The 60,948-nt window shown below is 35.5% G+C and overlaps 4 protein-coding genes across 9 annotated transcripts in view; 1 reads left to right on the top strand and 3 right to left on the bottom strand.

Moving 5' to 3' along the window:
- Positions 1 to 1,221: 1,221 nt before the first annotated feature.
- LOC121381893 (dynein assembly factor 1, axonemal-like) lies at positions 1,222 to 17,009 on the bottom strand. 4 transcript variants are annotated; one of them, XM_041511292.1, is made up of 15 exons: positions 16,966 to 17,009; positions 15,414 to 15,589; positions 14,671 to 14,734; positions 13,740 to 13,834; positions 13,128 to 13,349; positions 11,052 to 11,218; positions 10,150 to 10,224; positions 9,755 to 9,819; positions 9,275 to 9,360; positions 8,429 to 8,571; positions 7,031 to 7,142; positions 6,067 to 6,114; positions 5,422 to 5,453; positions 4,732 to 4,800; positions 1,222 to 4,083 (listed from the first exon to the last, which is right to left on the bottom strand). In XM_041511292.1, exons 2-15 carry the CDS (start codon positions 15,541 to 15,543, stop codon positions 3,628 to 3,630), a joined length of 1,764 nt encoding a protein of 587 aa, XP_041367226.1. In that variant the 5' UTR covers positions 15,544 to 15,589; positions 16,966 to 17,009; the 3' UTR covers positions 1,222 to 3,627. The 4 variants fall into 4 exon arrangements, with proteins under 4 accessions (XP_041367226.1, XP_041367228.1, XP_041367229.1 ...); XM_041511294.1 differs by having other exon boundaries at positions 5,422 to 5,450; XM_041511295.1 differs by lacking the exon at positions 6,067 to 6,114.
- A 2,553-nt stretch (positions 17,010 to 19,562) lies between these two features.
- On the top strand, positions 19,563 to 34,422 carry LOC121381984 (phosphonopyruvate decarboxylase-like). 2 transcript variants are annotated; one of them, XM_041511435.1, is made up of 11 exons: positions 19,563 to 19,700; positions 21,449 to 21,517; positions 23,401 to 23,593; positions 26,308 to 26,438; positions 28,372 to 28,531; positions 29,455 to 29,510; positions 30,403 to 30,512; positions 31,510 to 31,620; positions 32,465 to 32,570; positions 32,881 to 33,081; positions 33,494 to 34,422. In XM_041511435.1, the coding sequence occupies exons 2-11, from the start codon at positions 21,449 to 21,451 to the stop codon at positions 33,677 to 33,679; spliced, it is 1,323 nt and encodes a 440-aa protein (XP_041367369.1). In that variant the 5' UTR covers positions 19,563 to 19,700; the 3' UTR covers positions 33,680 to 34,422. The 2 variants fall into 2 exon arrangements, with proteins under 2 accessions (XP_041367369.1, XP_041367370.1); XM_041511436.1 differs by lacking the exon at positions 19,563 to 19,700 and adding an exon at positions 19,887 to 20,013.
- A 12,822-nt stretch (positions 34,423 to 47,244) lies between these two features.
- Positions 47,245 to 52,846, bottom strand: LOC121382273. 2 transcript variants are annotated; one of them, XM_041511840.1, is made up of 2 exons: positions 52,487 to 52,846; positions 47,245 to 48,382 (listed from the first exon to the last, which is right to left on the bottom strand). In XM_041511840.1, exon 2 carries the CDS (start codon positions 48,332 to 48,334, stop codon positions 47,909 to 47,911), a length of 426 nt encoding a protein of 141 aa, XP_041367774.1. In that variant the 5' UTR covers positions 48,335 to 48,382; positions 52,487 to 52,846; the 3' UTR covers positions 47,245 to 47,908. The 2 variants fall into 2 exon arrangements, with proteins under 2 accessions (XP_041367774.1, XP_041367775.1); XM_041511841.1 differs by lacking the exon at positions 52,487 to 52,846 and adding an exon at positions 52,344 to 52,480.
- Positions 52,847 to 54,998: 2,152 nt separating this feature from the next.
- Positions 54,999 to 60,948, bottom strand: part of LOC121381063 (COP9 signalosome complex subunit 6-like) — a 21,716-nt gene continuing 15,766 nt past the window's right edge. Inside the window, exons 8-10 of the mRNA XM_041510153.1 lie at positions 58,360 to 58,460; positions 57,204 to 57,272; positions 54,999 to 56,652 (exon numbers count right to left, since the gene is read on the bottom strand). Of these exons, the coding sequence (XP_041366087.1) occupies positions 56,581 to 56,652; positions 57,204 to 57,272; positions 58,360 to 58,460 (242 nt within the window). The 3' untranslated portion in view covers positions 54,999 to 56,580. The remainder of the gene's footprint in view (positions 56,653 to 57,203; positions 57,273 to 58,359; positions 58,461 to 60,948) is intronic.

Genomic DNA, 60,948 nt, shown 5'->3' with positions numbered 1-60,948 from the left:
ACACCCAACAAACTTGGGGTCAAAGGATCAAATGCCTCGGTGAACCCATTCTCGGACTGGGTTTCTCCCATCCCAATCAGTGCTCCGCGACCCAATTTCACAAAACTAAACCACAATCCTTATTACTATTATAGTACAACAAATATAGTTAGAAATAAACATATTTCATGTTCTTTTGTCTTTAAAATGCTCAATCTTCTGTAATGATGCAAGTTTCTGTGTGAAATAGATGTCAAACATGTAAATTCTCCACTGGTATAACTGCTAGTAGCAGGCGTAAACTTAAGATGTTTTGTGACATAGGCCCCTGTTTGTGGAAAAATGCATTTAAAAGATCCTAGCTAGCTGCTTCTGGACAAATGATGCAGATTTTCTCTGAAGACTATGGCTATGGTAGGTGATGTCCTGTTTGTAGAGAAGTGCATATAAACCATCTCATTCTGCTAATGAAAATGTTTTGTGGGTTTCCTATGAAGACATTTTACATTTACCACGTTTTATATCCCAACTGTCAACGATTCATAAATCAATGTGCTCAATGTGCTCGAGTGGTGTCGTTAAATAAAAACTTTAACTTCTTTTAACTCTAACTCTAATGTCTGACATCCAATAATGGACAATTCATAAATCGATGTGCTCTAAACAAATTGAATTCTTTTCAGGACACCAGTTTTCAGTGATATCCATTTAAATCAGTTTACCAGTAGGCCTACATGCAATACTGGGTTCTAAAGAGTTAATGGAACCTTGATATCCATTTAAATCCATTTACCAGTAGGCCTACATGCAATACTGGGTTCTAAAGACTTAATGGAACCTTGATATCCATTTAAATCCGTTTACCAGTAGGCCTACATGCAATACTGGGTTCTAAAGACTTAATGGAACCTTGATATCCATTTAAATCCGTTTACCAGTAGGCCTACATGCAATACTGGGTTCTAAAGACTTAATGGAACCTTGATATCCATTTAAATCCGTTCACCAGTAGGCCTACATGCAATACTGGGTTCTAAAGACTTAATGGAAGCTTGATATCCATTTAAATCCGTTTACCAGTAGGCCTACATGCAATACTGGGTTCTAAAGAGTTAATGGAACCTTGAAGATTAACAGAATGGAAAGGCTTTTAACAATTACTCCTAACATCCACTTTTATGGGTAAGAAATGTGAAGTGAGGTTGAATTTGTTCCGAGTGAAAATGAAAACCAAGTATCTGGAACATTCTGTAGTTTTTAATGTACAAAATTCATATAAGGCAAAATCATATTGGTTTTTTTTGCTCACAATATTAGTTTTACAAACCATCAATACATATATGTACATATAAAGAAAAAGGTGAACTTCCCCACCTACCCACCCACATAAAAAGACTCCACCCCAAGATTTTTTTACCATATATTTTGAAAATACAATGGATGACCCTAATTTTTTAAAGAAAAAAAATCAATGTTCAACAACTTTTTTTTTAATGTGGTCCAAATTACAATTATTGACATAATGTTTAAGTGGAATGCTGTTTGGAGACTTTATCATTAACACACACAAAACATTGCCCTAACTAAAGCTGCCGCATCTTCCCCACAAACAATGAAACAAACTAATCAATCACACTACATTAAGAAACTCATTCTAGTTTTGCCCTAAACTGTTGTCACATGGCAAAAAACTACTTCAATTTTCAGCTCTTTTTCACTGGAAATACATACGACACGCATAGACCACTCTATGTGAATGTGCAAGCACTTATACATGATAACCCCCCTTCTTAAAATCCTAAATTCACCCCTGAATTTTAGCCAATTAATCCTGACTGTCATTTGATCCATATTGTCAAGCATGTATTTTGAACCTAATGGGTGTGTGTGTGTGTGTGTGTGTGTGTGTGTGTGTGTGTGTGTGTGTGTTGAAAAAAGAGGTCAATTTAAAATAAAAAAAACGATATCTAATGTTGGGTTCTAAAACTGCCTTTATGTTGGGTGAGTGCATACACTATATCTCCCAGTTTCGTGGGTATGGGCCCAATTATGGAAGGGAGAGTATGTTTTTTTAATGCTATTAAAATCACAGTATGCACATTTAATAAATGCACTCTTAAACCAGTATCTGTACCCACAAACCAAGTCCCAAATGTTTTGTTATCAACCAATTTACGGTGGTCAAAACATACACCTACAGGCTACATTCATATTTCTGTTTCCTCCCTGAGATCAGTATTGTAATCTGAACATCAAAGATTAATAAATAAATAAAACATATGCAACAGTCGATGATGCAACCACAATATACATATATAAAAATGTTCCAGTAGTTTACTTGAAAATTTGTTACATTTTTCATGGCTAAAATTAAACAATGAATATCACATTGAACAATAATTATCACAATGTTCAGAAAGATTTTCAGTCAAAAATGATGGCAGAAAAAATATGCTCATATTGTTGTCAGTTTTTATGATGATTAATAAAATAACAAGTTATATATGTATATATATGTCCACTCAAGTAATTATACATTGAAAGGAGTCAATAAATAAAATATGACCCCAACACCTTTTTCTTTTATTGTGTCTTTATCACCAGGGTCCGTATTTTCAAAGCTATGATATTGTAAAACCGTCGTAAGCTATGACATCATTATGGCATGTGCTGTAGTGACATCGTAGCCTACAATATTATTTCAAATTTCGTAGTGCTAACATAGCTTCGAAAATCCCTAGCTAGGTTGACTAAAGATGCCTTTTAAATCCTTTGGCTTTTAAGATATGAATGGTATAAATAGCAATGTAGTAAAACACATAATGCTGTGCACTGGAAGAATTGGACGGATTCATTTACACCAATGGCTTATATTACCTGCCGATGGATTTGGACGGATTAGTTAACTGCAATTGGACGGACTGATTTACACCAATGACTTATATTACCTGCCGATGGATTTGGACGGATTAGTTAACTGCAATTGGACGGATTGATTTACACCAATGACTTATATTACCTGCCGATGGATTTGGACGGATTAGTTACCTGCAATTGGACGGAAGCATTCATTAACATCATATCTTACTATCCCCTAATAGAACTGGGCGGAGGTTTTTAATTAATACTGTATTGTACCTAGAAAGTATGATACTGATTTATTTACTTCATAACCTTCTCTCTAATCACTGATCCACTCAGTCCTATTCAATATTTGTGTCATCATGAAATACAAGATCGGACAGTCACTGAAAACAAATCCCAGCTCTATGTGAACTTATACAAAGATAACATAACCATTAAAAATCAGCTTCAAACGTGTAGTCACTGACAACAGCTGGGTTTGGGTTGTAATGATGCTGCACCTCGTACAAATGAACACCAGCGAACATAAATTGGGCATCAGTCCAACACACACTGGGCACCAATCACTAATCAATCGAGATACATTGTCCTCAACCTCATGTCTGTCAAATATAAATTGCACACCAATCGCTATTCAATTCAGATGGTCAGAAATGCGGTCTTCAACTTCCTGATTGTCAAATACTTAAAAACGAGAAACGATAACTATTCAGTCAAACTTTTCAAAAATGCTGTCATCAATTCTCATTTGTCTTCTCTGACCAGATCAGGAACAAGCACTGTTCAGTCCAATTCTTCAAAAATGCTGTCATCGATTTCTTGTTTTTCTTCTTTAACCAGATCAGTGTTTTTCTCTTCATCTTTCTCCTGTGGAGCTGGGATGCTGCCGACTTTACCCGTTTTGTTGATGTCACTAGACAGCATCTTCTTCACCCCCTGCAGCAGTTCGATGGACTCTATTTGAGACGTCGTCTGTGGATCTGAGGTAGACTCTGGAGCAATCTGTGGTTGAATGGAATCCAACTCAAGAACCGAATCTGTTTCACTCTCGGAAATCAGCGACTGTTTATCGTAATCTCCTTCAACACTGTGACACTCTGGTGCGTACTCTTCAATAAGAATATTGCCCGAGTTGTTCGACAGCTGTGTAAGGAGAGGTGGTAAGTCATCAGCGCTTGATTCACCTTCATCATCCATGAAATCATCGTCACCCAGAACCTCAATCTTTGGCTGGTATTTCTGAAAGATAATTTTTAACAAATATAGTTTGATGTGCTCTTCCAGATAAAAACCTCCTTGGAAAAGTCTCCATCAAAGATGTTTTCTAACAGTAAATGTAGACCAGGATGAAAGTGCCACAGGTTAAGATGTCAGGTTATGTATAAAAAGAAATGATAAATCTAAAATTATTTATAAAATGGATTTCTGACTATAGTGGTAAAATTCTCATGCCTGTTAACATCTATTTCACATGCTATACTTTCACAATCGCCTCTTTAGACCTTCAGAAAAAGAATCCTGAGAAGGATTCTAGGCCTAACAATAGTTGCCGTTAAAGGGACACCTTTAAGTTGGTGACAATTACATAAAAAGGCAGAAGTATACATTATTGAATTTGGGTGAGCTTGGGATAGATGTGAGAATTTTATTTTGTGGTTATTTAACCAAAAAAACCTCAATTTTATTTTTCAAACTTGTAATTTTAAAATTAATTTTTACATTTAATATTGTTAATATATGTCAATTAGGAGGTTACAATGTCTTTTGAATGCTAAAATCTGTTACATAAACCCATGACATTAAGAAAACTCCCACAAAAAACCCACACCTTCTTATAGTGTAAGTAAACTCTGTTACACATCATAACATACATAGATAATGTCAAACCTTTTTCTCAGTTGCCTTGGAAATGATGATGTCTTCTTCTATGTCCACATCCTCCAAATCAGGAACATCCTGTAGTGAAGAATATACCAGGTAACAATACAGTTTACTCAGTAATAATAGAGTACGGTACGTTTTTCTATTTAAACCAAAATACATGAACCATGATGTAATAAAATTAATATACAACTTAATGTATTGCTGTTGTTGACATCCTGTTACTAGATTGATTTATTGGGTATTTTCTGTAAACTGCAGTTTTACCACTGATCATTATTATAAAAATTATATATTACGAAGTAAATGTTCATGAATATTCTTCCACAATTTGTACAAAATACCAAAAAAAACCCATGTGTATTGTATTTGCCAAGAAAACCCCTATCAGACATTTGTACATTTATGAATAATAATTGGACTCTTGTTTATATAGTCTTGGTTTCCGAGTATAACACCACATGTGATGGTTTGATTAAAGTTGCAGACTCAAAGACAGATACAGGAAGAATTTTATTTTCAAAATGTATTACCAATAGTTTTAATCAATTTAAAAACTGATTCGCAAGTACTATATAAGATTTTAAAGTTGTGTCGCAATCTCTGAAACTTGCAGAACGAACTATGATGCAAAACAGAATTAAATGTTCCCTAACATACATGAAGCATAGACCAAAAAATAAAGAAAGAACTTACTTCGAAATCATCTTTTGGATTCAACTCATCTGCTACAAAAAAAGCAGAAGGAAAAATTTACAATCGAAAAGTAGTGTAAACAGACATATGACTAAATAGCTTTCTTGTAAATCTGGAAGAGAAAGAAAGAAATGTTTATTGATGCACTCATCACATTCATCAATGGTTGTATAGAGTCAGACATACGGTTTAAGCACCATGCAGATGAGAGAGGAAACTCACTACTGCCATTCAATGGGCTACCCTTTTTGGACCTTTTATATGCACCATCCAATAGACAGGATAGTACATAACACAGCCTTTGTTACACCAGTTGTAGAGTACTGGCTGGAATGAGACACAGCTCAGGGGGTCCACTAATGGCTATCGATCCTTGATCAACGATGGATCTGGCAAGCGCATTATTACTGGTCTATCCCTCCACCCATATCTCAAACAGAAGTCACATGTTATAGTCAAATCCACCCCACCCCCAATTCATACATACAAAAACATTAGATTGTCTTTTCGATCTAACACTATGAAAGCATGTAGCATTTGTGCAGTGCATGCCTTATATTAAATGTAACAGTATTTAAAATCACTTTGTTCTACTAGTATATCTTTAATATTTTCAACATTTTGATTCTGATGTTTTGTACTTACTTGTATCTGTGATAAATAGTCTTGTCCCAGAATTGCCAGCAGATGATTCTGAAAGAAGAAACCAGATCATATCCAGCTGTGTGAAGCAGCTTCCGAGTACTAGTACTGTGCTTGGTGTTACTAATATCCAGCTGTGTGAAGCATCTTCCGAGTACTAGTACTGTGCTTGGTGTTACTAATATCCAGCTGTGTGAAGCAGCTTCCAAATACTAGTACTGTGCTTGGTGTTACTAGCTAGTCTAATTTGGGATGGACCATTGCTCAAAAACACATCCCCACATAAATATAACTACTAATTAACATAACAATGTTAAAGCAGTTACTCTAAAGAAACATGAACTTTACCCTAAATTTATTTTCTGTAATCTTTTTCCTAAAAATTCTGTTTGGTTTTATTTGGCATCATGACCTTTTCTGACCCTTGAAGGTTATATATATTCTGATGTAACCATCAAAATTATAAACCTGAGCATATGATTTTTATCTGTAAAAATTAATGTTGACATTCTATGAACAACATCCTTAGTACTGAAAATGCTTTATGTTAAATATTTTTCTTTCCACTCCAGTGTGAAACGGATCTTTGCTAATTTAAAAAAACTAAAACATTTATAATAAAAATGATATCCTTAATAATAACCAAGTTGAGTCTGAAATATATTTTTCTTTTCATACTCAACCTGACCTTTGACCTATGGGAATTTTCTCACTATAGTCCCTTGGACTGGACCAAACATCCCAACAGCCAATCATATGGCTAAAATCTCCAACTCGTGTCATGTGATAACTACTTCCTTTTGTCTGAATTATCCTATATCAGTTTTATAATAAGAAAACAGCATATTGTATTTCTTCCTGTCAGATAAATCTCAGACTGATAACCTGTATAGTCATTGTAAAGGAAAGCTGCAGTGAAGCATGCACATATGTATTCCATTATATATAAAACAATGTATGACCCTACTTGATTTTGTGAAAATTCCTTCATCCTCTTCTTCCCGCCGCCCTACTGTAATTTCCTCCGTCGGTTCTGTGGAACCCAATTCCTCTTTAACTTTAGAATCATCAGTCTGACCCTAGAAGCAAATGTACTGTTACATAATGCAGGTCAATTTAAACTGCAGCAAGTTTTCACTGACTTTACCTCGTGCTTTAATACAAACAATGTATTTTGACAGGTTGATAGTATATCAAACCAGCGTACAAACTAAAAACCAATGCTGTCCTCTAAGAGCCGGTGGTATTTACAAAGATACATTCTTCTAGTCACAGGGCTCAAACTTAACAACGACACCGACGACAATTGCCGTCGTTGAGATATAAATTGCCATAGGTCTGTAAAGATCCTCAATGATGGCAAAACGTTTACGCCTGGTGTACATTATCTGCCAGTGTATACCATTAGTACATTTAAAATATGTCTACATACAGCAAAATAACCTTTCACTTGTGTTTATTTGCTGCAAAATTCATTTTTACAAAAATTGCCATGGGCAGGCTTTAAATTGCCGTTGGTGGGCCATTTCGCCCCATGGCAATTTTGCATTTAAATTGCTGTGAGAGACAAATTCTTACGTTTGAGACCTGCAGTTAACGATAATACATTCTCAAAGATCAAACCAAGATGATAAATTATATACATTTTGGGACATGTCAGTGATATTGAATCTGAAAACTACTTAATGTTACTGTGCTGTTAAATATTTCTGTCAACGAAAAAAAAAAAAAAAAATCTATTTATAACCATTTTGCTAAATGCTGCTTTGACCTGTCCCGACATGTCAGCCTGAATACATGGTGGTCAATCAAGGCCAGGAAGTGGCCATAAATAAACTATGGCAATTATGCAAACATATAAAATACTATGAGCTAGAAGTCTAGAGAGATATATTTGTAGCTAAGATATATCATTACTGTATAGCTACTCTGTCCATTATTAAAACGTTTATCACAAACACCACTAATTACCACAAATGATGTCCAACTTCCAGCATTATATGTTATTTTGGACAAATATGCAATTGCCAACTACTTAGTGAGTCATGATCAACTATTACCATTGTTATTCACCATCAGCATAATGCACCATGACACAAATAATGCATCAATTTAATTGTAATGCACACATAAAGTGTGGCCGTTACAATATGCATTGGCTACTTGTGCTCTCTTGCACCTGCCAGCATGGGTGGTCCCTCCTCCCACCCACACCAAACCCTTTCCTGTCCTGGACGGAGGAGTCGGCATGGGCCAACACATGCAACCATGACAGACGTGTGCTACAACAGCTTGCTCTGAATGTGCACGTTAAGCCCTATGACCTGACCTGACCTGAGCTGACTTTAATATACATTATAATAACCTTCAATCTGTATGATCCAGACAACCAATCAAATGACCCTGGGTCAATCTCCACTCTCTCGGGGTTTCCATTTCTGGCATTTTCTTCATTTAATTCCTTCTCCTTGCGGTGAGCTTCATTTTGTTGGCGAATCTCAAGAAGAGCTAATAAAGGAAACCAATTGAGATTGTTTTACCGTTACACAAATACAATCACATAGTTTTCATTAAAATGTCAGGGGTGAGATGGGGTGTGTGGGTGGGGGCATTGTTGTAGAAGTAATTTGACAGCAGGTGTGCGACATGAATAGCCACAAGAGACAAGCACATGTCACAGTTGGAGAGACAAGGACTGGGGTGTGGAGGTGGACAGCAAAAGAAATTGAAAGATGGGAGGAGTTGCCAGATTGGAAAGAAATGAGATGGAATTCAAATGAGAGAAAGGAAAGGGGGCAGTAGGATAAGAAAAAATAATAATAATTATTAATTTATAGCAGTTACAGGTGACAGTTCATGATATTACTGCTAAAAACATTCTTGACTTTGATGAAAATTACTAACAGCATTCTGTTATGCAAGGCAACGGGTGTGTGTGATGTTCTAATACAATTACGTCAAGTGATATAATAACAATTACAGCAAGGCAACGGGGTGGGGGGTGATGTTCAAAGACAATTATGTCAAGTGATATAATAACAATTACACATTCAAAGAACTTTAATCTGAAAGGTCTGACATAAAAACCAGAACACATCAGGCACACAAATCATTAAACAAATATGCATTAAAAACATTTTTAAATGATGTAAACATATATGTAAAGACACTGACATGTGGCACAGATATATTTACTTCAATGAAAACAAACCTTCAACACTGGCCTGAATCTTTTGTCTTTCTTTATCAATCCAGTTCTGTCGCTCAATTTTCTCTGCTTCCAAACCTCCCCGAGCCCTGCAACAAATAAACTACTTTCTATACAACAATTCAGGAACATATATAAGGTTTAAAAATATATATAAACTTTTATTTCAAAAAGCCATTGCTGATTAAAAAAAAAGAAAAAAAAAAGAAATTTCCTAGATGATATATTATGCATGACATTAAAGCTGCAGATTTTATTAGTATTAAAAAATAATAGTTCTGTTTTGTCATCTTTAAACTGTAAACTGTATTCTATAGTTCATTATTATTATAGATGAAACCTTAAGAATATTATTATTATTTATTTGGGGGGTTTTCTAAAACAAATTTCTGATAATAAAAAAAGACAAATTAATTAAAACTATAGTAATGTTTATATCTTGAATAAGGAAATGGTATTACAAGATGAGGAGGTGAAATTTACCAGGCTTCAGCACAAGCTCTGTCTTTTGGAAATATGGGTCTGTCATCAAGGTGTTGAAGATTTTTCTATAATAAAGAAAAAACATTGTATGACAAGTTCCTTGGAACAAAGGGTTATAAACAAAATACACTCAACGTGTTTGATTGTCATTCTAGTATGTTCTAACATTCACAGAATCAAGATAGATAACTCCTGTCAATGTTGACAGCAGTGTTTACGAAGAAGACCGGTCGTGTCTCGACAACATTCGAGAATGGGTTTTTACGTTACTTTTGCGTGTTAACTGCAGTCGAGAATGGGAGGGAAAGAGTTACTCTGGATTGAGATATGGTTCCATGAAGTGCAGGTATTCAGAATAATTTACAAAAGCTAAGTTTATGTAATATATATTTTACCAATCTGATTGTGACAGTTTTTCTGTAGTTCTTTATCTCCCTAATTACTGGGTTCCCCATCAGATTCAACACTCGCTGCAATGAAGACAAAAACATAAATTAACAACTGAATGAATGAATGTTTGAATAAAAGAATGAAAGAATGAAAGAATGAAAGAAAGGATGGATGGATGGATGGATGGATGGATGGATGGATGGATGGATGGATGGATGGATGGATGGATGGATGGATGGATGGATGGATGGATGGATGGATGAATAAGTCAATGAACAACACCCCAGCATCAGTAAGTATATGAAACAACTAAATGAACAACCTATACAAATACTTAAATAAACTGTATTAATTATCATCCGGTGGCACGGCAATACCATCTGATCTATGGTATTTTATATTGCACCTATAGCAGCTATTGGTGTCATCGTTAGGTTCCAGATTTTAAAGGAAATAACTCAAGTGTAACAACAGTGAAATTTGTATTAAGCAGTCACTTAAGGTAGTATTAAAAGGTATACGGGGCTTCTAGATTATGGTAGCCCCACTCCCATGGCTAGTAATATTCAATGTTGGGCTAGTAAATAACTACTATTGTCATGCCAGACGGCTAGTGAAAAAAAGAAAGAAAAAAGTCAACTATTGTAGTTTAGTCTATTTTTTAAATATGACTATCCTGTACCACCCCTAGTGTTAGTGATAGTTAAGCTCTATCTCCCCCTTTAGGTGACATATCTTATTATTACTATTATTTAGTAAAATTATATTATCTTTAAGTAAAGCAGGGCTAGTGAATTTTGATTGTGGCTGGTACATTTTTAAACTCACTGATCCCATGGCTAGTGGATTTTATAAAATTTCTAGAAGCCCAGTGTATATGTATTTCTCATCAATATTTGGTTCCTACCAGATCGGGAATCTTTTCGAAAACATCGAGGATAGCCGGATCACAAATCTTGTTGTGTGACAGATCGATGACACCGAGGTTCGGACAGTGCTCCAGTTCAGCTATGTCGGCCGCCATCGTCAGTTGGTTGTGGCTGATCAGCAGGGAGTGCAGTACGGGAAGGCAGGCTGGAACACACGGTCACAGAGATCATCTTATTACACATATGGTTCAACATAACTTGGTACATGTATATCAAAGTGATACGTCCCACTAGAACGCGAAGTGGGACGTCACACAATGATGTCATCGATTGGTGCACTACAACCTTACAGGAACGTCAACTAAACGATTTGAGTGATAAAATTAAGATCGATTATGGGTAATAAACAGGATATTAAAATCGCTACAATTTTGTATCATGTTTATGTCCCTCGTGAAATAATTTTCATTATAACTCGCTAAAGTTTGTGACAATTGAAAATTATTTCACTCGGGGAAATAAATATAATACAAAACAGAAGCTCATTTAATATCCTATAATTATTAGAACTTTAATATCACAACTTCAGTTATTTAATCCTAAAACAGTCATCAAAAAGAAAACAAATTACAATCCAAATTATTGCAAATCATTCTCCTTCAAAAGTTGAAATGGAATATGGAAGGTTTTTCTAGGGAAAGGGTGCAATATTTAAAAGGTCACCTACAGTATTCGTCGAACAGGTGCAACAATTAAGAATAGTACTTGCCGTATATGAAGTTGTGTTAACATGCATTATGTATATATATGGCAACCTTTCCCCAAAACACTAAGCTTTCCCTGAAATTATATCAACCTCTAAAAACTAAATAAATTCATTATATTAATTTGCTAAATACTGGACGCCAAACTTACAAAGTCTGTTTATGTCTGTAACTACCTACATTTACAATGCTTAAACACCTGTGTAACAGGCTGCATTAATTCGGTTATGGATTGTTAGGGCACTTGGTATTTTGGGGGATGCCCGCCCCATCCCCAGTACACTGTTGAAATTGTGTCCGAGTGGTGACATTATACTTCTTCATACTCATAGATGCATGTTCAGAACACTGTACGTAACATACTAATATATTCTATGCATTCTTCAGCTACCTACTGCTGTAGACTAAATCAGGGTGATGCACTCAGGCTTTCTGCCAGAGGGTAAAATGATTATGGTCCCATACCCAAATGTTTTGGCAGATTTTATTTTTTTAAGATGACATTTTGACAAAATTAATGACTCTTATCATTACTGAATGATTTTGTTAACCCTAACCCTAAACCTAACCTATTTTCTTCTGGGGAAGCCCCCCATACCCCATATCGACTGTGGTTGAATTCAGCACACACACTGTAAATATCCAATTTCATAGCGCCACATCCAAATATTTCTTTCTGGCAGAAACACTGGCACTGAAGACAGAATGTTCTCCGTTGACTCCCATCTTAAAACAACTTGTAAAACCTACTGGTATTTCTGAATTTTTATTCTGACGTCGACTTCACATGGAATAGTTCCCACTGTTATTTTCAATTCTACTTGCTGTTGTCAATGATGCAATGTAACTTTCTGGTCAAGGTTGAAAAGTGAAAAGTTTAATGACACCACCAGAGCACAATGATTTATTAATCATCAGCTATCGTATGTCAAACATTTAGTAATTCTGAAACATAGTATTTAGAGAACAGTTTTCAAGAATAAATGTATAAAGTTGCAGTATAAGTTTAAAAGTTTGTTTTTGTTTAACGAAACCACTAAAGCACATTGATTTATTAATCATCGTCTATTGGATGTCAAACATATCACCATTTTTCACACAATCATAGAGAGGAAACCTGCTATATTTTTTTCATTAGTAGCAAGGGATCTTTTATATGCACCATCCCACACAGGATAGTACATACCACGGCCTTTGATATACCAGTCGTGGTGCACTGGCTGGAACAAGAAATAGCCCAATGGGCCCACCGATGGGGATTGATCCCAAACCAACCGTGCATCAAGCGAGCGCTTTACCACTGGTCTACGTCCCGCCCCCAATATAATGACGTAATAATAAATTCCCTACCAAGATTTGTGATCTTCTTGATGTTGTTGTTACTGACGTTCAGGGTGTCCAGTTGTTGCAGGGGTTCGAGGTTTTCGATGGTGGTAATAAGGTTCTGCTGCAGATACAGACAACGTAGCTCTTTCTGATGGTCCAGATTCTCAATCGTTGTTATTCCATTGCATTCTAGCCACAGACATTTCAAACCAGTGTACTCATCAAGATTTTCAATTTGGTAGATTCCTATTTGCAAAACAAATACAAATAATATTACAGTAAGTTGGATTGTTAAAGGAATTTTTGGTATTAAACAGGCGCATGTGCAGGAATTCTTGCATGGGGGATCTAGACTGTGCTGACCAAAGCTTAAACAGGGGTTGAGCCATATTCCCTCTGAAAATATATTGAGAAAAAGAAAATTAGGTTTCGACCCCCAAAACCCTCACCTTGCACACAAACCTGTTAAATCAGAAACAAAATTGATGTTGTTTTGTCTTCAGCAAAAACATTTTTAAATTGCTGTAGATAAGAAATTCTTATTTTGAACACTGTGACAATGCTTGAACAGAACATAACTCACATTTCTCTATGGTTAAAAAATATAAATAAATACACAGCAAATTATAGGCCTACCTTTATAGTGTAAGTACAAAATATCATTTAATTCAGGAGTTAGGTACAGTTTCAGCTTTTTGCAGTGGTCCTTTAGGAACTTTTTGGTAAGAATACTGAAAAGAAAGTCAAAATATTAATTAATACAAGATTTTGAAAATTTTAGCAAATTAAATTTTGTGATTTGTTTGTAGAATTAACATTGACTGTGTGTATCTATATAATATAATGCACAAGGCTGTTTTAGACTTCCAGTAAGTTAAACAAATACATCTGTTGATACACTCGTAAACTTAGGTCATGACTTTGTAAATGTTTACTTTTTCATTAGATTCCAAAAAAATACCACAGTAACTGTAGGCTGGTGATAAAATAAACTACTATATTCATGGCTATTTGATACCACTTATCTTACAACTCGTTGTTTAAACTACTATATTCATGGCTATTTGATACCACTTATCTTACAACTCGTTGTTTAAACTACTATATTCATGGCTATTTGATACCACTTATCTTACAACTCGTTGTTTAAACTACTATATTCATGGCTATTTGATACGACTTATCTTACAACTCGTTGTTTAAACTACTATATTCATGGCTATTTGATAGCACTTATCTTACAACTCGTTGTTTAAACACGTATCGAACTCACTTGTGCTCATTAGATACAGTCTTAAACATCTTGTTGTAAGATAAATGGTATTTAAGGGTCACTCATTTAGCATCCTCTATATAACCAAAGCAGAAATATTTAAATTATTATGTAGTTTCTATGACCATGATTAAAAAAATATGTGTAGGCTATTTATAAAATGTAGAGAGAGGCTTTAATATACACATTAGCCTGTTGGTCAATCCCAAACTACTTGTTTTTTCTAATTGTGGAAATAAATATTGTTTAAATCATTTTGAAAATCGTATTTAATTATCTGTTGAATAAACCCACCTTTCATACTTCTTCTCTTTGTTCTTGTCATTACTGTTACCTTCTGTTTTCTTGGGTTTGTCAGCTAAACAATGAAATTAAAAATAAATAAAAAGTTAATAGCAGTACAAGTATATTAACGAAAACAATGATTGGATAATAGTTACTTTTAACTAACTTTACAATGCAAGGTCTAACAATTTTCACATTAGATACAAATGCTTGAACCTCTTCAATTTATTTATTACCTCAGTGGTCACTCATAATGGAGAAAATATATTTTTTCATATTTTCTCAGTGAGAAATAGTCTGGATTCGTTAAGGAACACTAATATTGAACAATTTGCCACTTACAAACCAAAGATCTTTTTGTCGATACTAAATATGATGTCATCACGATTTGGCAAACAAACTGAAGTCATACAGTATATTTTTGGTTTTTAATTATCTGTGAACATGATTAAAATACAAAGTTTTTACTCAGAACACTGGTTTATATCATTTATCATAAAATAAAGGCTTTTAGAAGAAAAACAAAAACTATGCTAATAAATACAATAACAAACCCGGTACCAGGTATTATCAAATTTATATCCCTTGTGAAATAATTTTCACTTGTCACTCGCTAAAGCTCATGACAAGTGAAAATTATATCAATCAGGAAATAAATTTGATACTAATTGGTAAATCATTTATTATCTTCTATATGTTAATGGATTGTTTTTGGGTGGGTAGGTTTTAATCAAAGAAGTACATATACATACTGTTGGTAGTAACCGACTCGTTTTCCTGTGTTTGACCAAGATCTGTTGAAATTATTTCAATCTTCTTTTCTTCATGAATAGGAAGTGAAGTCTCAGATTGGTCGTTTTTAATTTCCACGATTGAAGGCATGATGTAAGAGATGCAAAACAAATACCACGGTCAACTCTTTAATACCCTATAATATAAAACATACTCAATAATATAAAAATAAAACATTCATGCTAAAATATAATATATACTACAACAATTTACATAGCCAAATAATTTATTTTTTGTGGGCTTGTAATTGAATATAAACAGTTTATAAATAAATAGTATAAAAAAAACCCCACTTGACTGTGGCCCGAGTACTTTGCCTTTCGAAAGCTAGACGGACATTTGGACAGTTATAATGGCTCTCTCAGTCAGAAAGAAGAAAGAAATGTTTTATTTAACGACGCACTCAACACATTGTATTTACGGTTATATGGTGTCAGACATATGGTTAAGAACCATACAGATATTGAGAGGAAACCTGCTGTCGCCACTTCATGAGCTACTATTTTTTTATTAGCAGCAAGGGATCTTTTTATATGCACCATCCCAAACAGGATATCACATACCATGGCCTTTGAAATACCACTTGTGGTGCACTCTTTTCGATTAGCAGCAATGGATCTTTTATATGCACCATCCCACAGACAGGGTAGTACATACCACGGCCTTTGATATACCAGTCGTGGTGCACTGGCTGGAACGACTCTGTGAGAGACAAGTGTGTTACAAAATTCAAATTGCTCAAAATGTGCCTACCACACGGTAGTCAAAGATCCCCACTGTAATACAGCAATAATCTGACATTATATATCTTTACATCGATTATTTTCAAGTTTGCTGATAAAGTTTAAATATATGGAAGATTTTCCTTTGGCACTGTCACTAACCCTAACTTAACTCTATTTATGATAAGTATTTATAATGTTCTTTATACATGACAGTGCAAAGGAACATTCTACCAAATACATTAAAACATGAATTTTTTTCTTTTCTTTCTTTTTTTAGATTATTTATATAGATTTCTCTCTAAGAGAGGATTATAACTGTCCCCGTGTTCCTCGAAAGCCAGAGTAGTCAGGCTATTTTTATTGACCACAGTCATGTGTTGGTTAAGAAATCGGATTTTAGGCTGGTACGTGCTGGTTTTGGAAAAATATCCGCCCGGTCCCCCCTTCCCCTAACCCTAACCCTAGCCCTAACCCCAGCCATAATCCCAACCCTAACCCTAACCCTAACCCTCAACCCTAACTAAAAATAATAATGGAGGGGACCGGGCGGATATTATACCCTGGTTTTTTGTTGTTAATGGTACGGTTTTCAATAGGTCAAGGATAATATTGTTCAAGGGTCCTTATAAATGTTCACATAAAACAAAAAGAAATAACCGAGAAAATCCGTGTTTTTATTGAAATATAATTACATTATTAACTTTGAAAGGAATGAGATATTATAAACGAATAAAACTGTTCAGAAGTTCTGTTTTTCTACCAATTAAAACGTGTAAATATAGCAAACCTTAAAAAAAAGCTTTCTTGGCAACCAGGATTGCTACACTGTTAGGTTCCACTAGTTACGCTGCTCTTACGTAAATATACAAATGACGAGAAAACGGTCTATTGGTAGTGCGCGTTCGTTTTGCTTCGCTGCATTGCGAGTGTACTATGTCGTAACAAAAATAACGGTAACCGTGACCACTTGTAAAACACAAGACTAATCCTTTCTAATCTTTAAATAATATGACACCCCATCGACAGTCTTATTACAACCCAGTTTGTTTTTGTTTAACAACAACACTGGAGTGCATTGAGTTATTAATAATAAAAAATTCAAACATTCAATTTAAGTAATATCTACAAAACTAACTTTTAATAGTATACAATGTACAGCTGGAGAAAGGAGGCAAATATGGTTGTTAATAAACTGATCTATATCGGTATGCCTTCTACTAGACTACACATATTTAACCTAAGTTGCTTTTAACCAGGGTTAAATTACCTCATGTAGATGCACTTATGTAGCATATTCAAGGAAAATACATGAATGAGATGGTTAAATGCTATATTCTTCATGTCAAACAGTGTTTTCAAAATGGAAAACAAATATCAGATATGGCAGTTGACCATTCATTTTATTGCAGGTAATTGCTAAAGCAGATTACACACACAAACATACACTGAACTGCAGAATACCATGAAACTACATATAATTATATGTAAAAAGGTAAGTCCTCTAACTTGAACAAGCAAAATGTTCAACCACCAAATTATATTGATCCACAATAGAATAGATTTTTCGATTTATGTATATGTATGTGTGTGTTCTTATTGCAGGCCTGCTACAGACACATTTGCAACAAAAACAAAAAAAATTATAATTAAAGTTTAAACAAGAATTTAGGCCTATATTATAATTTTTTTTTTTTTTAATGTGTGTAATTTAGCAGTATAAACTTTTGTTTTAAAATTAAAAAATAAATAAGATGTAGTAGCTGTAGTATGGCAAAATAAATACAAGTATAGATAATATCCAAGCAATTATGATTAAATGAAAAATAAAGACCACACAAATTTAATGATAAAAGAATACCGGTATACTCTTTATTCAAGAACTGGATGCATCGTTTTGTTGGGGGGGGGGGGGGGGGGGGGGTCGTCGTGGAAGACGATGGAATTGTGTATTTTATTTACAGTATAATGTGGGATCTTTATCACTGCACATGCTTTAACCATTTTGTTTGCTAAATTAATCTCTGCTGGTGTCAACAAACAACAACATTAAAGTCAACGTAGTCACATTCTGTGAGGGAAGCCATGAAATTCCATCAGGTTTGTCGTTTTAATGACCCTACCCACAAGCGGCGCCTAGTCTCTTCTTTTGGAAATTTGTAAAACGATATTTTTTTTTAACATCATGTTATGGTTTATGCAGCCAACTGCACAACATGTTTTAGGCATCGTGACCGTTAACTGTTGTAAATGATCGACCAAAGTTGCCTCATTTCACTATCAAACCATACGTAACTAAGGAGAAGCTTTACCGCGTCACGTGATAAACAATGGCGGCCAGGGGTCGAAGTACCTGTAGGCCTATGTTCGGTTCCGAGAATTCTAAAATGTGGTCTTAGAGTGAATTTCCCTCTAAATTTTTTTCCATTAGCAGCAACATATCTTGTACATACTACATGCATTTTCCCACAGACATGACATCTGTCTTTGATATAACAGTCGTGGAGCACTTGTCGGGTCGGCAAAAACCCAATCTGAGAATTGGTCCGATGAGGGGATTCGATCCTATGAGGGGCGGGACATAACCCGTGCACCACGACTGATATATCAAAAGCCGTGGTATGTGTTATCCTGTCTGTGGGATAGTGCATATAAAAGATCCCTTGCTGCCAATAGAAAAAGATGTAGCCGGTTTTCTCTCTAAGACTGTATGTAAAAATTACCCAATGTTTGAAATCCAGCCGAATATTAATAAATCAATGTGCTCTAGTGGTGTCGTTAAACAAAAACAAACTTTAAACTCGATCCTATGACACAAGTAGGCCAACTTCAGGCAAGGCTTAACAGTTATTAATTTGTAGGAGCAGTCGAACTAAATTTGGACTGGCTTGTGCAGAGATAGTTTTGAATGTCTTAACACGACTCCCCCCCCCCCCCCCCCCCCACACACACACACACACACACACACACACACACGCACACATACACAGGCACGCACGCACACGCGCACATGCACAAACACACCAATAAAAACGTCACTAGCCACAGTCCGAACCACCCACCCCGCACAATTCCCTGCACACGTCCCTGTGTCCAACGACCACTCGTGTATTCACGGTCTCTTTTTGCCACCATAACCGATGTGTAGTATATTTGGTATTTGACTGTACGGTAATATTTCCACTCCGAGCCCAAGTTACGAGGTTATACACGCTTCGTACTTCGTGTTCGATTTTAGGAATTACTCAAGCTATACTTACATTACTCTTTAGATGCTATTTTTTAGCGTTTATTATAAAATTGATTTTAAAAGTCAGATTTGTCGGGGTTTTTTTTACCGTTTTGACACTTAAAACACAGCGTAGCGTCATAAGTATTTTTCTAAATTGAGTATCGGTAACGTAAGTTGTGGTAAGTAAAAGCATTTTTTGTTTTTAATTCAGATCCAGATACATTTGGCAGTATTGTGATCGTATCATCGTTGTATATATGAACTGTAAATAATTATTTCAAAGGTACTAAAAGGTAAGATTAAAATGTGTCTACAATCATAACTAGGTAACAGAAGACTGTTCATTATGGCGAGCGCTCGCGGTCGTTCACTAGACTGGTGTTTTTATCTACAATAAGTTAATGTGATATGATTGAACGCAATGGTATAACCAGTCAAATAGTTAGCAAGCGCACGTTCTCTTGAACACTCATCTTGTTAAAGTTGTTGTCATGACGTTCTTTTGTTGTTTTAATTTAAACAATAAGCTTGTTAATCAAATCTCTTTTGGTATTGGATTGGTAAACTGGTAGAGCCTGTTTCCTGACCCTTCCAAACAGTGCACAGGTGCAACACTATTGCTATTATAATATAAAACCACCCTGTGTGGTCAGACCAATAATTATATTAGGGTATAATATTATATATTGAATATTATTACACACCAGTGTAAGATATTGCTCATGTCATAACAATCATTAAATATCTAACTAGTGTAATATTGGCTTGACATGAGCGTGACGTAGATCACTTGCTGACTCTATTTGTAGAAAAATAACGTGTAGTAGGTCTTGACATCTGTTTACTTTTGTGTTGCAGCTTGTTTGCAGTTGGTTTGTAATAATTAAAATACTCCCTGTCATACCATTTTTATGAAACTCGTCAATCTAATTAAAATTAGCTCCACTATTACATGTGGATCTAACAGCAGCCCGCTGGAGCTCATGTCAAGTTGACCTTTCATTCGACCAATCAAAACCTTACTTGCAAAATCATGCCAGTGATTTGAAAAGAATTTGAAAACATTTGGGATTATGCCAAGGGTATACAAAATGATTCGGGTGAATTACAAAGTATGCCGGAAACTAATTTTATATAAAATTCGTTTCAAGACGGAAAAAAACAACGTGATGGTATAGCTATAAAATCTGCTTATACTAGTATACAATCCAAAGTTTATTACTGCACTTTACCCCTGCTTTTTCAATGTTGAAATAGACCAACAAGTTCGCCTATTGCATAAATAGTCTCGCCCGATATTTTTAGAATTTGTATGCTCCCGAATAACGCTATAAAAGGCGAAGTGTAATTGGTCGATATTTAAATTGTTATTTATAGATGAAATGTCACCTGGACATGGGAGTCCATGCAATGCTGTTAGATCTACTGGCTAGACCCAGTAGAGCTAATTTTAATCAGATTGGAAACTTGTGAACAGTGTTGATATCTGACTCACTTTCGCTTGTGGTACCGTACCAAAACTGTTCACGAGTTTCATAAAAATGGCATGACAGGCAAGCTTGTGTAGTATTCTATATATAATACTTATATTGGATTTGATAAATAAAGTAAAAACTGTAATTTGAATCAATATATTATATTTACACTTTTTTTCTCTTTTTTTTTTTTTTAATCATGCAATGAGATCAAAATCTGTGTTAAATGGCTCATGTTTAGAGCAAAAATATTTTCACTGTAGCTTTTATTTTGATTTATATATTCTTTATTAAAAATGAACCATCTAAAATAATATTTTTTGTAAATTAATAGTCATTTCATGATTTGCTCTTTTTGTTATCTTGACAATGGATAGTTTTTTAAACAAATTACAATTAAAACTAATATCTTATTTTTGGTATAAACTATTACTAAATTGTTTCCTGTTCATAAATACATACAGTTACCGGTTTGGCTAAGCCATAGCTTACTATGGCAACTTAAATTGCCAAATTATTTTAGTCAATGGTGTTATTTAAATTTTAAAATGTTTTATATTTTTCAGATGAATTCCAAATTTGTTTTCACCATTCAGAGACTTTTGTCTTCTACGCCAAGGTTTGAAGCCTGCATTGTAAGTATATGTCTGTCAAGGATTGAAAAATCTAGTTTTGACCCTCCAATGCCTAATCATTTATCTTTTATAAAGTTACTGAAGAAACTCTAGTTCATTTATCTGTTGAATGTCAGTATATTAAAACTATTTGGTATTGCTTCCTAGATGACCTAAATGTAAAATGCGGCACTGTCATACCTAATGCCGCTGAGATACTTCTTTTTGTTCTTTTTATTAATAGTCCAAATATTGATATTATCAAATCAAATACTGTATACATATTTGTAGAATGAAAAAAACTCAGCCAAATTATATTTCATGTTTAGCTAACATACGTCATTATAAGCAGATTGAATTGTATTCTCTTTATCTTTACCCCCCGGAAAAAGCTAGTAAAATAAGAAAAAAGTGGCAATATCTTAGTAGAGTACTTCACATGTAATACATATCTTCTTGTATTAATAAGTGTGTGTTTTAACAGAAAATGTAACATTTCATCATGTACTGTAATAATGTGTTTGAAGCTCCGAATAAAAAATTGAATAATAACATTTTTTTTTTATCTTTTATATGCAAGATCTTATTTTTTTTCTTTCTTCTTTTTTAAGTGGCTTACTAATTTATCAAAAACAATTCTATCAAAAATTAAAACATAGTAATATAAATTGCAATTTACATTGCCCATCAAGTCAGTGTTGTCTATATGCATGTACATGTGGCAGTTGTGGTTTTAAACATACATAATAAACATTACCGGTATGTTTAAAATTGTATACATGTCTATGTCCCATCTACCCAACCTTGTCTACATATATCAGTTTTTATTTTTTAAATATATAATGAACATTACACTAAAAAATATGTATGCAAATCTTATACACAAACATAGTTAAGATCAGTACCATGGCTAACAGCAGCCTCCACTCCCCAGGGTGAAAAGTGAACATTTTAGGCAACTTTTGTTAGTATCTTTACCAAATTAATTGTGTATTAAACTTAGAGACTTGTGCAACGATACACTTGAATATTCGGTGCACCGAACAGTGATCTGTATCGTAGTTTCATTTGCATTCGTCACTAGCTGAACCGAATACACGAATACGTATATGTAATGTTTAACTGTACAATTCATGTTTTTAATTCACACTAACCAAAAACGCAATACCAATGTTTTGATAATGTCTTGATCTGTGTTGTATTAGACCAAGCACATTGACCAACCAGACTTACAAGTTACATTTCTAATGTGAGAGTCATGGGCGAGCATATTTTGTTAGTGTATGTATTGTAACTTCAATATGCAAGCATTTAAATAGCTGATAAAAGCAAAATAAAACTTAAATTCAATAATCGAGGATGTACTAACAGGATTTAAGGCAGAGGACCTGACTGGGTTGAATGATTGCCCTCTTACATGGTGGAATGATCTAAGTCATATAGCCAAACATCTCTTATGCATCCCAGTAACAAGTGTGCCAAGCGAACACATGTTCACCACTGGATGTGGTAACAGCACAGAGAGCTGCACTTTCCTGTGGAAATGTGGACATGTTAGTGTTACTTAAAAAGAATACGATTCTGGACTTTACAACAGACACACCCATGATTAATCAGTTTTAACTTTAAATTAAAAAAACAATTGTTCTTCCTTTCTGAAAAACCTTTTTCACTTGTGTATTCATGGACGTGAATACTTATTCGTATTCATCACCTCATATTTGTGATATGTATCGTATTCGTCACCATGTGTATTCATTATATCCCTAATTAAAATATTTATGTTTCTTTTGACATTCAGTACATTTGCATGCAAAGAACATATTGAAAATGCCATTTATAGACAAGCGGTAGCTTTATAAGAGGTTCCATACAGCAATTTAATGATGTTTTTTATTTTCCAGTACGCCTGTCATGGTGGTTTTCAGACGAGAGGGATGTCGACGAATTCTCAACAGCTGAATCCCATGGAGGTACATCAAGCTGTGAGCGATCTGCCGAACACGAGAAAACAAATTGACCCAGAAGCCTTTAAAAACGCTGTCATCAGATCGGGAATAAACTTCTTCTGTGGTGTCCCTGATTCTTTGTTAAAACGTAGGTTTGTCATCATCAGCAGGTGCAGAATGTTGCTAGGGGCTCTTTATTAAATGCAAGAAATTGTGAAGCATTTGTAGATCACTTTTAATTTAATATTAGTCATCCCAATGGTGACATAGTTTGCACTACTTTCTTAATCTGAAATGTCCAGTACTTTAAGATGGAAAACAAAAGCTGCTTGTGAAATTGATTATCAGAAATAGGGTCTCCATGAGTACTCGAGTCCTCAGGCACGTGTCAAGCCTAGCAAAACTCAAGTCCGTTCACAGAATTCGAGTACCCGTACAAGTGAAACTATGAAGAGCATTATTTTCAGCAGTAACTAATCAGCAATACAAGTTACACAATAATTATATGATCATGTGCTAGTTTCTCTTTTTAATCTGGCCGTCCGTCACAATACTGAACGTATCAATCGGTTTCTAAATGCAATACAGTGGCATGATTTGACATTTATGCTCAGCACTGGAATTAAGATGCAAAATGCTATTTTACTTTATTCCTTAGTCTTATTGTCGTATATTGTCGGGTACTTGGGTCTGGGCCGAGTTTGACCCTTGAATACTCTAGTCCAATATTTTGGACCCGTGGAAGCCCTAATCAAAAAGCATATTATGTAGTTTGAGTTTCAATTTCCATGTTCTCTGAGTCAATTTTGAGCCTTGTCTGTGGGAAAATGCATAATATATTATAAAAGATCTCATAGTTTTGTTGTAGGAGCCTTTGAGATGGTAGCAGATTTTTTAAATTTATTTTCTAGACCATGACATTGTGTCAGAATAACCCTATATCGAATTCCAAGTAACCATAGATTAAAATGTACTGAGGTATTATTAAAGAAAATATTCCTTTTCTTTAATCATTTGCATGTAGATACATTGTACTGAACATTTATTTTCATGGTATTAAAGTATTTTATTACAAATCATTAGATACTTAATAAAGTGATTTTTAGAACGTGTAATCATTTGGCAGTTCACTTAATTTAAAGTTCTTTCACCCCAATGCAAACAGAACAACAGTTTGTGTGAAATAGTGTGACTTGATATTATAAAACTAAAAGATCCCTTGTTGGTTTTTCGAGAGGAGGAGCAAATATCGAAGTAATTTGATGCCAAGTAACAAATAACTGTAGACTAACATGTACTGAATTATTACTAAACGCAGTATTTCTTTCCTTTGATCATTCTGATACACAATTTTATGAACTTTTATATTGTTGGAAAAAAAAAAAGGATCGCATAAGTAATGATAGAAAATAGTTACTGCAATGAAAACCCTAACGCATAGTGTTAGGACTTTAGCCATGTTATTTAAATTCAAGCCCATATCACTGATATTAAATTCATATTACCTCGTTCTATTTTGATACAGACAATACTAAGCTAGTGGTGCATTATATATGATGGGTCGTTTTATGGTATCCGTCCGTCTGTTAACTTTTTCTTGTCCAGACCATATCTTGCATACAGGAAGGAAGGAACTGATTTATTTAACGACGCACTCAACATATTTTATTTACCGTTATACGGCGTCAGACATCTGGTTAAGGATCACATAGATATTGAGGGAGGAAACCCGTTGTCGCCACTTCATGGGCTACTCTTTTCGATTAGCAGCAAGGGATCTTTTATATGCACCATTCTATAGACAGGATAGCAACCGTTGATGTACCAGTCATGGTGCACTGGTTAGAGCGAGAAATAGCCCAATCTTGCATACAGATGCATACAGGACCATCAAACCTTACAAGTAGGAACAACTTGGGATGGCGATGTGTCACATACTATTACTAGGTCACTGTAACCTACTTTTTAAGGTCTACTGCACATAACAGTAAATCCTTGTCTGGACCATATCTTGCATACAGATGCATACAGGACCATCAAACCTTACAAGTAGGAACAACTTGGGATGGCGGTGTGTTGCATACTATTACTAGGTCACTGTGACCTACTTTTCACAGTTTACTGCACATAACAGTAAATCCTTGTCCAGACCATATCTTGCATACAGATGCATACAGGACCATCAAACCTCACATGTAGGAACAGCTTGGGATGGCGATGTGTTGCGTACTATTACTAGGTCACTGTGACCTACTTTTCATGGTCTACTGCACATAACAGTAAATCTTTGTCTGGACAATATCTTGTATACAGATGCATACAGGACCATCAAACCTCACATGTAGGAACAACTTGGGATGGCGATGTGTTGCATACTATTACTAGGTCACTGTGACCTACTTTTCATGGTCTACTGCACATAACAGTAAATCTTTGTCTGGACAATATTTTGTATACAGATACATACAGGACCATCAAACCTTACATGTAGGAACAACTTGGGATGGCGGTGTGTTGCGTACTATTACTTGGTCACTGTGACCTACTTTTCACAGTCAACTGCACATAACAGTAAATCCTTGTCCAGATCACATCTTGCATCAAATCACATGCAGGAACAAATTGGTATGGTGGTTGGTCTAAAATAAACTGTTCATCCATTCCATTGCAAAAATGTCACATAATTAGACTTGAATCATACCCGTAACATATTCATTAATATAGTTATGGTTTTCCATCAAACTTGTGATGGGCGTATCATGTACCTCGCCGGTACTCTTGTTTAAAGTACAAAATGATAAACTCTTAATCGGCAAACAGTCCAAAGTTGCTGATCCGTGCACCGTTTTTTTTCCTCTACAGATTTCTGCGCTGTTGTAAGTCAAACCGTTAGTCCTGATAATCACATCATTACTGTTAATGAAGGCTCAGCGGTTGCCATGGCCACAGGATACCATCTTTCAACAGGGAAGTCTGCCATGGTCTTTCTGCAGGTATTATGAACTAAAGTGTAATTTGTTTGTTTGATCTCTGGTTTCTAAATGTCCTTGTGTTTCTCAATTGAAGTGTGAAATGCACGAATCTCACACGCTGACCAACTGTGCTCTCAATAGGGGCGATACTGTTGACAATTGGAGGGAAAGGATTGGGTGTTTTGGCAACCCGGAGCAGTGAAAAGATCGAAAGTGAGAGAATTTCACATTATGGGTTCGTGTTTTATGCAGAACTTTAAAACTTTTTCTCATTTTGAACCACGCTATCCATGTAAGCGGAAAGTTTCTTCCTGTGCCAGAAACTGGTTCATGTAAAGAAGCATTTAATGTTACTTAAATTAATTCCTGTCAGATTTTATTTGAAGAGGTAATAATTGAGCAGCAGTTACTGGTATTATAATGAGATGGGACCCTAATTCAGAAATCTCTCTACCAACACTGTATGCTTCCAAATAAAACATTCCTAGTGACGCCCATGTCTTGTGAAAACATGTTGATAATGGCTATAAGTTCAAAGTTATTTTCTTTAGAACATACCTGTATGTCGTTTGAAATAAATAAATGAATGTTTGTTGTCCTAGGTTTATTTAGCTACTAACATGGTAAAATCTGCATGTAGCCTGGTGGTAAAACGCTTGATGCTCAGTCAGTCTAGGATCAATCCCCATCTGGGCCCATTGGGCTATTTCTCGTTCCATGAGTGTACTACGATTGGTATATCAAAGGCCGGGGTATGTGCTATCATGTCTGTGGGTTAGTGCATATAAATGATCCCTTGCTACTAATGGAAAAATGTAGCGGGTTTCCTGTCTAAGACTATGTCAAATTACCAAATAGCAATAGCTAATGATTAATAAATCAATGTGCTCTAGTGGTGTCATTAACAAACCAAACTTTGTTTTGTTTTGTAATATCTGCACAGAAGACAAAGATGTAAGGGCAAGAGTTAGCTCAGTCTGTATAGCACTTGCTTGAGATGTTTGGGTGGTAAGATCGATCCTCCTTGGCGGACCCAGTGTTTTTGTTGTTGTTTTTCATCCTAAACAGTGCCCCACATCTGGTATATCGGAGACTGTGGTATGTACTGTCTTGTGTTGGAAAGTACATATAAAAGATCCCTTGCTGCTAATATAAAGCTAGTATTATTTCCTTAGAAGACTGTGTCAGAACTAGTAAATGTTTGACATCCAGTAGGCGAGTATTAATGAATCAATGGGCTCTAGTGGTAATGTGTCATTGAAAATCAGTAACACAGTTAATTTCTGAGACGAGGTTTTGGATACAATTTATTAATTGTTGTTGCTATTTTATGTAATTTATTACCCTCGCTGTATTATTAGTCCTCTACCAGTCCAACCAGAGGGGACTATAGTTTTGATCTTCATCCTTCTGTCTGTCTGTCTGTCTGTGTCTGTCCATCCGTCTGTCTCACATATAGTTTTCTACATTATATTTTTTTCACAATACCTTGAGATATTGAGCTGAAATTTCGTACATAGTTTTATTTTGTACTGTTACAGATCAAGCTTCACTTTCTTGGTGATTTACACATTTTTGTCAGTTATTCCCGTTGAACTTATGTATAGGAAAAAATGGTTTTCCAGACTTTTTTTTATCAATGCCTCAAGATATTGAGCTGACATTTTGTGTATAGGTTTATCATGTACTGTTACAGATCAAGTTTGACTTTAATGGTGATTTACCCACTTTTATCAGAGTTATGGCCCTTGAATTTGTGAGGTTAAACATTTGTTTTCCGGATTTTTGTTTGTGGCAATGCCTGAATGGAATTTTGTGTGTAGCTTTATCATGTTCATGGCAATTTAAATTTTTCACAGTTATGGCCCTTGGATTTAGGAGATATGGAAATTTATTGGGCCCGGTAGGGGACATGTGTTTCTTTAGCAGTACTCTAAGAATGCTTGTTTTGTAGAACTCTGGCCTTGGCAACATTGTGAACCCGATGATGTCACTGGCGTCTTCCGCGGTTTACAGCATCCCGATGTTGTTGCTGATTGGCTGGCGAGGGCAGACTGGTGTCAAAGACGAACCTCAGCACATGGCTCAGGGGCAGATAACTCCTCAAATGCTAGGTAGTATATGTGGGTTATTATCTCCCTTAACTCTGTTGATCAGTGAGATCCTGAATACATAATATCTGTTGAACAGGGTGATAATTCAATTACATGAAGCACAATTAGGATTTTGTGACTCTTTAAAAAACAATTTTTATCTCTTATATGCCACTGGAGTGTAGCTTGACTGACTGGTCGTAATACATAGAGATTATTATTCGAGCTTGTGTGTCGTACTGTTTTTACGAAACGAGTGTCAGGATTTTTGTATTGCCCGAGCGAGAGTGAGGGCAATACATGAATCCTGACACGAATTTCGTAAAATCAGTACGACTCACACGCGAGTATAATAATTTCTTTATTATCCATATTATTATTGTTGTTTTCTTTATGAATAACAAGACCCAACTCAAAAGTTTCAGCTACAACTAGGAGACAATGAAATGACGTCATATTTCAAATGCACAGTCTGAGCTAGGACTTGTGAAGCAACGCCATGTTATGACGTCGCTTCCCAAAATTACGTCATTACACACTTGTTATTACACGTGTGCTTCTTATGATTATTATTAACTTGGTTATGTTGAACCATATGGATAATAAATACATTTACCAGTGTGATTGTGAACTGGAATGTAGCTCGACTGAATGGTTATAATAAATACATTTACCAGTGTGATTGTGACAACATCTGAAAATTGGACATTAGGTGGGCCTTTTTTTATTTTTAAAAATAAAATGAAACAAGAAAGTCAATTATCACATTTGTGAGGGACATTAATTTATAAAGAAAAACTCAACGAACTGCAGCAATCACCTAATATTTGCATCTGTAAAGTTTTAACTAATAAATAGGAATAAAATATGTTGTTGTACAGGCTTTTTGCATGGTCTTTTCTCTCTTTAACAGATATTAATTACAAAAGTGAATTTATTTTTAGAATTGATGAACATTCCTTGTGAAGTGTTACCTCAAGATCTGGAGCAAGCTGAAGCTGTAAGTTGTTCACAATGATACATCAGTTATATTTTCACAACAGCAATGGTGGAACTGGCAGTGGTGAAGACTATGTCAACTTTTTGAGTTTAATTTAGTTCCAACATTAAATATTCAAATTTAAGTCCATTTCTCACAAACTCTAAAGTCCTACATGTAAATTAATGGAAACTGTTTTAAACAATTTATTAATTGTAAATCCTTTTTCTATAATTTAGTTTTTTTGTTTCAACATGATGAAAATTTATGGGTGTAACTATGAGTGACGCCAAATAAGTTTTTGGCAGGTGAATCATTTTGTTCCGCAGAATTCTTGTTTGATGGCAGATTTTAGATGAACCTTGCTGCGTTTTGTGTCACTGTTTATCAGTTAGTAAGAAAGGATTTATCATATGCATGCTTGTGCAGACTGGACGACATATACGATGAATATTGACACACACACGCACCAGTAATGAACAACACTTAGCTGTGGAGCCTAGCTGTGTCTTAACTCTGGGTTAGACTAGCTACATAGGTATAAACCCAATACCTACATATGTGTTGAAAGATTTCACTGCATGTATGTATATATATATACAATTGAATCCTGTTGGCTCGAACCCCGTCGGTGCTCAAGAAAGTGTTCTACCCATCAGTAGTTTGACCTAACCATTCAGTTAACATCGGGTAAGTATAACTCTGGACTTCGTTTTTGATTCAAGTATTGCTGTGTATACGACCCTTCCGAGATTGTACTGTGTGTGTGTGTGTGTGTGTGTGTGTAAAAGATATGTGTGTTTTTTTTCTCAGTATTTTCTGTTTGAAGATATTTCTTTTAGTCACTAAGACGTCGTATGTTTTTTTAATTGGCGTGTATCTATGTCTATTCTATTATTTTATTTTCTGCCAGGTCTTGGACCGAGCTGCAACATACATGGCTGAAAAGAAAAGTGCTTACAGTATTTTGGTGCAGGCTGAGACATTTAGTTCTTACACGTTGAAGAAAGAGAAAAATTTACAGTATGTTTCAATATGTAAATGTAAATAGTAATATTTACAGTGAATTGCAAAATTAATGACTTTGGTTACAATGCATCTACACAGTTATTATTGATAAAAAAATTATAAAGTTAGTCAACTTAACTGTCTTGTTCAGTTATTCATAATGTATATTCCTATTTAAACTATATTTAGAATTGTGTATTTTAATCATTTATTTTTCAAATGAGGTCACAATGTGTAATTATTTTCTGATGAACGGTATTAGTCGGTAGTCAGGGATAAATGCATGGTTTTTGTAGCAGGTTAATAATTCTGTCTTCATTTAACATGACAGTACAGCTAAGCCAGCAGTAAATACTACTTAATATATAATAACCACTTAGGACCCTAGTTTCTGAGTTATCTACCTTGTTTTGTAAACATTATTTTGAGCTACTATAAACACAGGGAAGAATAAAAACATTTGATATTATAAGCAAAATCATATATTGAGTAATGTGTAAGTTGGTTGTCTTTTTACTTCCATATCGGGCCTGTACGCAGGATTTTGTGAGTATTGACATTGTAAAAAAACGCCAGTGTTGCATACAGAAAGTGAACTACATGGGTCTATGGTTGAAGTGTGTGGACCCTAAACCCCGGCTTTCTGCCAGAAAATAATTTGAGAGAACATAATAAAAACAAAATGGACATAACCGCCCCTGCTAGGTGGTTATGGGTTTGATATCTTTTGAAATTGGACACTGCATTTCTTGCACTTGACAGATTTTAAACAACAGTTCTTTTACTATAATTATTGTAAAATTTCTAAAAATGTATCCAGTAATTTCAAAGATTTTAGGGTACGTAATTTTACACTTCATACCCTCTGACAGAAAGCCTGCACCCAGCCCCCATCCCCACCACCCGACCCCCACTCCTGGGTACAAGCCTGCTCAAAAGGTTACATTTGTTACATTGTTTTCACTAGCATCAGCCGTGTAATAATTAACTTGCTGTGTGTATTATTTGATAGATTTCCGATGATGCGAGAAGAAGCCCTCAAGGTGATTGTTGACCGACTGGAAAGTGATGATATAATCGTCAGTTCCACGGGGATGTTGTCACGTGAACTCTTTGAATACAGGTTTGTCTGTACAAGTCATTTTTATATGCCAATCTATGATGGGTAGTATAGTACGTCTATCCGTCTGTTAACTTTTCTTGTCTGGACCATATCTTGCATACAGATGTACACAGGACCATCAAACCTCACCTGTAGGAACAGCTTGGGATGGCAGTGTGTCTCATACTATTACAATGTCACTGTGACCTACTTTTCACAGTCTACTGCACATAACAGTAAATCCTTGTCCTGATCATATCTTGCATACAGATATATACAGGACCATCAAACCACATGTAAGAACAACTTGGGATGGTGGTTGGTCCAAAACAAACTGTTCATCCATCCCATTGCAAAAATTTCACATAATTAGAAATGAATCATAGATATGGTTTTTCATCAAAGTCCTGATGGGCGTATCTTGTACCTCACCGGTACTCTTGTTTATCTTGTTTAAAAAAAAACATTTTTTTCTTTTCTTTTTTTTTTTTTTTTTTTCTAAATCATTATCAAAAGGTTACATGGCATGTCAATGAATCTGTTTTTAGTCCCCTAGTAGTTTTTCGTTTCACAGTGTTTCAAGTTATTGAGTTGACATTTTGTGTATAGCCTTATTAATGTATAGTTACAGATCATGTTTGACGTTCATGACAATTTACCTATTTTTGACAGAGTTACTTTCTTGGGTCTGGTAGGGGACATGTATGCTTTTAGCAGTACTCTCAGAATGCTTGTTGAAAAACCTTTCCTTTTCCTTCTATTAAACCCAGGAGCTTACAAATAATGGCTCTTAAGTATATACAGACCTGGTATACAAACTGAAACAGTGTTATACATTGTGCTAATTTTACTGTTTTCTGCACAGAGCGAAGAAAGGTAGTGGACATGCCAGGGACTTCCTCACGGTTGGATCTATGGGGTACGCTTCGTCCATCGCCTTCAGTATCGCCAAGCAGAAACCCGACAGAAAGGTCAGTGAAACAACCATGTTTAAATGCAATTGTAGTATGTTTTAGTTGAGCACTCGCTTGAGATATGGTATGTCACAGGATCGATCACCCTCTATGGATGTAGGTTTTTTCCCAGTCCCAGCCAGTGTCTCACAACTGGTACATCAAAGGCCAAGGTATGTAGTGTCCTGTATATGGGTAAAATGCAAATAAATTAAAAAGATCCCTTGCAGCTTTGTCGTTAGGAGTAGCTGTGATGGCAGCAGATTTCCCTCGCTTTCCCCATTTCTCTATTGTATATTTACATCAGGTGTGTATTTAAATCTTGCAGGTATTTTGTCTGGATGGAGATGGTGCCGCTCTTATGCATATGGGTGCCATGGCAACGATTGGCCAGAGCCATCAGACAAATTTTAAGCATATAGTGTTCAACAACGGCGCGCACGATTCGGTGGGGGGTCAGCCTACACTGTCAGGACCGAACAACACGTTCTCCTTCAGGAACATTGCTCAGGCGTGTGGATACAAACAGGTGATGTGTTCAGGTGTTCTTTTTCAACCTTCAAATAGAGGTGTAACAAATGATAGCAAAGTCGATACATATATCACAAATGTGAAGTGATGAATATGAACAGTTACATCCATTACTCATTAGGAATGTAGCAAAACCAATGTGACCTTGTAATATTGGTGAAGCCTAATAACTGACTCGTATTGCACCTGTACATTAAATAGAATAATATTTCTCTGGGAGCCTGATCTAATACTTAACACTTTGTAAGAATTAGAAACAAAAATTGTACAGTAAACATTACCTAATATATTATATATTGGTGGATTTGGTTAAGCTAGTGGCACATAAGAATGCAATTATGTGTGTGTGTGATTGTATTGGTGAAACAGGCAGCACATTGAGGGCAGTCTCTTTAATTTTACCTCTTCAGGCATGGATAACTACCACAGAACATGAACTAGCTGAGTGCATGGACCAGCTGGCCAGTGCGGAGGGGCCGGTCTTGCTACAAGTGGACATCCGTCTCGGCCACCGGACAGATCTAGGCCGGCCAACCAGGACGCCAGTTGAGAACAAAAACGACTTCATGCAGTTTTTACAAAACGCGCGTAATTAGCTTACTACGCCGTGATCATTACGTCTCAGAGCATTTGATGATAAATGCTGCTCCATGACTTGTGGTGTAAGGGAGGCTGGAAGCATTATAATTATTCTTACATACATCAGTCCTTTTGCTTTGAAGCAAGTACCCGTTCTCTGTTGCGTTTGTCACTCAAACCGATTTTTTGCAATGGGTGGCAAAAAAATGCTTGCGTTATCACACCCGGTATTGCTCATTTATTTTAGTGATAATTACTGTGAATGTGACATTGAAAGCAATTGCTGTACTACATCATTTCAGGATAGCAGTTTATTACTCACCATTAATGTTAAAGCCATGAACACTAATACATGTATCACTGTGTGGTGCATTTGTAGCCATTGTTTTAGGATAACTGGTTACTGCCTTAAGACATCAGCTATATCTTGTAAAGTTTAGAATGATTAATGCTGTAAGACTCTTGACGAGCAGCGTTTGTCATTCAATCTGAGCAGAATAAAGCTGATATCTTAAGGCAGTAACTGGTTATATACCATGAAAAATACAAAATGTTTTAAAGTGACAAATTTGTCCCTCTGAAGTGTAACACCTTTTGAAGACTTAAATGAAAGGACATTTCACAATACTAGATGTCAGTTAATGGTATACTTTTTTAAAATGTGTGTAAGACCATAAAATAAATGCAAAATGTTTAGTTGAATTGTTTTCCACATGGGGATGGGGGGTGATACTGGGGTTTTTGGGAATCTGTTTTGGTCAGTCTGCATTTTTAGCCTTGGGCAAAATTGTTTAAAACACTGTTCTTTGATAAAGTAAAAGATGTTAAATTCATTGGTTTTATATCAAGTTTATGTCCCTTGTAAAATAATTTTCACTTGATGCATAAATGTTTTATTTTTTTAATATTCTGTAAACCTTCATGGAATCAAATATTGTACATGAGATACTTAGTAATACAAGAAAGTATGACTTCAGTATGCATGAATGATGTAAAAATTTACTACGTATAGAACAATCTAGTACGCAAAACTATCACATTGTAAAAGTTAGTTTATTGTGAAGCTCGTACCAAAAGTGGTTACCAAAGAGTGTGTCAAACCATATCCTCTTAAAGGGATTATCCTGAGTTAAAATTTTGCCAATTAAAAGATCGTTTTTATCGACTTTAATTGGGTATTAAATTTTTGTGGGTTTTTTGCATAAAATATCAGGTATTTCTGATCATCTTGGCGTTTGTACCAGCTCAAACTTTATTTTATTTTTCGTCCATACAAAATTATTTGGAGACCAAATCCAGTTTGAGCTACTTACAAATATTAAAATGATGAGAAACACATTGAATATACAGACGCTGATATTCTAAACAAGAAAATATATTGTGGCTGTATTTTAAAGGTATTTCTGATCGTCCTAGCGTTTGGACTGGGTCAAACTTCATTTTATTAACAAATACATTTGTATGTATTTTTTCATACATACGAAATTATTTGGAGACCAAATCTAGTTAGGGTAGTTTACAAATATTAGGAAGATCAGAAACACATTGAATATACAGACACTGATATTCTAAACAAGAAAATCTATTTAATCTGTAATTTTTGTCGTTAAAAGATTTTACTAGTCGCAAACATCTTACACACCACGACTGGTATATTAAAGGCAGGGGTATATTTTGTCTATGATTCCTTGCTACTAATGGAAAAATGTAGCAAGTTTACTCTTAGACTCTATGACAAAATCACCAAAATGTTTGACATCTAATAGCCGATGATTAATAAATCGATGTTCTCTAGCGGTGTCGTTAAAACAAACTTTTAAACATCTTGGAATGCAGCAAACTCGGGAGAGTTCCTTTAAGATAGGTGGCTGTTTTATATAGGTAGACAATATACAATATTCATGTGAACCATCATTCTGTTCGCCTGTTGGTCACGCAACTTCAAACTGATGTAAACCTGTTACCAGTAATCTGTTGGAATTTCATCACAGGTTATAATCTGTTTGCACCGGCCGATTAACTTTTGATTATACAATTGGTTTGAATTATACTTAAGAAAGATCATGATCTGTTGTGTTGGGTTTAAAATCACTAAATGTTTTACCTTTAATACGTAGTCAATATTTCTTTTCTTCACATACTGGTACACTTAAAAACATACCCAAATCACAGCATATTCACATCAATTCCATCATTTAAACTGTTGGAACAGTTAAATATTAGCATGTTCTGTGACAATCGATTGTGAATTTTAGAACCCAACCTCTTGGTTTTTTATTATAATCGATCATTGGTTACAGTTATGAATAACAGGATGGGTGCATACTTCGGGAATTATGTTTAATAATAACTGGCAGTTTTGTGTAGAAAATAGTAAAATATTTTTGGGGTGAACTAAACCATCATCTAGGATGGAAAATCTAAACACATACCTACACTTTTGTTTGTGGCAACATTGAATATCAAAATTTACTAGGGGATATACAGTATAAGGTTCAAAGAATTGTCAGTATTATTAATTAATTTATTATTTATGTGATGTATTAATGTATGGTGCATTTTGTCACTGTAAAGATTTGTATTAAATTTTTCATTCATAACCAAAGTAAAAAATTCTTTGTTTCTTTTTAGGTTCTAATGGTGGGCAAGTTTGTCTATAGCTTGCTTGTTTATACAATTTTACTAGTATAATTAGTATGTTGAAAAGTGTAAATTGCTTACACATTTTGAATGTAGGTTAGAAACAAGAATGCATTGCTTATTAATACATGTACATTCTAAATGTATGTGAAAAAGTATAAATTGCTTATGCATCTTAAACGTGTGGGTAAGATGTCTAACATTGTACGTGAGATGTCTAACATCGTATGTGAAATGTCTAACATGATATTTGAGATGTCTAACATGGTATGTGAGATTTCTAACATTGTATATGAGATGTCTAACATTTTATATTGTTTGTTTGTATCGTATGTGGGAAAAAAAGGGTAGACTACTTTTTAAGAATGTTTTCTCACTTTTAGTTTTGCCATTTTGACTAAAATTCTGTATAGATCTGTTTTTTAATATGCATTTTTAAAATCAACTTAAAAACCCCCGACAATTTTAAGAGTGGTCTTAATTGGACATAGAATGCTGTACATAACATTGTGTGTTTATAAAATGTTTGACAGTATGTTGAAAATTTTAATATTTTGTTTTTGTTTTTAAATATATTTTAGTAATTATGGCCACTGTCGTGTTCTACTTTTTAAACATTGAAAATATTTATTTTGTTGAATTTTTATTTTTATTTACTAAACTGCTTGTTACACTTCATTATGATTATAATGTTGCATACAGTAATTTACATAATTATGTACTTGATAAATTATTATTATACAGTAATTTACATAATTATGTACTTGACAAATTATTATTATACAGTAATTTACATAATTATGTACTTGACAAATTATTATACAGAAATTTAAAATAATGTTAAGTTTGTTTTGTTTGTTGAACCTAGTTTACAGTCAGTTTTTTTGAGTATGAGAGAATTCTTTCTCCCACCCGTTGCTAAGACATTAACCTGTACGGAATAAATCTGTCGTGCATTTTATGACATTAGATAACCATCTTAGCATGGGGGGGGGGGGATGGGGCAGGACGTAGCCCAGTGGTAAAGCGCTTGCTTGATGCGTGGTCAGTTTGGGATCAATCCCTGTCTGTGGGCCTCTTGGGCTATTTCTCGTTCCAGCCAGTGCACCACGACTGGTATATGAAAGTCTGTGGTATGTGCTACCCTGTCTGTGGGATGGCACATATAAAAGATCCCTTGCTATTAATGGAGAAGTGTAGCAGGTTTTCTCTCTATGGCTATATGTAAAAATTACCAAATGTTTGACATCCAGTAGCCGATGATTAATAAATCAATGTGCTCTAGTAGTGTCATTAAACAAAAACAAACTTTAACTTGGCATAGGATAGAGATTTTTAAAATGTTCATGCAAATAAGAAAACATTTTCTGATAGAGAAAGTATTTTGTATATGATGATATTTATTTATTTCATAGTTTAATTTTTTTTAAATAATAATAATAAATTGTTTATATGCTTGTATGTACAACATATTGTTTATTTTCATTGAATGGATGGGAGACAAATGGTCATTCCTTGTGCACCTGTGTGAGTAGATAGTTTGATTTCAGGGACCGGGATGTACCCATGATTGGAAAAGCCCTGAACCACACAGGTACATATCAATGATTCTTTTAGTCAATGCCATGGAAAATCTGTAGAACTTAGAAACTTGTCTTACATGCATTGAAGGTTGAGGCATGTCTCCCTCGGGTCCGACACCTGGCATGTCCAGCGGTTCCGACACCAGGCATGGCCGGCGGTTCCGACACCAGGCATGGCCGGCGGTTCTGACACCTGGCTTGGCCGGCGGTTCCTACACCTGGCTTGGCCGGCGGTTCCTACACCTGGCATGGCCGGCGGTTCTGACACCTGGCATGGCTCGCGAGTTCTGACTCCTGGCTTGGCCGGCGGTTTGATTCAAGGGAGAACATCTGTATTCATATGATTTGTACTGTGCTAGATTATTAGGAAGTGTTGAAGTTGCCTATTTGTGGGTGTGACTGTATTATAACGGTGGTGTTTTTGTCTCAGTTTAGGTGCTATTTATAGATTGGATCTGATAAAATGCCTTACCGGTAAACACTTTATTTATAGATTGGATCTGATAAAATGCCTTACCGGTAAACACTTTATTTATAGATTGGATCTGATCAAATGCCTTACCGGTAAACACTTTATTTATAGATTGGATCTGATCAAATGCCTTACCGGTAAACACTTTATTTATAGATTGGATCTGATCAAATGCCTTACCGGTAAACACTTTATTTATAGATTGGATCTGATCAAATGCCTTACCGGTAAACACTTTATTTATAGATTGGATCTGATAAAATGCCTTACCGGTAAACACTTTAATTATAGATTGGATCTGATAAAATGCCTTACCGGTAAACACTTTATTTTGTCTTGTACATTGAAACCTCTCAAAACCGGACCCTCTGTAAACCGGAATTTGCTCAAAACCAGACGTTTTTCACGGTCCCTTTTTAAATATCTGTGCATAAGAGAACCTCTCTAAACCGAATACCTCTTAAAACTGGAGTTTTTACTTGGTCCTAAGGGTGTTCGGTTTAGAGGAGTTTTACCATTTTCTTTGGATTTTAAAAACACTTGCTTTATATTTGATAGGAATAATCAGTAAAATGAAGATGGACTGACCCAATGCTGGTGTTTTGTTTGTTTGGTTTTTGTTTTTGGTATTTGTTTTAATTTTTAATTGTATATTGTATATCAGCTGAAATGACATCATGTTGTACATTGCACAGCCTGAAACTAAACCATTTTGAAAAAAAAAAATTAATAATTTGCTTTCAACAAATGTTGTCAGTAGAAAATTAGTTCATCTGTAGATGTACGTATATGTATTACTGTAATGAAGAAATGTATTTTTAAAGCAGTTTGACAATAAGATCCAGATTAAATAATCAAAATATAATTGAGATTGTAGCTTACAAAGTTCAACAACCCTGCTTATAAAGTTTTATTATATACTGAAAGAAGTAAAAGAAGAAGCACAAATATTTTAATATATAAATATATATATTAATAAAGTTAATTTGGTAGCCTAGATAGACTCAAAATGGGGCTACACTATGTACAAGATTCATTTGATAATTTTAATAGACCCAGAAACTAATCGTATTCAAAATGTGAAAGTTTAAATATATTAAATAAACTTACATTAATATTTGTGATTTGTTTTTGTTGTTATTCAGTCCATCTTAATGACTTCTAACCTAGCTATAGTGTTGACTAAATAAACAGTTTTATCAGTATCGGCCCAGATTAAAAAGAGAAAAGCCATACTTCAGTTTATACTGATCCTTTATTACTACAGTTATAACTCAGCTAGGCATGTGAGTGACAATAAACTTGTCATTTGTAGTTGGTGTTTGTGCATTTGTCATTTGTAAACTTGCTGGTCAGGTACTTGCCATTCACATGTTTATCACTTGCCACCGATACATTTGCTAGCAGTTCATTTGCCACTAGCACAATATCTAGTGATTCACTTGCCACTAGCACATTATCTAGAAACTTGTTTGCTAATCACACATTTGCTAGTGATTCATTTGCCACTTGCACATTATCTAGTGATTCATTTGCCACTAGCATATTATCTAGTGATTCAGTTGCCACTTGCACATTATCTAGTGATTCATTTATCACTTGCACATTATCTAGTGATTCATTTGCCACTTGCACATTATCTAGTGATTCATTTGCCACTTGCACATTATCTGGTGATTCATTTGCCACTTTCATATTATCTAGAAATTTGTTTGTTAATCGACATTGCTAGTGATTCACTTGCCACTGGTCTAGTGATTCACTTTTCAGTTATTGAGTGATTTACTTATTAATCACATTTATTAGTGATTTACTTATTAATCACATTTATTAGTGATTTACTTATTAATCACATTTATTAGTGATTTACTTATTAATCACATTTATTAGTGATTTACACATTTTGATTTGCTTGACACCATTCAAAAAATGTCTTATGATTCATACGTCTAATGATTACTATGTCTAGTGATTAATGTGTCTAATGATTAATACGTCTAGTGATTAATGTGTCTAATGATTAATACGTCTAGTGATTAATGTGTCTAATGATTACTATGTCTAGTGATTAATGTGTCTAATGATTACTATGTCTAGTGATTAATGTGTCTAGTGATTACTATGTCTAGTGATTAATGTGTCTAGTGATTACTATGTCTAGTGATTAATGTGTCTAGTGATTACTATGTCTAGTGATTAATGTGTCTAATGATTACTATGTCTAGTGATTAATGTGTCAAATGATTACTATGTCTAGTGATTAATGTGTCTATTGATTACTATGTCTAGTGATTAATGTGTCTAATGATTACTATGTCTAATGATTACTATGTCTAGTGATTAATGTGTCTAGTGATTACTATGTCTAGTGATTAATGTGATTACTATGTCTAGTGATTAATGTGTCTAGTGATTACTATGTCTAGTGATTAATGTGTCTAGTGATTACTATGTCTAGTGATTAATGTGTCTAGTGATTACTATGTCTAGTGATTAATGTGTCTAGTGATTAATGTGTCTAGTGATTAATGTGTCAAATGATTACTATGTCAAGTGATTAATGTGTCTAGTGATGACTATGTCTAGTGATTAATGTGTCTAGGGATTACTATGTCTAGTGATTAATGTGTCTAGCGATTACTATGTCTAGTGATTAATGTGTCTAATGATTACTATGTCTAGTGATTAATGTGTCAAATGATTACTATGTCTAGTGATTAATGTGTCTAGCGATTACTATGTCTAGTGATTACTATGTCTAATGATTACTATGTCTAGTGATTAATGTGTCTAGCGATTACTATGTCTAGTGATTAATGTGTCTAGTGATTACTATGTCTAGTGATTAATGTGTCTAATGATTACTATGTCTAGTGATTAATGTGTCAAATGATTACTATGTCTAGTCATACACATACCACTACATGTTTATGCTTACAAATCATACACTTGTCACCCAGTGTGGTAGGGATCTTTATTAGAATTCATTAAATAACATGTTAAAATAATTATTAATTAACTGCGTTTCTTGTCCTTGTTTTGTGCAAAGATACAATTTTGTCTGTAATAACTGTTTTACAATGTATATACTGATACTAACTGTATTTACTAGAAAACTATTTTACAATATATATATATATACTGATACAAACTGTATTTCCTAGAAAATCGGATGTTGAGTAAATAGGGGTAATTCAGTGATACAATATTGACCCATGGTGCACTTGATTGTGGGGCAGCACCTACCACAACTTTTGGAATATACCGGGTATGCCTTAAAATACTTATTTTAATTCTCATTCAGTCAGTGTTTTAAAATTTGGTGTCCTAATATTGTTGTTGGGTGTGGAATCTTACCTGAGTGCAAAATATTGAATACTTGAATACTTGAACACTCGAGGGTCAAACTCGACTCAGACCCGAGTACCCAACATTTACACTAAATGATAAAGATAGACTAGACTAAGGAATAAAGTAAAATAGCATTATGCTTATTAATTCCAGTGCTGAAATTGGATGTCAAACCATGTCATTGTATTGCATTCCACACATTTGACTGTTGTTCCCCTCCATGTCTCATAGCCCTATAATGTAATCGGAGGCAAGCATATAGCAAAGTGACGTTAGGGTTTTTAAGTATTTTAATTAAATGAGAGTGCTCTTCCTTGCACGGGTACTTGAGTCCTGTTCACAGACTCAAATCTTGCTAGACTCGGCTCATGCCCGAGTACTCGGCACTCGTGGAAACCCTACTGAGGAGTTTGGGTTACAGAATCCAATTCCCTCAGTGGACCCATCTTCTTGTTGGGGTTTTCCCATTCCAACCAGTGACTGGTATATGATATCAACAGCCATGGTATGTGTTGTCCTGCTCATGGGAAAGTGCATATAAAAGAACTTTTGCTGGTAATAAAAAATATAGTGGTGTTCATCAGGAGACTATGTATCAGAATGACCTATATGCTGTATATGCTGTATCAGAATGACCAATATACTGTATATGCTGTATCAGAATGACCAATATGCTGTATATGCTGTATCAGAATGACCAATATGCTGTATATGCATCCAACAGCCAGTGATTAAGTAATCAATATACACCAGTGATATTGTTAAATAAATTGTTTTTATTTTATTTAACATGGTCTAGAGCGTAGGTCTGCTGAAGTATACAGGACTCACATTGGAACAGAGTTTTGTTTTAGCCAATTTTCAAATATGAAGAGTATTTCCTTTAAAAGTGGTTAATTTAAAGACCATTTTATTAGCCACAAACTAAACCTTGTAGCCGGTTTATATAAACATTAGCAATTGGTTGTGCAGACGGTCAGTGCTGCTGAATAGCAAGGAATCTTTTACATGCACTTCCCCATAGACATCAGAAATCATTCCATATACACCAGAAATCATCCTATAGACACCAGAAATCATCCCATAGACACCAGAAATCATCCCATAGACACCAGAAATCATCCCTTATAGACCAGGGGCCTATTTCACTAAACATTGTATGTTTACGTCTGATACTAGCAGTTATACCGGTCATGTGTTTACATGTGTTTGGCATCTATTTCATGCAGAAAATTGCTTCATTACAGAAGATGGAGCATTTTAAAGATAAAAGAAAATGAAATATGTGTATTTCTAACTATATTTGTTGTACTATAATAGGCTTACAATGTTTTGTAAAATTGGGCCCAGAAATCTTCCCTATACACACCAGAAATCTTCCCTATACACACCAGAAATCTGCTCAGTAAATAGTGTTTGGTGGTATTAAAGCATTTTCTTCAAAGGTCAGTATTTCTGATATTGTCATGAAAACTAATTTATGTTTTAGTTTTTAAACTTAATCAGTACTAATCAGAATTGGTTTATTTAATAGTGCTCAATAATGGACAAAAACACACTGATGAGTATGGTACCAGTTGAAAAAGAAACACACTGAATCAAATGAGACAAAACAGTGTGCCAGTGCTGGCAGCAGTTACAGATATGGTAGCAGATAACATAGAACATGCACTATATTTTGACAGTGTCAGACACCACGCAATACTGGTGTGTTATACGAGTATGGCAGCAGTTACAGATATGGTAGCAGATAACATAGAACATGCACTATATTTTGACAGTGTCAGACACCACGCAATACTGGTGTGTTATACGAGTATGGCAGCAGTTACAGATATGGTAGCAGATAACATAGAACATGCACTATATTTTGACAGTGTCAGACACCACGCAATACTGGTGTGTTATATGAGAATGGCAGATTGCATGGCAGCTGATGAAATTGTAATGTGTGTCTTGTCACCCGAGAGTTGTACACTTGTACAATGCACTCATTTTGTGTGGTGTCACCTTTTAACTCGTACAATGCACTCGTATTGTGTGGTGTCGCGTTTAACCGATCCAGACACAGACCCAGCTTTGGTGTGTTTTGGCCAAACTGGTCTTGGGACATAGAGTGATGACCACTTACTCACTCTATAGATATTTTATTTATTCAGAGTTTTAGCCTTGGCAGACAGCAGTACATTGTTATAAATGTGAAGTTTTATGTATTTAGAGGGTCTATCCTGAGTTTGAAACCATTCTAAAGAGTTTTCAGGAAATACATTTTCTTGTTTAGAATTTGAATATCTCTATAGATGATGTATTCCTGGACATCATAGGGTTTAGTAGAATCTCAAAATTGATTTTTGTCCAAAATAATTTTTTATGCACAATTTTTTTTTTTCTTCCAACGGCCAAACGAAATTTGAAATAGTTAGGCCAAAGGTCATTCCAAATGTATTTATTTGTATAATGCTTCATATTTAAAGCATGTTATGGTAAAATAGTGTTTTAAAATTAACTGGGGAAAGAAGAATGTGTGTTTATTTTGTTGTGGGGAACAAACAGAACTTTTGCTAGGGTTGAAAACTCAGGATAGTCCCTTTGAGACATGTTAGCACTTTAATAAATGCATTTAAATAAAAGAAAATTCATGTCTTTCAAAATGAAATCAAACACTGGGTTTAATATGTATCATTTGTCAGTATAAATGATAGGAGATTTTCAGTACAAATCAAAATGTGTAACTGTCACGTCGTTGAATGTAGCTTGGAGGTTTTAATACAATGCAGTAGATTGCCAGTAGAACAAAACTCCTAAAAAACCAATTGTCTATAGTTTTCTTTAATCATTCTTTTCCTCTGTTAAAAAGAGTTTATTTTTTAATTTTGTTTCCAGTTACATGTAATAGTTTTTATTTTTGTTCAGAAATACATTATTAATGTATGAATACTGTGGGTTTTTATATTTATACGCTTTTCATATGTGTATTTAATTGTTTTACCTATTAAGTTAAATAATTTTGTATTATTATTGTCTGTAACCAAGTTACTTTCTAATACTTTTTCCGATGTGGCATAACAGCATAATTGGTGTAGTAGTACAGTTTATTTTTTCTTATGCTTCCTTACAATTACCAATTCTGTATTTTATACACTCTTTGCTTTTCACTCTTGACATGGGCTGACTTTGTAAATTAGGAATTTTAAAAATAAACAGACATGACCAAAATAGCAGAATTTCAGTTTATGTGTTATAAATGGAGTTCTTTGTAAATCCTTATGTGCTATCCTGTCTATGGGATGGTGCATATATAGGTAGTACTAAACCAAATAACTTCCGGTTGGGTCAAAGTTGAGGTGCACCCAACTTTTGATAGAGAAATGAACACCACAAGTCCTGTGATTGGTAATAAATGTGAATGTGTTGGTTGTAAAAAAAAATAGTTTCATCTGTGCCAAAACATTTATGCAATTTTATTTCATCTGGTACCATTGTCGAGTAGCCTTTTGCTTGAAACATGTATGGGGTACCTGTAAAAAGAAAGTTCTTGAATTTTATGCAGAACTAGGGTAGTCATAGATGCTACCCGTTATCTCAAAAATGAGTAACTTGACCCCCAATTTATTCTGATTCACTTTAAGAGTGAGGGGTGGTGGTATTTATATCCGTGGCATTTATGTCAATTGATATACTGCAGGTAGGAGTTTTAGCCACATATGTTACTATTGTCTGGATTATACAGATGTCACCCTGGTATACACAGGGTGCTGGATTATACAGATGTCACCCTGGTATACACAGGGTGCTGGATTATACAGATGCCACCCTGGTATACACAGGGTGCTAGATTATACAGATGTCGGGTGCTGGATTATACAGATGCCACCCTGGTATATACAGGGTGCTGGATTATACAGATGTCACCCTGGTATACACAGGGTGCTGGGTTATACAGATGTCACCCGAGTATACACAGGGTGCTGAATTATACAGATGTCACCCTGGTATATACAGGGTGCTGGATTATACAGATGTCACCCAAGCTTTTGAGATTGTGACAGTTTACACAGAAATCCGTATTACATATAGAGATGCTGGTTTGGACAGTTAAAGTTTGTTTTGTTTAATGGTAACACATCAATTAATTAATCATTGGCTATTGGTTGTCAAACATTTCATAATTGTCACAGTCATAGGGGAAACCAGCAACATTTTTACATTAACAGCAAAGGATCTTTTCTCTGCACTTTTCCACAAACAGGACAGTACATACCACAGCCTTTGATATACCAGTCATGGAGCAGTGGTTGGGATAGGTTAAAAAAACCTATTGTGTCTACCGAGGTGGTTCGATCCTATGACCCGATTGAGCTAAATCCATTGGAATGTTCACTGTGTTTGGTTTGCTATAGTCGGACTTACTATTGTACTAGTAGGTTTCCTCTCTCATCTGTATGGTCCTTAACTATATGTTTGATGCCATATAACCGTAATTAAGTCAATTGCTTTCAGTCGTGTAGTGCTTTAGCCACTGTCATTAAGGCTGGTAGGTACTGAGTTCATATCCCAGTCACTCCCGAGTGAGTTTTAACAGCTCAGTTGGGAGGTGTAATGCTACTACACCAACTCACTCTGTATCCTTTCTGTCTCTGTTGGCCCGTGTCTCTGTCTCTCCCCCCCCCCTCCTATATCTCTCTCTCTCTCTCTCTCTCTCTCTCTCTCTCTCTCTCTCTCTGTCTCTGTCTCTCACTATCTCTGTCTCTCTTGGGTTTTTTGTTTTTGTATGGGGGGGGGGGGGGGGTTGTGTGGGGGTTTTTCCGGGGGGGGGGTAGAGATGGGGGGATTCTAGGAATGATGGAGCGATTTTTGTGTAAATTAGGTAATAGCAAAAACAGCTTCATTTTTATGGTTTACCCGTCACCAATCGCCGCCCATGCTGTAATTAGATTCAAATTCTAATATTATAAATTTTAGACTTGTATTGTAGCCTTATAAAGTCATTGTTCATTTCTACCTAATTAAATTTGTCGAATAGAATTTTGGACTGTGTGTGAGGGTTGATGTTCAGCCTCTAACTATTCTCTCTAAATTATGTCAAAATTACCAAACGCTCTACATCCAATAGCCGATGATTAATAAATCAGTGTGCTCTAGTGGTGTCGTTAAACAAAATAAACTTCTTAATACAACGATGTCGGGATTGAATGTCAGGAATGTGGATTGAATGTAAATAACACAGTTCACTGGGTTACAGTTAATATTTGCTGTTATAATTTGTTCCCTTATTTCTTTTCATCAGATATATCGAAGATGACCACAACGATAGAAATAATTGATCTACGTAATCTACCTCCCCCCTCCCCCATACCATCTCAAATATTACCCATGATGAGGCAGGGGAACTGTTTCTGAAGCCCAGAATCCCCCACCCCTTGCACACGCGCCTGGTTTTGGGACGGAGGAAAGTCCATTGCACTTTCTTGGCAAACGCTTATCAAACAACTGATCGGGCTACTTCTGTCCCTAGAAATAATAATAATGAAAATACTTTTATTTACAAATTTATTTGAAAGCATATGAAATAATGGACAATGTCAAATTTCTAAAGGTTGGGGGCGGTTCATATTTCAGCACCACCTGAATTCATAACTTGTCAAACGTCTCCTCTTTTGACTGTTTACGGTTTCCTCAAACTCATTCCTGTACTGTTTCCATTTTTAACAACAATATAGTGTTCCAATATTTTAACCTAAAATATCCTTTGACGATATTGACCAGTGCATTAGCTTTCTACGAAATAAACACTGTCATTGAATTCTTGGTACGAGTCGGGGTTGACCTATAGGATATTGTTATCTCCGTAGATCTTTTAGCGCTGCCATCATGAGAAACACCCATCGTAACTTGAATCAGGTCCTGAACGTACATTTCCATCGAATAATTGCATCAGTCACGACCACCATCTCTTGAACATTAAACTATTATCAATGACGAGGCTAGACTATATGTAATGGTCTAGGCTGACAAGCCTGCAGATATTCGTCATCTAGTGACTGTTGATAAGTTGATGTTCATTAAAACTTCGCATTAGTATTATTAAAATGTTGGTTGCCTGGAAGGTCAGTAATTCGCTCCGGCCATGACTAATCATTTGTCTTATTTCAGTAGGCTAGACTAGCTTCGTTGAATATTAATTAACTAACATCACAGATTTAGCTTTTAGACGTCACCGTATGACTAGACATTGCTTTATGCAAGTGTTTCCTCATCTCTTCGTAGTACTGCGTCCTTTCTCTGGAGATTTTTTCTATCTTTTTCAGTTTGGAATACGCGAACATTCTTCTTTTTGTCATATTGTCCAGCCATTTTTCAAATTCTTCCTGTCGTTGAGCAATTTCATTTTTTCTTGTTTCCATCATTTTTTCCCATGATTCATGTTCTTCTGGTGATACTGCCAAGAATGATTCGTCTGGCGTCAAATCGTCTGCCAATTTTAAGGCGTCAGCCCTTGCCTTTTGAACCTCGTCTGTCTCGTCTGTAATTTTCGCGCCAGTTTTGACTTTTGCTCCTTTTGATGCCTTGGCGTCGGTCTGTTTGCCGGTGGGCGATTTGGCGATGGGCGATTTCTGAGTTGCCATCTACTTGTCGATTTATTTTACAGCCAGAACCAACTGTTTTAAACCAATCTGAAAAAACAAACCAAGAATCCTAAATATTAGTTATACTGTATTTATTATCAGCTGCACCTGTAGGTTTAAAGAAACACTTTAAAGAAGCCCATGCTTGCAGATATATGTTGCTGGATACATTATGCAGTCTCTATCTTAACCCACCCATCGTTGTTGATGGACATTAAACGTCACTGTGTTTCCGCTCATTCGCGCATCAGTGATTACACGATAGACCAATCGATATAATCGTTACAAATATAGGTTCTTCGGGTGTAGATTATATTATGTTGGTACTTGTTACTGTTTACAGCCAAATCCATGACCCCGTTTGCGTAAACCATTGATGGGGGGGTTACGCAAAAATATACTATTAATTTCTTATATTTTACCCATTTCTTTTTGGCGTAACCCATTTATGTGCTAAATATAATGGGCTGTTGAAAAATGAGGTACGCAAAATTACACTTGTGTTGTTTCAAAGTTGCAGAATGGCGGCTTCCCATTAAAATTATTGTATTAACTTATGCTTTGAAATATAAACATTATACCTTCAACTAATATATGCCCATAAACAATTGCAACCAAATCATTTAATTTACTATTAGAAAAAATAGTGGAGAATCTTTTAGGGACGACCGACTGATTGAGGCGAATATGTTTGTTTTGTTTAAAGACACCACAAGAGCACATTGATTTATTAATTATCGGCACTGATATAAAATATGAAATAGCTTTACAGAGACAGAAATATTCGGTCTAGCTCTCTACCGACTGAGCTAGATCACGCCCATTGAGGCGAACACTCCGTAACGTTATGTCAGGTCATTAAAATTGCGACATTCCTCAGTTAATTATGTCGAGATCATATGTGTGGAATCGATTAATATGTAGTCATTTATCAGAAATAAATGTAAAAATAGCGAAATATAACCTGTAACTTTGAGATCGTAGCCGTCTACCTTTAATTAAAATGTTCTAATGGAAAGTAGGTATAACAATATACGAGGGTCTCTCCCCATAAATAAAGTTTCATCTTTAATTGATTTATCCCGTTTGACGGCGCGGTATGGCTTACAACGAGGCGTGCTGAACTGTTTAATGCTGTATTAATCCAGTTTTGTAGAGAACGCGTTGACACGGAAGCCTTTGCTGCTTAAATATAAGATATTGAAAATTTGCGTGTCGCAAACGGATTAGTATCAAATCGATTGTAGATGAATGCGAGCTGGTCATGAGAGTTAAGGTTAAGGTGTATAATCAACGTTACACGTGCCACGTCCCGCTGTTTTTACGTGTATGTGTGATGAATACCTACAGTCACTGATCCCAAATATAATCTTCGCATAATTTACTCAAAAATATCCAATTTGCAAAGTGTTTTCTCTCATCATAGACAGTAGCCTACTGTTATAGAAAATATTGATCGCGAATCCTATCCGAAATACCAGTCGGGAAGGGAGGCGAGCTACAATTAAGCTACAAACCCCCTAACCCATGAAAGGAAAACAAAAACAAAAACGAACAGAAGAGTTGTGCTTCGACGTAGGCCTAAATCGTAAATGATTGTATGCGAATGAAACTGTTTAACAACTAAGTATAATCATTAAAGAAGTAGGCACTTAAAACAAACTAATGATTAACAAAAAAAACATAAAAATATCTGTTTATCAAATGTGCTTTACCTTTATGCCATTTTTTAGCGTCCCTACATGTATAATATATGTGTGTCTGTGTGTCTGTCAGTCAGTCAGTGAGTGAGTCAGTCAGTCTATATATTATTTTTCTACCTGTGTAAATATATTTATAAAATACAATATCAGTACTGACATATATATTTGTATATTATATATTTGCGATACGTTCTTATTTATTATATACCAAAATATACTTTAAATATATATTACTCACGTATTTTAAAATACCAATACAAAAAATATTCCATTCTGCATGCATAATGTGACTGGTTATCCACATAAATATCCTATGGCAATGTGCCAATACTAAAACCATGTAGAATGTAGAACGAAAAAAAAAAATCCACCTTTTGTAATAATCGGGCTAAAGAAGAAAGCCAGCGGTAATCCACCTAATAAGGAAGCCAATTAACTTGTTTATCGAGTGGCCATAGCGACTCATTCCACAAAGAATCACTCCACCTCGACCGGGCTCAATTACACGTGTTTAATTACACAAAAACCAAGAGAACACTCAGCAAGAACTAAATATATTTGGCGACTGGAGATTGTTTTTCCTAACGGTGTGATTTACCTATTAAGTTGTGAATATCTACTACACTCTAGGTCTATATACACTAGGCCTACCTGTGATCGCCGCTGTTCAGTAGACACTGGTGCATATAATCACAATGTATGCAGGGTGCTAACAAATTTGGAGGGAGTGAACCGTTACCAATTAATATCGTAAATCAATTCTGGATCATTGTGCGATTCTGATGTCGGTGTTGGAAACCTGAGTACAATGAAGTTCAGAGTTTACTTAAAGTACATAAAATAGAGGTCTGTCACGTGCATTGTTCTCGTGGCTATTAGAATATTAACAAATTGTGGTCTTTAGAATATATAAAGTGCTGTGGAACCAAAACCTATCTAACCCGCAGGCCTTTCAGAATTGGAAAATTTGTGTAATCCATTTACGAGTTGCACAAAAATAAGCATGAATTAAAGTAACCAATTTCCTTTTTGCTTAAGTGTTTATGTCCATGTAGCCTAAATAATGTAATATACCTAATGCGAGAACGAAGAATAGATTACGCAAAAATATATCTGCCTGAGCTACGCACGAACGAAACTATCGTTCTCGCAATTTTCAGAGGCCAGTTTAAACTGTTATTTGATGAAAGGATGGGTGGCTGTAGTGTTTCCACGGAAACGTTCCTAACTATATAACATTACATCCCAGAAAACCGCTAGTTTGGCATATATTACAGCACAAGCTTAATCTACGTTCGTTTTAGTGATCTTTATGATAAAATCAATGACGTCAATGTAATCTATTTAACCTTTGACATATGTACGTTCCCATATATAATGTTTTTGGAGTGCCGCGGGCAAGGAAAACAGGCATATAAACAAAACAAATAATATTTGCGGCGTGGTTTTTGGTAACTGCGCCCGCGTCGAGGTGAAAACGGTCCTATCAGTTAAATGGAACACAAACTGTAACGAAATAAAAAGCTGACACCGAGGGCGATCGATCCCACTACCCATCACACGTCAGACGAGCGCTCTCGGTCTACCACTGAACTTATTACATGTTGTATATCTCACTGTGTGAAAAGAAGTTAAAGCCCGAGTGTGTATCGCTTTATATAACCGGTAAGATTCGGTGTTCTAATAATCGGTAAGATTCGGTGTTCTAATAATCGGTAAGATTCGGTGTTCTAATAATCGGTAAGATTCGGTGTTCTAATGCCTAAGTTTAAACCTAGGTCGCACTGAATGCCCTGTGCTGCACAATGCATGGTAAATCACTTTCATTTGAGGTAATACACCTTAACTAATCGCTGTAGGTTAGAAGGAGAATGGTATGTGAAGTAATACATCTTAACTCATAATGATATGGTAATTAGGTTAGGAGAATAATGTATTTTTTATAAGTATATTAATCAATGAATAAACGTACATCTTAATATCAATACAATTTATATATACATGTATATATTATATATATTTAACAGTAAACTTTATATAATATTACTATGTTAGGGCGTATAACATAACTTATGGAAGTTTTATAATTATTTATGTAAAATACATAAATAGGCTCCGGAAGCGGGTGGGTGGAAGGGGCACTGCCTCCCCAACTTTGAAATAATCTGTTGACCACCCCACCCACCCCGTTGAAAATCAAATTAATATATAAAGCTCCCCCCCCCCCCCCCCCCCCCCCACTCCATTGCTGTCATCTTACGACTGCCTATGACATACACGTAAATACGATACAAGAAACAACTCACGTCACGTCACGCCACCAATATGCCTGGATGTAACATTAACCCTTGTTGCGAAAATCAGTTCCCAGATCAGATTTTATAATTACTTTTCTATTTTGGCCTACAGCATATTATGTATATGGTGTAAGGTATACTAAATAACTCACGCCACTGTTATCATCCCGTGCGTAAAAACTTAATCCGTGTTGCTAAGACGGTTCTTAGATCAGAGCCAATTTGTCTGTCGTGTCTGCACGAAGGGAACACGAATCCCATTTTGTGAATCACAATGCCCGATAGTTCTCCAATGCAAACACAAACAGATCGTTTTACGACGTTACGCTCGCCCGGGGTATAAAACTGTGTGTTGTACAAAGGTGTCCATACATGCCAGTAAGCACTAACAAAACAGTACGGCACACTCAATAAAGTGCTCAACACGTCAATAAAAAAAATATATATATATAACAGCTGTTACTAAGTGGTCAGGAACAGCGCGGCTAGATAGACTAGAAAATTAAGGGCGTACAAATATTCATGTATGTTTTGGAATGCAGTCATATAGAAATATTCATGAATATTTTGTAATACAGTCATGTGCAAATATTCATGAGTTTTAGAATACAGACCTGTATACATACATAATACAGCACAAGCTGAACGTTATGAGTGTTTGTGTGCTGGGTGTCATGAGTGTTTGTGTGCTGGGGTGTCGATGAGCATTCACTCCTTCGTTAATTCATTCAGAACTGCCATGCCATCCATGCCAAACTACAACCCGTAGGTCGATGGGTGGGCATGTAATTAGTTTTCATTAGGTCGTGTCATCAAAATTGGTCTACATGTTTGCTTACATTTTTACTTGAAAGGGCCGTCAAATTCGTCGTCCGAAATATTTAAAACATTAGAACGACGACCATAAACTTATTTTTATTAAAAAGTACACCCACTAATTTGTCAATTATAGATCACTAATTAACCAAATAAAGCCATATCACTTTTTGCCCAACCCACCTCTCTGTCCTGGAGAGGTAGTCGAGGCAGATGGACTTTGTTCCCAGGAGGGGCGGGATTTAGCTCAGTCGTTTGACCGCTCGCTTGAGGTGCTTGCGTCGCAGGATCGAATCACCTCAGTGGATCCGTTCAACTGATTGGGGTTTTTTGCACTGGTCAAAGGCCGTGATATATGTTTTTCTGTCTTTGGGAAGGTGCATATAAAAGAGCCCGGGTTGTATTAAGAACATGTAGTGGGTTCCCTCTATTGACTACGAGTTACCAAATGTTTGACATCCAATAGCCAATGATTAATATATCAATGTGCTCTAGTGGTGTCGTCAAACAAAACAAACTTCTTCTTTTTCGTTCCCAGGACTGCGTGCTTGGACATTTAATTGGATAGAGGCACGTCAAATACTTTTCTTTAAAAGTATGTAAGCTGAACGTGTTAATAATGTAAGTTGGGTAGAGTAAGGGCGTACGACTCTCCTCATCCCGATTTTGTTTGATAAACTTAAGTTTAATGTTTTTAAATGCACCATTTTTAGTACCGGTGGCGTCGTGGCAGGCCATCGGTCTACAGGCTGGTAGGTACTGGGTTCGGATCCCAGTCGAGGCATGGGATTTTTAATCCAGATACCGACTCCAAACCCTGAGTGAGTGCTCCGCAAGGCTCAGTGGGTAGGTGTAAACCACTTGCACCGACCAGTGATCCATAACTGGCTCAACAAAGGCTATGGTTTGTGCTATCCTGTCTGTGGGAAGCGCAAATAAAAGATCCCTTGCTGCCTGTCGTAAAAAGAGTAGCCTATGTGGCGACAGCGGGTTTCCTCTAAAAACAGTGTCAGAATGACCATATGTTTGACGTCCAATAGCCGATGATAAGATAAAAAATCAATGTGCTCTAGCGGCGTCGTTAAATAAAACAAACTTTACTCTCTTTTTTTTTTCATTTTTAGTACAGTACAAATAAACACATTGCTAGCAAATTGCTAGCCAACTGCTAAATCCAACCCATGTTACCGTAGGCTAATCGATATTCTTAAAGAATGGGATGATGTATTATTTAACAAGTTTTTTTTCTCGAAAACAAACATTTAGAATACTTTAAAATGTAGACACGTCATTTTTTGTGTAAATAAAATGGAGAGTAAAAAAAAAAGTCACCAGTTATTATCAAGGTTATATCCCTCGTAAATTATTAAATTTACAAATATACTTGTGACAAGTTTTGACCAGTCATGATCATAGGCGTTGGAAGATGTGTATGTCACTGTGTATATGTTAGTGTGTGTGTATGTGTCACAGTGTGTGTGTGTGTGTGTGTGTTGTGTATATGTCACAGGGTGTGTATGTATCTCAGTGTGTGCGTGTATGTGTCACTATTTGCATGTCTCAGTTGTGGTGCACTGGTTGGAACGAGACAAATCCCAACCAGTTGAAGGAATCCATCAAGATGGTTCAATCATGCAACACAGCCACATCAAGCAAGCACACAATTGACTGAGCGAAATCCTGCCGGCAGGGTTCAGGCTGGCAGGGGCAGACGACAGTGGTAAAGCCAGTGTTGATACAATTTTCTCACATTTATGGTAGTGGGTCTGGTTGATAAAACTCATCACACCATAGCAACAACGCAGCTGGTGGATGTGTATCAAAGAAAACAAAATGATGACCAGTGACTTTCTGTGAAATCATTTTACTATAAATAAGACATATGTGACAGAAATAATGCATCATTTAGTTTTTAATGCTTTTGTCAAAACATAGCACAAGCATCACTAGGCAGTGTAGAATTCTTACAATCTCTTCCGTGCCGGCCACTGATCATTGCGAGAACCATAGTTTCCTTCATGTGTTGCTCATGCGAGTCTTAGTTTCGTGCAACAGGTTATGCCAAAACTAAATGGGTTGTCTCAATCCGACTTTGCATAATCCATGTTATGTTTTACGCCAATGTTGAATTCTCATTGGCCTGCTGTGTGGCATGGATACATATGTTTTTGTTACCAACTGAAGAAGAAACCAGATGAACAACCAGTTCTCTGAAGTGATCACAAACCGTCTAAAACAAGATAATCACAGCAATATGTTGATGCCGTAGTTTATTATAGCAAAAACAAGTCCCAGGCATGGTGGCCATAAGATCGATGCATAAGTTACAGTTTGTTTTGTTTAACAACACCACTAGAGCACATTGATTTAAAATCAATGCAATACCATTTAATGACTTTGATAACAAGATTCTTCAACTTGCATGGAAGAAGACGGACTTACTTGATAATAAATAGTGGGGGTCCCAGACCTAAATATGTGCCTGAATCCAATAACAGAATAAGGATAGAAAAAAGGTTTGGGGACAGCCCTAACATCTGGAATTCCAGAAAACTCCAGGGGGGTAAGTCCAGAGAAATCGGGCCAAATTAAGGTTTTTTCCATCATACCAGCATACCGGACTATGCCATTGGATATACCGTATTTCCTCTAATAAGCACTGGGCCTCCAATAAGTGCAGTGTCTGTAACACTGCAAGACAATAAACGCCAGGCCTATGATATGCACCAGGCCTCCAATAAATGCCGGGTAAAACAACCGAAAATTGATTACTCCTTGGCATAATTTAGGCACTTTACGTGGACAAATAATATAAATTTGTTCACAGTTTTGTTAAAGTTTAAAGTTTTGTTACAGTTCGAAATTAAAGTTTAAAAATAAATTATATTGGAAGTTTGTAGTTTTTAGCTTTAATTTCTAAACTTTGTTTGAAAAAATAAAGGCTGGGTCACCAATAAGCGCCAGGTCTGCGACCATTTTGAAATGAATAAGCACCTAGGTGCTTATTAGAGGAGATACCGCACATAAAAATAGTGACTGATACTGCCAGGAAGGCTCCTCACCCAACTCCCCATAACCATCTTTGAATCACGAATGTACCTTGTACCTAGGCACTGAATTTCTGGTTTTCTTTTTTCTTTTTCTTTTAGGATTACAACAGAATCATAAAAATATTAACTGATTTTTGGATTCTATCGTATAATTTGTGCTTCACACAAAGCACAGAATCGTGGTAAATTCATTGCTTGGTACCATTTATGAGAATCTTTAACAACGTGACCGTTGTGTCACAGTCTCAAGGTGTTGAATATTGTTTATGACGTCATGCTTTTTGACATATTTTTCCATTAATATTGTTCTTTTTAAAAATATAAAATCCTGTTGATGACGTTTTTGGGTCAGTAGTGATAATAGTTGTTTTATTTAACATTCAGAAAAATAATCCTCGCATTCTTCGTCCCATGCCCTGTCTGTCGTACAGCACATTGAACTTGTTCACAAACTGAAACAAACAGAAAACAGGCATTAGAACTCCAAAAAATTAAATTAAATCTTTATTTTCTAGTGAGACAATTGGAGCAATAATCTAAAACAGAATTTGTCACACACTCTCCTCCCAAAAAATTTAAAAAATTAAAAACGTTTGTAAAGAAAATGTGTTACAACCCAGATTCCATTTCTTCCAACTTGGAATAGAAGTTCATCATCAACCATTTTATTATATCTTTTAAATTCCACTCACAGATTTATCACATACCATGCGTTAAAAAAAAAAATTGTGGGAGAAAAATAATCATCTATGACCACTATTGTTTGGTAAGGGTTAAAATCCCAAGTGAATGTAATTTTCATTTATCTAGTTTTAAGCATGGTTTCCCAAAAAATGATGAACGTGTGGATCAGCGAAACTGAAACCTGTTAAATTCTGAAGATCTGCTGCAGGGTTAATCAATCTGTGTCCTATAACAGGTTTTATGGAAACCAAGTTTTCGACAAAAAAATTAATCTATGATACTATGCCTTTAACTGCATCTAGAAGGGAAAAAATCTCACCTGATTCATTGTATTAGAACCTTTCGTCATTGCTCCTAAATAGGCCATCAAAGAGATGTCGTTACATTGCTGAAACACAAAACAAGATGTTAGCCTAAAGCATGTTTTAAGAAATAGTCAAGTGGCATCGTCAAGTGGGCCATCTGGGCTGGTGGTATACTCACGATGGGGTGCCTGGGGTTGTCCAGCCCACCCAGACATCTCGCACTAACCCTCCAAGTTTTATATTTACATTATAAATTATGACTGACATGCAAAACTTTTGCAAATGAAAGGAAAGAAAGAAATGTTTTATTTAACGACACACTCGACACATTTTATTTTACGGTTATATGGCGTCGGACATATGGTTAAGGACCACACAGATTTTGAGAGGAAACCTGCTGTCGCCACTACATGGGCTACTCTTCCGATTAGCAGCAAGGGATCTTTTATTTGCGCTTCCCACAGGCAGGATAGCACAAACCATGGAATTGTTGAACCAGTTATGGATCACTGGTCGGTGCAAATGGTTTACACCTACCCATTGAGCCTTGCGGAGCACTCACTCAGGGTTTGGAGTCAGTATCTGGAATCAAAATCGCATGCCTCGACTGGGATCCGAACCCAGTACCTACCAGCCTGTAGACCGATGGCCTAACCACGATGCCACCGAGGCCGGTCCGCAAATGAAAGGATTTTAAAAAAAATAGAGGATATTTGGTGTATAGTAGAGCTGAATTATATGACATCGCAACACAGGGTCCACAATACGATTGATCTATTTATGCCAGCTGTATCGTGATACATACATTACAGTCACTAACCTTAATTCCGAATGTACATGTACGTACCTATTCTATTTTGCATGAAATGAATTTTGAGTTGCCTCAAACATCTGGATGACCACACTTTGCATTTGTTAAAATTGATACCATAAACTAGGTATCATAGTGATATGTAATTTAATAGAAAATAAAAATATAATTGCAGAAAATATTTTACACAGCCAGTCAGTGCCATTACATATCACAATATATATATCGTCTTGAGATGATGCTTACAAATAAACTTCTTTTTTGGTGAATTATTCATGAATTTTGGGTACATACTTATATGAGTAAATATAAATTAATTAATGGTCAAAAGTCATTAAATATAGTTTACATGAACTTACATTATAAAAATCCTCTTTAAAGCATGACGTGTCTAAAACTGGCAATCTGTAGCACATACTGAAAGCTTCTCGTAAAACATCGTGATTCTTGGGAACCTCACCTAAACAAAAGAAGATAAATTTTTTTTACCATAACTTGACATACACAGATATACTGCAATTTTTAAAATAAATTATGAGATTTATAGTAAACAAAAATTCACATAATAAAAAAAACATTCATGTTAGTTATTCTAAATGTGTATGACAGAAGTCAACATTTATTTCTGAAGTCTAAAGCACTGCATATTTTTTATAGAGCTCCAAACTTGTCTACACAGCAACAAGCTCTATTGTAATCTAGAATAATTTTAATTGCATTTGGAGAAATTAAAAATTTATGACGTAAGTAAAAACATTGACATATTTCTATCCAACATTTCCTGAAAATAGTATTCTCAGGTTTCAAGCCATAAAAACATATGGCTCATGGGAGGAGATACTACAATACTACAGATGTAACATTAGCATAATTTGTGAAAACAGTATGTACTGAACAACAATAATAAAAGAAGAAAAAAAAAATATATATATATATACAGGACTCGAACCATGGTTCATACAGAAATTTCCTGATCTCATTCAAGGACTTTTCAAGGGTTTTTAAAGGCTTTTTCTTATGAAATTCAAGGACATTTTACCTCTCAAATATTCATAAAAAAACATTTTCTGTATGTGAGAAAATACACTTTTAATGGGAAGTTCATTAAGAATACTGCAACACTGTTACAATACAACTAAACAAAGCAAGCATTAGTTGAACACAAAAAATCTCAGTGAGGATAACCAATGTCATGCTAATAGGCTAAACAGGCAAATTGTTCAACCCTTCAGAGCAGAAAGTTTATCATTCAGTTTTTCCTCAACTGTTATGAGATCGTTCTTTTTGTCCACAACAGTGCGCCTGAATGCATTTGACTTATTGTCTGAACCAAATTGTTAACAACTACAAAACATTACTCTCCTACCTTTAATTACCGTTATATTTCTCCCAAATTTTGTCCACACACAAGTTGTGAAAAAACCATTACAGTGACACAGCTTCCACATATGAGACTATAACGATGTCGCCAGTATCGACTTTGCTGAGATAGCATAGGGCAAAATACATGCAGTTTTCAACCGTCTGCCATTTTGCTTTTTTATGGAATATTCTTCAAGAGGGGTGAAAGCCTCCAAAGTACGTGACATAATTAATATAAAATCAATTATCTTTAGTGGTATATTTAAACAAACAAAAAATAATTTTTAAAATTAATATGTCATCACTTTTGCTTTTATTATCATAACATGTTATGACGTTGCTAGAATAAGTCAAAATGGCAGCCGGCACAAAATTACATGCTTTTTGCCCTATGCGATCTCAGCGAAGTCGATATTGGTGACATGGTTATCATCTAGTATGTGGAATCTGTGTCATTGCAATGGTATTTCCTAGATTTCTGTCTGGACAAAATGTGAGTAAAATCTAACGAAAAATAAATGCAGGAGAGCAAGTTTTGGTAGTTGTTAACATTTTGGTTCAGACTTTAGTCACAAACAACATATTGCCAGTTTTCTGATCAATACACTTGTTGCACAGGGAGCAAGACGCTTTATGTCGGTCACATTTGTGTTCTCTGACCCACGGCAACTGGGTCAGCCATATCCGATTAAACACGCACTTGCCCATGATCACAATTCAAAGACAAATACTTCCACAAAAGCACAGCCACTTAGGTCTCACTACACAGATGTCATCTGCCATTGAAACCCATGTTAAACTGCCCAACTTCAAGCAAAGATTGCCCATAGAATGGGTTCTCGTTGGCACTAACAACATACACCATTGCGAACATACATTATATAAGCATTTATATTCATTCCAAAATTGTGAACATTTCCGTCTCAGTTTTTTGCTATATGACCGCATCTGGCTTGTAGTTCCGGTCCGAACAGGTGGTTCATAAACTGATTCACTCCGGCTGTCACTTGCACTATATACCCATGTCCCAAAAGGTCGATGCACAATATTACAAAATAACATGGACAAAATACAGCCAGAAGGCTTAACATTAAACATACATATTGTTTTAATTCTTCACCATTTCCTAGAAGTGAATATGTGAACCATAACATGTGCCATAGTTAGGAACTATAGTGGACCGTGATGAATGAACTCTCACCCGGAAGTGATCTGTGTAGTGAGACCTTAAAGTCTAGTGACCGATTTTGTCAAACTTGGTTTGAAGTCAATTTGATAATTTGGGTCATTTACACCATGAAAAGCTATACTAGAGCCGTGTAACTTATGAACTCTAACCAATACATCAAAAGATAGATGCACCATACCATCCAATAAAACTTCATATCACATTGTTACTCCTTGGTCATCCACACAATAGATGGCCATCAAACAAGCAGCCACTATATGGTAATGTATGACCTTGTTGGTAGTTCTGATATGGGGAACATACAAAGAAGCTAATTATCTACTTAGTTCATTAAAAATATTAGTTTTCATCAACTGTTGCTATGGGCAACAATTGTTTCATAATGAAGTGTTGAAAT

This window comes from Gigantopelta aegis, chromosome 9 (genome assembly GCF_016097555.1).
Source record: "Gigantopelta aegis isolate Gae_Host chromosome 9, Gae_host_genome, whole genome shotgun sequence".
In the NCBI taxonomy this organism is placed as follows: Eukaryota; Metazoa; Mollusca; class Gastropoda; order Neomphalida; family Peltospiridae; genus Gigantopelta; species Gigantopelta aegis.
Note: the sequence above shows the minus strand (reverse complement) of the source record. Positions and strands in the feature narration are given on the sequence as shown.

Bases quoted from the DNA above. Each gene is read 5' to 3' on its own strand.
- LOC121381893 (XM_041511292.1), bottom strand. From the start codon at position 15,543: ATGCCTTCAATCGTGGAAATTAAAAACGACCAATCTGAGACTTCACTT. The intron at 14,735-15,413 runs GTATGTATATGT...TTCATTGTTTAG, and splicing joins CGAGTCGGTTACTACCAACA to CTGACAAACCCAAGAAAACA. The intron at 4,084-4,731 runs GTTTGACATTAT...ATTATCTTTCAG, and splicing joins CCAAGGCAACTGAGAAAAAG to AAATACCAGCCAAAGATTGA.
- LOC121381984 (XM_041511435.1), top strand. From the start codon at position 21,449: ATGAATTCCAAATTTGTTTTCACCATTCAGAGACTTTTGTCTTCTACG. The intron at 29,511-30,402 runs GTAAGTTGTTCA...ATTTTCTGCCAG, and splicing joins ATCTGGAGCAAGCTGAAGCT to GTCTTGGACCGAGCTGCAAC. The intron at 33,082-33,493 runs GTGATGTGTTCA...TTACCTCTTCAG, and splicing joins AGGCGTGTGGATACAAACAG to GCATGGATAACTACCACAGA.
- LOC121382273 (XM_041511840.1), bottom strand. From the start codon at position 48,334: ATGGCAACTCAGAAATCGCCCATCGCCAAATCGCCCACCGGCAAACAG.